The following is a 66,431-nucleotide window of genomic DNA, read 5'->3' as shown; positions in this document are numbered from 1 at the left end:
TTAGGCAGTCAAACTTATCTTCACTCATGAAAGGCACCCAGCTAGTCTTCCCTTAGCTTTCCTGATTGCAAATAATAATAGTTTTAATCCAACTTTGTTGGCGTGTGACCGGTTGAAGAAAGGTACAGAAACATACATCTAAAAAGAGCACGTAGCTTTGCCACCTTGAAATGGTGCTAAACAAACATATTTCTGTTTTAAATTTTAACTGGGAAACATCTGATAATTTAAACTAAAAATGCTTATTTTCTAAAGATCCCACAGTAGTTTTATAGTCCTCTGAATTTGTGGTATGAATGCTTCAGTGCTGAAATTTCATATAATTTATAGATTATAATTTAATAATATAATATAATATAATTTAAGAACGAAACTTTCTTTCATTGATCTATTTATCATGAGATATGGGTATTTTTTCTATTGTTTTCAGTTACTTCCAATACTGTTGCAGAAGAAGAGGCAGTCTCTCCCCCAGCCACCCCCCATGAATTCTGTTAAATCTTATCTAGCACCACTTTCTTGTGTGAAGGCATAAACAATAAATCTTCTTAACTGGAACTATGTGTGGTCCTGATTCTTTGCACCTGACAAATCCGGAGTGATCCGATGGAGATCACTTCACCAGATGGTTACTTTGAGTCTGGTAAACTCATGTAAACTCATCAATTATAGCATCCATCCATTTTGTCTTCTGCTGGATGAATGGGTGAGTGGCATCATGCCACAAGTTCTGCCCTTTTAAAACCCAGTTTGGTCTAGTGGTTAAGGCATCAGACTAGAAAGAAGGCGATTGTGAGTTCTAGTCCTACTTTAGCCATGAAAGCCAGTTGAGTAACTTTAAGCCAGTCATTCTCTCTCAGCCTAACCTACCTCATAGGGTTGCTGATGTAGGGGAAAATAGGAGGAAGGTATGCTAGATATGTTTATTGCCTTGAATTATTTGTAAAAATAATAAATTGGGATACAAATAAATGAAATGTGCATGACATTGCACACAGTCACTCTATGAGGGAAATGGGCAGTCTTTAAATATGATAAGTAAATAAATGAGACCTCATATTTCACATAGAGAAGGGGTGGGACTTTCATCACAACACTGGCTTTGTCAGACTGTTCCACTGTGAATGTCACTATATTATCTTTTGTTTTTTGTTCTTTGTCAATTGCCTTCAACAGTTCTAAACAATTGCTAGGTATCTATGATAGGCCAAAAAAGCCACTATGAATTAACTATGAGATTATAACTAATTTTCAAAGTTATTTATGGCATTTATGCATTATTTAGCCTTGGGCAATCATTTGAAATAGTGACATCATTATTTCCCTTTGTTTTGATTATAATAGTTATTTGTTAGCTTTATATAGTAAGATTATATTGCTAGTGTGAATCAGATCTGTCTAACATATTACACAGAATTCTTGTGACTGTGAATCAGAAGATATAGCTTTTAGTTCAAGGAAGGGCTACGACTAAATAATTTTGAAAGAACACATGGGAAAATACATAGTACAGGCATTGGTTTTTTTATTTTTTTATTTATTTATTTTGTCAAACACAACAATATATATAAGTATAAGCATGAAATAACCACACAAATTGAATACAACCAAGGGAACATTAGGACAGGAACGGTAGGCGCGCTGGTGCTCTTATGCACGCCCCTTACAGACCTCTTAGGAATGGGGTGAAGTCAACAGTAGATAGTCTTTGGTTAAAGTTTTGGGGATTTTGGGATGAGACCACGGAGTCAGGTAGTGCATTCCAGGCATTAACAACTCTGTTACTGAAGTCATATTTTCTACAATCAAGATTGGAGCAGTTCACTTTAAGTTTAAATCTATTGTGGCTCGTGTATTGTTGTGTTTGAAGCTGAAGTAGTCAGCTTTTTGCAGTAGTTTTTGCATACCTTTGAAGATTTCCACTGTGGGTTCTTAGTTCATATATTGTTCAACTCTGTCCTAGCTACTCCTCATTCTACAAAATAAGGAAATGAAGTAAGTGGCATTGGCAAAGGGCCAACCTCTTTTAGGCACTCACGTATGCCACATGCCTGGCTACAAGGCTATACCGACTAGTTTTTATTATTTATTTTAAAAGCAGCTTTAGTTGGTCCACCAGCACTATTCTTACCTGGAGAAAGCCCTCTGACAGGAATGACATTACATTTCCAGTCTCCTGATCTTAAGGAAAAAACTAATAAGTTATAAATCTTCATCCAGACCTGTTTTATGAAGTTTTCCGTTTGAAAGTTATGAAGGATATTTTAAATACATTTTAATGATGCCTTTGTTGATATTTAGCTCACTTTTGTGACTTTGGCTGAGTTGATTATAGGACTTTCAGAAGAATTTTGTAAAATAGTAGATCCTTATAGCATCTATTTTGTTTGTTGCTTGGTTGCTTCAGACTCTACAAACAAGGTGCAATAATGACGAGTCAGAGCAAATTAGTCACCTATACTGGAATATTCATAGGTCGAATGAGATATTTTAGAAGTCTCAAGAGTTGCCTATGGTTATTGCTACTGTTAAGAAGTGGTGGACAACTCTTGTCTAATAGTATATCAACAACTTGTAGATCATACCGTATCTATTTCCTCTCCCTGGTTAAAGCTACATTAGCTGAAATCTTGCTTGTTGCTTATACCAGGTAGGCACTATTCAGAAGTACTGTATATCTTTCTAAGGTTTAAGATTTAAAACCAAGAAACAGAAATATCAGTAAACACCACAAAATCATTTCAATTAATAACCAGAGAGAACAAGAATTTTTTAAAGACTTTTTACGGGCAGCCAAATGGAGTCAGGCACTTTAAGAGGAAATTCTGTGAGACAGATACTACTGTGAAGAGGTTGCTATATAATATTGCAAACTAACCTATGAAGTGCTTTCAAAGACAATACTGCATATAACTATGGTCATACAGATATACTTAATCCTTCATTGATCAATGTGTAATATTTTTACAAATATTATAAATAACAGACACCAAGACTTAATCATGAAACAAACAATTCCATATGAGAATATTATTCCATAGACTTGATAATTTCTGTAGAATACTTCTCTTTGTACCTGTTCACATTTTAATCCATTGTATTATGGCATGGACTATTTTTCTGTTACTCAAAGTAACTGGAATATGTGTTGAGATCTAAAACTGAAATTTTTGTTTTATTTGTTTATTTACTTACTTACTTATAGTATTTTTATTTTACTCTGTTGCTTGGCCAGAAAGCTTTATGCAATCTGTGGAAAGGTTTCTGCTTTTAAATTTACAACTTTAATGTATTCCACAATAGAAAAAGGGTGTGTGAGGCAGAAGGCTAATTCAGATACCCATCTTTATTTTATTTTATCTTGTACTTATTTTTGTATTCTATATTTGATTAGATATTTAAGAAATTGGTGAAGAAAGAAAAGAGTAAGAAAAATAACCAGGAAAGGGATTTACAAGCATTATATGGTTAGATAAAAAGATTTTTTTAAAGAAACATTTGCTTCATCCCACATTTTTTAAAAATTGTATTAGTAAGAATAATGAGTTGAATTAGGAATCAAATGATACTTTACAGTAATTTGTTTCGGCAAAGCAAACAAAAATTTAGATAATAAAAATTTACAGTATGTTAAACGAAACCTAAATTTTCAGATTTGGCACAGTTTTTAAAAGTTGTATGACATTTATTAAACATCAGCAGTAAAATAGAATTTAGGATGGTTAGGTCTCCTAGGGGTGAAGACTCTCACCTCCCACTCAGAAGGTTGAGATCCTCCAGCCTAGGTAGCAGCAAATGTTTCTCACCTAGGATGCAAAGAGAAAATATCTGCTGCAAACTCCACATAGGCATCAGGAGGGGTATCCAGCCAGTAAACACTCAGTTCCATCCAATCACCCTAACTCTACTCCAAATAGGGACTAGACCATCATAAAAGAAAGTTTTTTAAAAAAGAGCTAAAGGTATATCAGCAGAGTAGATAGACTGGCCTTCCTTTCATTCTTTTCTTCTTCTACTATGACCTGATGAAATGGTTCCCTATTTAGTGACTTTATGAGTGTTCATTTTACAAGGTAATTTGAAATATGAAAATGCAACATAAATATGATATGTTCAAACTCACACATACACACAAACCGAATTACTGCAAAATTGCTAAAATCAAGTTTGTATATGTTTCTAAATGGGCCATTGCTGATCATATAGATGATTGTTCTCAGGTGGCTGTCCCTAATACATATGAAACCACTGGCTCTTTCTCTGTAGGAAGAGGATATCTCCCCAGGTGCACTTTCTGTCTACTGCCACCATGTATGAATTGTCAAAAAATTAAGACAAGGCACATAATACAGGAAGCGACTAACTGCACAAATCAGGTGCAAATGTGAGTAGAGTTGTAGTTATGACTTAGGTCAATGTTGAATTAACTCTTTTGCAACCGAGAGCAAAAGGCTTGCTTAAAGGAGGAACACTGCCTGTGTAATATAATGTATATTCAGTTTGGTCTTCCAGCTCCATACTTTTACACTATCTCCTCTAGGATCCTTTTCTTCAAACACTTTGAGTCATTGTCTCTGAATGAAAATACCTTCCAAGTCAAGCAATGAATTTCCATGGCCAAAGTGCACACTCTATTAGCATTCTGCTAGACTGTTTTGCTTTTAAGAAAGAGTCATTATAGAGGGTGTGCTTTGCATTCTTTTCTTACTCCCACGTCTTAAGCCACTCCTTGCCTAAAGCATGTACTATTTTATTTCTTACATAATTATTTAAGTTTCGGTCCTGAGAGTACAAGCTGGATTACAAAGTGTTCCAGAACTAAAAAGTTACAAGCAAACCATCCAAATCTCACAAACTCCAAATGTTATTAAGATTGTAATCTTATCTGCATCCACTTGGGAATCAGCATCTATTCACCAAGGAACCGTTAATTTAAAATGTGCATACTTGTTTTTCCTAAAGGTAAAGGTAAAGGTTCCCCTCGCACAGATGTGCTAGTCGTTGCCGACTCTAGGGTGGTGCTCATCTCTGTTTCAAAGCCGAAGAGCCAGCGCTGTCCGAAGACATCTCTGTGGTCATGTGGCCGGCATGACTCAATGCCAAAGGCGCATGGAACGCTGTTACCTTCCCACTAAGGTGGTCCCTATTTTTTCTACTTGCATTTTTACGTGCTTTCGAAACTGCTAGGTTGGCAGAAGCTGGGACAAGTAATGGGAGCTCACCCCGTTACACAGCAGCACTAGGGATTCAAACCACTGAGCTGCCGACCTTTCAATCGACAAGCTCAACATCCTAACCCCTGAGCCACCGCGTCCACAATGTTTTTCCTATGCCAATGTAAAATAGCCCCCTAAAGCTCAACAGTATATAATGCAATAGTTTCAAAGTATTTTTTCAAATATTCTGGAGACCATGCAAATATTTTGAAGAGCATTCTGCAAAGTGAATGAATCACCCTTCCAAATCAGAGCATCATGGTGGCATAGCAGAGGTGGGTTTCAGCAGGTTCTGACCAGTTCTGGAGAACCAGTAGTGGAAATTTTGAGTAGTTTGGAGAACAAGTAGTAAAAATTCTGACTGGCCCCACCCCCATCTATTCTCTGCCTCCCGAGTCCCAGCTGATCAGGAGGAAATGGGGATTTTGCAGTAACCTTCCCCTGGATTGGGGGGGTGGTGGTTATTTTATAGTATCCTTCCCCTGCCACGCCCACCAAACTACACCCACAGAACCGGTAGTAAAAAAAATTGAAACCCACCACTGTGGCATAGCATAAGAATTCCAGATGAAGCTGAAGTTTTCATATTGTGCAAAAGCTTTCACCAGCATATGACTGTGTAGCATTTATGGTTCATCATGAGAATGATTTAGAGAATCAGGGACTCCTCACATATCAAATGAACAATGCTGAAAGTATGCAATTTTTGTGATAGTTGAATTCTGAATTTTAGTATGTCCTTCTGACAGCCCCATGTCAAGCAAATAATAATGCTAGGACTTAAAACATATTCTATTAATTTAACATTAATTTTAATTATAACTAAAGATACAAACTTACAGTAACATTGTTAATACAAACTGATGAGCACTCTTCTTTTGTTATCACAAAATGCTGCATGTAATCCAGGTTTGACTATAGTTGGTAATGAAGTCAATAATTTTTGTCTCCCTAAAATTAACCAAACCATTTTGAAAGGCAAATACAATTATCTCTAATACTTTACAAATACTTGGGTGACAAATTTGGCAGGTGTACAAGAACTGCAACTTGGAATGTAAAAGGATTAAACAATAAAGAGCATGAAGTAACAAATTAAGGAAAAACGTAGATACAACTGTAACACTAATAAAAAGAGAAAAGATGTTGAGCAATGTGCTGGGAATAAAACAAAAATGCATGATATCTCCTTAGTTATGTAAACAAAACTTTATATGGAGTGTTATTGTGATATTGTGATGTTAGTTAGCGGTAAGAATATAATGTGTAGAGAAGTATGCAAGTTGATTCATGTTAACCAGAAATTAACAGCAAATATTAGATCATATGATGAATGAGCACTGTAGATAATGTTTCAAAATAATGTTTCAGAATCATGATAAGACTCCATCTCTGTAAACTCTATAAACTCTATAAAGTTTATAGAGATGAAGATAGGGAAGTGAAAAAATGATGGTGTAAACTACATTTATTTTAGCTCTATTTCCTTTTTACCCTTTATTTCATTTATTTGTTTATTTATTTAGGGAATTTATATTGTCGCCTATTCACACATGGTGACTCAAGGCAGCTTACAAAATATAAAACCCCATATAAAAACAATAAAACTAATAAAAGGTCATATAATAAAATCATTATATGACCTCACCTCACATGAGGCATTTAATCTGCTCCATCCCGCTCTGGGTTCCCCAGGCCCACTGGCAGAACCAGGTCTTCAGCACCTGCTGGAAGAGTGCTAGAGTGGGTGCCATTCTAATCTCTGTGGGGATGATGTTCCAGAGAGAAGGGGCCACCACGGAGAAGGTCTTTTTTTCTGGATCCCACCAGGTGTATCTCCCTAGGGTATGGGACCTGCAACATTCCCTGCCTCCCCACTCTGATGGGTCGGGTAGATGTAACTGATAAGAGACGGTCCCTCAGATAAGCTGGTCCCAAGCCATGAAAGGCTTTCAAGGTAAACCAGCACCTTGAATTGCACTCAGGAGCAAATCGGCAGCCAATGCAGCTCCCATAGGACAGGTGATACATGAGCACACTGGGGTCTGCACAAAACCATGCAGGCCACTGCATTTTTCACCAACTGGAGCTTGTGGATGCTCTTCAAGGGCAGCCCCATCTAGAGCACATTGCAATAGTCAAGACGGGAAGTGACTAGAGCATGAGTGACTGTGAGTAGGGATTGTGGTCCAGAAAAGGGCGTAACTGGTGCACAACCCACAGCTGCACAAAGGTCCTCCTGGCCATGACAGCCATGCTTTTTGAGCAGGAGTCATGAGTCCAGGAGAACCCCCAGATTACACATAGGGTCTGTTTGGGGTAGTGCCACCCCATCCAAGACCAGAGATGGCAATTATCCCTGAGCCAATGAACCACAAACCCAGAGCCACTTCGTCTTGCCAGGGTTTAGTTTCAATGGGTTGACACTAAAATCAAAGGATTTGGGTTGAAACTAAACCCTTTGACTTACATTTCTTATTCTTTTTCTGAGTTTGTACAGTGCCCAAAAGAGAATAGCAATAGCACTTAGACTTATATACTGGTTTTTATTTTATTTTTTTATTTATTTTGTCAAACACAACAATATATATAAGTAGAAACATGAAATAACCACACAAATTGAATACAACCAAAGGGAACATTAGGACAGGAACGGTAGGCACGCTGGTGCTCTTATGCATGCCCTTCTCTAAGCGGTTTTACAGGGTCAGCACATTGCCCCCAACAATTTGAGGCCTCATTTTGCCCACCTCTGAAGGATGGAAGACTGAATCAACCTTGAGCCTGGTGAGATTCGATCTGCCAAATTGCAGGCAGCCGGCAGTCAGCAGAAGTAGCCTGCAGTACTGCATTCTAACGAACTGTGCCACCACGGTTTGAATAGTGTCACCGTTATATACTTATGCACTTACTTAATTCATTTAATATACTTACTTCTATTTCTCATTCAGGAAATTCTGTGACCAGAAACAAAAATAAGGTATAATATCCCAAGTCTCAGACAGATGTGATAAGACAGCATCTTTCTCTGCATCTCAGGAGACAAAGCAAGCTGCATAGTGTTGTCCTATTAAGAATAGAGAGAGAGAAAATTGCAACAATAGTTTTCTTTTAATTTCTAATTACAGTTGCACAACTGAACCCCTAATAAAGAAGGTGGTAAACCCTGGTATAATGGGTGATGAATAGACTTAATTTAATTAATAAATTAAATTAAATTAAATTAAATTAAATTTATTTATTTATTTATTTTAAGCTAAAAGTATACAAATAAGCTTCTGTTTTAATAACAAGCCCTCTATGCCCTCTATGCAGTTCTTCCTGTGCCTATTATGAGTTTTATTTTGTTTTTCACATTTTTAAACCACCCATCTTTTATTTATCAAGCAAGCCTCTTGATAATTTTAAAAGGACTGGCTTGGCTCACAGGACCAAATTGTTTTCTTCCCATCTGTAAGCAAAAGGAGTTGTTATATGACAAGTTTGTGTTCTGTAGGAAGCAAATAGCCTTTCATTGATGGGCTGCCCTTGTAGCAGTGGTGAAATTCAATTTTTTTTACTACCGGTTAACTGTCGGCGTGGCTTGGTGGGTGTGGCTTGGTGGGTGTGGCAGGGGAAGGATACTGCAAAATTTCCATTCCCACCCCACTCTGGGGCCAGCCAGAGATGGTATTTGCCGATTCTCCAAACTGCTCAAAATTTCCGCTACCAGTTCTCCAGAACCTGTCAGAACCTGCTGGATTTCACCCCTGCCTTGTAGCTAACATAACAGATTCTTACAGCCTTTCGGTCCCCTACTAGTTTTCAGATAAGTTTATTTCAGCTTTTCTGCCATGCCATCTTTCAAAAGAATCAATGTTTTTAATTCAGATAATGGGATTGCTGTTAAAGAGTTGTGCTTGACCCTTGACCCTGGTAAATTGGAACAAGGAAAAATGTGTACAATATATCTTATATTTGTTTTCGTAGATTTTCACGGGTATAGCAGAGGTGGGTTTCAGCAGGTTCTGACCAATTCTGGAGAACCGGTAGCGGAAATTCTGAGTAGTTCGGAGAACCGGTAGTAAAAATTCTGACTGGCCCTGCCCCCATCTATTCTCTGCCTCCCAGGTCCCAGCTGATCAGGAGGAAATGGAGATTTTACGGTATCCTTCCCCTGCCATGCCCACCATGCCATGCCCACCAAGCCACACCCACAGAACCGGTAGTAAAAAAAATTTGAAACCCACCACTGGGGTATAGGTATGTAGATCTTATTTATTTATTTATTTATTTATTAATCACATTTATATACCGCCCTATCTCCCGAAGGACTCAGGGCGGTTCACAGGCAAATAAAAACATATAAATACAAATTAAAATAACAATTAAAAAACTTATTCTAAAAGGCCGAATTATTAAAAAGCAGTATAAATAATAAAACCCATTAAAAACCAATATAAATTTAAAATCTAATCCAGTCCTGCGCAGATGAATAAATGTGTTTTAAGCTCGCGACGGAAGGTTCGGAGGTCCGGAAGTTGACGGAGTCCTGGGGGGAGTTCGTTCCAGAGGGTGGGAGCCCCCACAGAGAAGGCCCTTCCCCTGGGTGTCACCAGACGACACTGCCTAGCTGACGGCACCCTGAGGAGTCCCTCTCTGTGAGAGCGCACGGGTCGGTGAGAGGTATTCGGTAGCAGTAGGCGGTCCCGTAAGTAACCCGGCCCTATGCCATGGAGCGCTTTAAAGGTGGTTACCAAAACCTTGAAGCGCACCCGGAAGGCCACAGGTAGCCAGTGCAGTCTGCGCAGGATAGGTGTCACACAGGAGCCACGAGGGGCTCCCTCTATCACCCGCGCAGCCGCATTCTGGACTAACTGCAGCCTACGGATGCCCTTCAAGGGGAGCCCCATGTAGAGAGCATTGCAGTAATCCAGACGAGATGTCACGAGGGCGTGAGTGACCGTGCATAGGGCATCCCGGTCTAGAAAGGGGCGCAACTGGCGCACCAGGCGAACCTGGTAGAAAGCTCTCCTGGAGACGGCCGTCAAATGATCTTCAAAAGACAGCCGTTCATCCAGAAGGACGCCCAAGTTGCGCACCCTCTCCATCGGGGCCAATGACTCGCCCCCAACAGTCAGCCGTGGACTCAGCTGACTGTACCGGGGTGCCGGCATCCACTTATGTAAAATGAAATTATATATATCAGTATAAATAAGCAGATGAATGTTTATCTGAATAACAGCTGAATAAAGTCTGTCACACACCATGCCTTATTTCTATATAATTTTGATATGATTTGATATTTGCCCACCTTTTGTTAGGCTTCTATGGCTTCCATAATTATTCTCTTGTGATAGTGTTCAGTTTTGGAGATCACAAGAGAATAATTATGGAAGCCATAGAAATAGAAAAACACCTCCATAACATGAATAAATGTGACGATACCTCCCGCTTACCAAACATCTGGAAATTAGCACTAGTCAAGAAACGAATCCCAGCTACAAAAATTGACACCAACACACGACAGGACCTCGAACTCGGAACCAGACCAGAGCCCAAAATGCTACTTCCCACACAAACATCCACACATGACAAGACCTCGAACTCAGAACCAGACCAGGGCCCAAAATGCTACTTCCCACACAATCATCAACCCCATTAACCAATTAGCAACACAGCCAACCAATCAGCTTGCAACAGTTAGGCCTGCAATTCAAAAAAACACCCCCCCACCAGTATTTATAGAGAAACAGCAGTTAAAATCCACACTTTGCTCACATAAGAACAAAGCCAAAGCCTGAAGATGATGAGTGAGATCTCATCGAAATGTTGCCTAAATACTTCCAATCTTACACGGGAAAAGACCCGAACATACCAAAACCTGCATACATATACCAGTGAAAACCTACGAAAATATATATATACACATACATGTGTGTGTGTATGTATATGTATACGTATATATAACAATAGCACTTAGACATATGCTGCTTCATAGTTCTTTACAGTACTTTGAGCAGTTTAGAAATGTCAATATATTGCCCCAAAGAATCTGGGTCCTGTCAGGTTTGAACTACAGAGAGACAGACAGACAGAGAGAGACAGAATCACTATGTGCTTGATTGACAGAAAGGCCTTTGATTGTGTTGATCACATCTAGCTCTGGAAAGTGCTCAGAAAAAAAAATGGCTCAAATTATTCACTTTGGATACATTATCTGAAAACCTAGCTCTCTAGCATTTGATGCTAGAAATGAAATGACAGAACAGAAAGGAAAGGAAAAAAGACAACAAGTAGTAAGGTGGATGGATTCAGCTACAGATGTGATGGAGTCATCATGGAAAAAAATCTATGTTGTCATTGAATCAACAACCACTTGATGATATGTAATCATCATTGACATCAAATGTCAGGAGATATCTGATTATTGAGAGATTTTTGTGTAAAATGTCCTTTTAATGAAAATTTATTATGGGTACCCACACACAAGAAGGTGGCAGCATGGAAGCTTCCATTGCTAATATGGCTTCCAAAGCTGACAGGTACTATTATGATATTATAAATCAACTTCTTAAGACAGTGGGGCAAAAAGTACCGTTTGGAACCTTTACACAGCCCAGCAGAATCTGTCTTGAGGACCCTTCTACCTTCCTAAAGTTGGAGAAACAAGCCTTTGGCTTATTTTTTGCACTTTTGTGGCTTCATGGATTATAAAAAATTCTCAAGCTGTACAAATGTTTATATCATGCACTTATATCCTGTTCTTCTAGCCTCCCATCTCTAAATGGTTTCTTGACTTATTCGCTTTTAAAACAAAATTCAATTTGTCTTTGATCCATCAGAAGATGCTTTTCTTAAATCCTTAGGCATCTTCATTGTGCTAAGTGGTCACACTGGTAAAGAGCAGCTTAAGGACACAACCAATTTAGGCAATGCTATCTTGCTTCAACAACTGCAAAAGTTAGTTTATTATATTACTTAATTCAGCACAAAAAGTAACTAGCATAAACTTCAAGGTCTTAAGGCAAGTTTAATTATGCAATTGTTGAGGATAGGGCCTAAGGATGGAATGTACTTCTGGCATGACCAGACTGTTGTCAATGGGAAAGCATGTGCTAATGAAATCATTGTTTTCTGTTAATCCTTTGAAAAGAACATGGCTTCAGATGGTGAAATACTTAACTAATGTAACATGTTTATCATTTTCTTTTCTGAGGGAGGATAAAACAGAATTGAAAAAAGGCTAATAAAATGAAGTACAGAAAAATGCTAAGTTTCATATCACCAAAAACCTATAAAAAGTAGGCATAGCTAGTCTGAAGTAATTCAGGAGTAAAGGATAGCTGCTGAATCTATTTTTCCATAGAAATGGAAGCACTGGAAGAGATGTGATACTTCATTTCTTCTTTGAAGCTTACAAATTAAGTACTTAATAAGATAGACCTCTTCATCTATCTATAGGGAAGGCAAGTTTATTTATTTATTTATTTTATTTGTCACAACATGAAATAAGCATGAAATAACTATATGATGTATAAGCATAAATATAATCATGTATGTATGTGATAACTATATGAAATTGGATACAATCAAAGGGAACATTAGGACAGGAATGGTAGGCACGTTGGTGCTCTTATGCACACCCCTTACAGACCTCTTAGGAATGGAGTGAGGTCAATAGTAGATAGTTTTTGGTTAAAGCTTTGGGGATTTTGGGAAGAGACCACAGAGTCTGGTAGTTCATTCCAAGCATTAACAATGTTACTGAAGTCATATTTTCTGCAATCAAGATTGGAGCGGTTCACATTAAGCTTAAATCTATTGTGTGCTCGTGTATTATTGTGATTGAAGCTGAAGTAGTCTTCAACAGGAAGGATGTTGTAACAGATGATTCTATGACTTAAACTCAGGTCATGTCGAAGGCGGCGGAGTTCTAAATTTTCTAAACCTAGGACTTCAAGTCTGGTGGCATGAGGTATTTTGTTGTAATCAGAGGAATGGAGAACTCTTCTTGTAAAATATTTCTGGACACACTCAATTGTATTAATGTCGGAAATGAGGTATGGGTTCCAGACAGGCGAGCTATATTCTAGAATTATCCAGAATTATCCAGAAGAATCTGAGTGTTACTGAAATAATTTTATCAGTTGTGACCATCATTGCTTCCCAAAATTGTAAAAGCTTTTTTAAAAAAATGTTTACTGAAACTAAAACATTTTAAAAAAATGTTTACTGAAACAGCTAGTCCTAAGAATCTTACATCTACTTTTCTTTTCACAAGAAATTAGGAAATGACACATAGTTGTAAACAATAAAACTAACCACATGTTCCTTTTTTTTTTTTACATCTAACAAATCCTATTGTTAGAAGACAGAATAATTCAGTTATGTGACTTGTGTGACTGGACACTGCATGAAAATGTATGTATGAAACACTGTTTATAATATTAAAATGGAATAATTGGGGGGATCATATACAGTACTTTTGGCTCAAAAATGACAGTTAAGTATTTTAATATCTATCAATTTCAAAGCCAAAAAAGAGCCAATCAATGTTGCTTATTGCATTTTATGTCTGAGGATATTTCCAACATATACTGAAGGAGAGATACCAAAACACAAGAATGCATTTCAAAAATGATTTGGTAGCTATTTATTTGTGAAGGTAAACTGCAGCTTTATTTGTTGTGGTCTAATTTTTAGTTCAGTTTGTATTCATTACACCATTCCCAAAGAAGATAGAATGTCGACTTTTCAGTGAGATATGAATTTGTTCTACATTGTTGCTAAATATGTGTGCTTGTGTATATGTGTACACACACACACACACACATTTCCAGTCAAATTTCATCTCCAGACACTACACAAAGCTACTGAGAAGTGAATACATACAGTATTTTGGTAAATTACTTCTGCTGACAGCATTGCAATTCAACATAGCTTCATATCCCACATAAACCCTTTTGAACCATTCTATTCTTGTTCTTCAACTTTTCCTTTCCCATCACAACCATAATATTTATTTATTTTAAATCCCACTTGGAAACGATTATAAATTGTTTACCAAAGATCGAGGAGAGAGAAAGATCCTCATGAAGAATGAACATGTATTTCTAAAAACCATTCATACCCAGAAACAATGTGACAATTCAAATGAGGATGGCATTTCTTGTTCACTTCTTCGTGGTATAATGTGTACACCCTTCACACAGTGGAGAAATTGACACATACAACATAAGATCCTTCTTTGTCAAAAGAAATATATAATTAACAATATACTGTATGTGTTTTAAAAATAAGATTGTGTTTCAGCCAGCTCATTGCTTCCAATGTAACCTTGTCCAAATAGTTTTGCCAGAGCAGCAAAGAAATTCACTGAGGTCACAGCCCAGCATAGAAAGAATGGAAGTTGATCCCCAGTGTTTTCTCATTCAGTTCTGCAGGCAAAGATATCTCTGATAAGGGCTTGTTCCAAGTTGGGATGAATACAGTAAAACCACACCTATGCTGCTTCATCAATAGTGAACTCATTTATTGAGGAATTATTAGTATTTAGTCATTTATATATGTGAAGAATAGAATAGAATAGAATAGAATAGAATAGAATAGAATAGAATAGAATAGAATAGAATAGAATAGAATAGAATAGAATTTTTATTAGCCAAGTGTGATTGTACACACAAGGAATTTGTCTTGGTGCATATGCTCTCAGTGTACATAAAAGAAAAGATACGTTCATCAAGGTACAACATTTACAACACAAATGATGGTCAATATATCAATATAAATCATAAGTCTTGCCAGCAACAAAGTTACAGTCATACAGTCATAAGTGGAAAGAGATTGGTGATGGGAATGATGAGAAGATTAATAGTAGTGCAGATTTAGTAAATAGTTTGACAGTGTTGAGGGAATTATTTGTTTAGCAGAGTGATGGCCTTCGGGAAAAAACTGTTCTTGTGTCTAGTTGTTCTGGTGTGCAGTGCTCTATAGCGTCGTTTTGAGGGTAGGAGTTGAAACAGTTTATGTCAGTGGTTCCCAACCTTTTCTTGTTTGAGGCACAACCTTTTCTTGTTTGAGGCACCCTTGGAAAGCCTTTCAAAAGTTCCTGGCACCCTTATAAGGAAATAGATATTTAAAATCTCCGTAGCTCAAAAGTTCCCGGCACCCTCAAAAGATCTCACGGCACCCCTTAGTGCCGCGGCACACTGGTTGGGAACCACTGGTTTATGTCCTGGATGTGAGGGGTCTGTAAATATTTTCACGGCCCTCTTCTTGATTCGTGCAGTATACAAGTCCTCAATGGAAGGCAGGTTGGTAGCAATTATTTTTTTAATAACAAACATGGGCCATAGAAGTGGTTTATGAAAAAAAATATTGAAATATTTTTATTGCATTCTCACGAAAAATATTCCATATTCCATATCCAAGTTTTCCTCCAAGAAATTCATAGCAATAGATGCGGTAGTTTTCCCATTTTATCCCAACCCTAGTAGTATTACTACTTACATTATTTTTAAATAAAGATAAGTAAAGGTTTAATATGGGAACTCCTGGGCATTGTCCCCAGGACTGAAGTACAAGAAGTCAGTAGGTAGCCCAAATGCTAAACATGCATAATGCAATATGATAGATAAAAAAGTAATTCAGGATGCAGTGAAAAAGCATCTAGTTATGAAAAGCAAATGTCCCAATGGTTTTCTCTAAGACAAAACTACCTTATTTTGGTTTTTTTAAAAACACGACACACCCTTGATTTTCTGAACTCAATAACACACTCCATGTCCACCAGAAGCCGCACCCCCTGCTTTGGCAGCCCAGCAAAATATGAAACTGAATTGCAGGCCATAAATAAAATCCTTGGAGAATTTTTAAATATTAAGCAAAAGATTGTGACATAAGAAATAATTTGTATCTATCATTAGGATCTGCATGTGCTGGATTACCAGGACTATAATCAATATCTCACCCTGACTATTTAAGAATTGCACTTCTTTTATCCTCCTTTGCTCTCAAAAATTAGTACCTCATCTGTGGGATAATATTGTTGTTCTCTGGGGTGATAGCCATTCAAATGCTATGTTTATTTCAAGGTATTTTTTAAACTTCTGAAAATTTATTTGTGGCCAATTCAGAAATTATGAGAAATAAATCTGGAGAATAAATTATGTAATAGAATAGAATAGAATAGAATAGAATAGAATAGAATAGAATAGAATAGAATAGAATAGAATAGAATTTTTATTGGCCAAGTGTGATTGGACACACAAGGAATTTGTCTTGGTGCATATGCTCTCAGTGTACATAAAAGAAAAGATATGTTCATCAAGGTACAACATTTACAACACAATTGATGGTCAATATATCAATATAAATCATAAGGATTGCCAGCAACAAAGTTACAGTCATACAGTCATAAGTGGAAGAGATTGGTGATGGGAACTATGAGATTAATAGTAGTGCAGATTCAGTAAATAGTTTGACAGTGTTGATGGAATTATTTGTTTAGCAGAGTGATGGCCTTCGGGGAAAAACCGTTCTTGTGTCTAGTTGTTCTGGTGTGCAGTGCTCTATAGCGTCGTTTTGAGGGTAGGAGTTGAAACAGTTTATGTTATTCATTTGTTCATTTATTCTCCATAAACACTACAGAATGCAAGCAGGAGATTTCCTACTCTGGAGTAGGAAAGGCATGCTTCCTACTGCCATGCTACTGCCATGCTAAGCAGATAGATCCATATCGTCTTCTTAAGTAAATTTGATGATGGGAATGGGATAGAGCTGTGCTACATACACTATAGAAGGTATTGCTTCTTCTAAGTGATATGTTTTAATGGCTAGGTTAAAACATTGTAGGAAGTTAGCACCCACCCATCTCCTAGAAGAATGAAATATTCTAGCAAATATTAAAAAGACAGAATATTTCCCCTAAAAAAGAAATAAAAATCTTAAAGGAAAGAGAAACAAAAGATCCCAACTCCCTGCCCCCAGCAGATATTTTAGTGCCAGCTTATCTACAAGACAAAAGACTGGGACAGTCTATCTACAAAGCCATTCAACCACAATAGGAAATTGCCCTTCATTGCATCACCCAGCAAGATTCAACCAAGTCTGGGACACAGACAGCCTACAAAGTTAGCTAAGACCCCCGCCCCCTGGGAGTCTGGAATCCAATTGGATACATTTCTTGCACAGGAACAGGAAGCTCAAAGGCAAGACCCAAGAGAGGGTGTATACATACATACATACATGTCTTTGGTTGTCGGGTATACATATATGTCTTTGGTTTGTCGGGTTTTCTCCCGAATAAAATTGGAAGTGTTTTGGCAACGTTTCGACGAAGTCTCATTCATCATCTTCAGACTGGTGTTTACAGCTTCGTGCTTCTAGGAGCAATGTGTGATCGCACATTGATATATATCTTTCATCCATGTGGTCAGCTACCCAGGACTTTAAACCCATGTGGTCCTATTCACCATAAAACCATTCTTCCAAGCAGTCTCCATGTTTTCAGTGTCTTTCTCCCCACTTGGAACTGAACCCAGATGGGCATTTCTTCCAACAACAACAAGCTAAATATTTTTTTTGTTTTGGGTCAGCAAGATGGATGAATCTACACACTCATTACATTCATGTGGCATTACATGTGAGCCCAGCTAGTGTGGTTTATTAAACAGCCATGGTTTAAAGCCTGTGGCTTAACATAATGTATACTGTAACTTATAACTTATATTCAGACTAAAACATTTCTGTAAATTATAGATAACATCAAATCATTGGCAATAATCTAAAACTCATTATAGTGACTCTAGTTCAACATCTAAAGAAACATAAACAAGAATAGATTTCAGATCGTATTTTAGGTCACAATAAAAATCTGTTCATATTGTTTTTAAAAGTTCTTAAAGAAACCTGCAGGTGCTTTTGTCAGCGTTTAAACACATGCATACTACAACACAATGAGCAATATAAGAACTAATTAAGATAAAGGACAATCCGCAGCCAGCTGATATGGCTTGGTCTACCCTTCCACGTTTTCTTTGAATATGTCTCTGAATGGGTAAGGCAATAATGATGTAAACATTTCTGTAGAAAATGTAAACACCTGGGGGAAAAACACACAAAGTAAGTTTATTTTTCATTCCAGTAGCATTCTTCACAAAAATGATCCATTCTATGTTCTTCAAACCAGCCAGTCCAAGGGTCAGAAAACAAGCTGCAGTTAATAGTGCCCTTAAAAGCACATTTCAAACAGGATCTCTTCCTGTGACATTTTGCCTCCACTGAAAGGCAGAGACTTTGCCAAGTTGAGCTATTTGGTTTTTCTTTCTAAAGAAAAGCATGAATACTTGGCAGAACATGCTGACTCTGAGAAACTTTGCTTTGAACTTCTACTTCCTTGGGGAATGAGAGCTTAGAAAAACTAACATAAAACGGAAACCATTTAAAAAAATGCCGCAAAAAAGATGGAATATCAAAAGCTGTTGCATATTAAGCAGGTATTTGATTTCTTCAAAAACTGCGTTCTTTTATTTTTGTTTGGAACAGATTTGCGAAAGTCAATATTAAAGACAAAACAAAAGAGGCATTTTAAGAGGACACATTTCTTACAGTGGTGGATTTCAACAGAAAGTAATTTTTCTTTTTACAAGCCAGACACCAGACTTCCATTTCTTCTCACTACTTGTTACAGTTCTGAAAGCAAAAACTGTTTCCCTTTGTCAACTATAAATTTTTAGTATATATTAGCCAAAGTATTCATAACACCCACATATTGCCATCTTTAACTCAATACAGGCCTAAAATCTCAACTGAAAATAAAATCAATTTAAATTCATATATTACAAGAAAAGCTAATATATACAGGATGATCAAGTAACGTCAGCAATAGGTGATATCAAATTATTACAATTACATCAGGTTTGTTTTTAAGTGCACAACTGTTCTTTAAGGGCCTGGTGATTCTTTATACTTTATTAACTCTTGCATATATTATTACTGAGCAATATAATCATTGTGCAGTTAATATTTATATGTCCTGTTTTACTTATTATCAGTAAAAAAGCAAATAAACAAAAATTTCCTCTCATGTCACAACTGTTAAAATATAATCATGATTCTAACATTGTCTCCACAACAACAACCTTTTAAGGTAAATTGGACTGAGAGAGAGTAACTGGCCCAAGGTCAGTCAGCCAACTTTCATGGCCAAGGCAGGACTAGAACTCATGGTCTCCTAATTTCTAGCCTGGCACCTTAACCATTAGATCAAATTGACTCTTGGTTCAAAGAACAGTTGAAAGATGGGTGACTATATAATTTTTAAAATTTATATATATATAAATAATTTAGTATTAGCATTTATAACTTCGGTGTCCTAGTCTGTCTTAAAGTTCTTTTCTACACACACAGAGAGAAGAGGGTATTTATGCTGTTCTTTAAATGTTTTAAACAAATTATTATAATTTTTTTTTAAAAAAGAAAAAATATTTCTTATTTCCCCAATGATACTGATTTCTCAGCTTTCAAAGCAAATTAAACATACTTTCCAGGATTTCTATCCAGATACTGACCAGAACAATTTGTAGAGAAGAATGTCTTGTACCAAACATTGCAGCACAGGGTTATTTCTTTTAAAACAAGACTAGTCAAACTCAAAAGGCCATTCATGCATACTGATTGCCTTACAGGTGTTTCCTTTGGCACCTGCCAGGCTTCCTGCCCTACTGAGCTTGCCTTTTTTGTTTGTTTTAAAGGAAATGAATGGAATGCAAGCCTGTTGCAAACCCAATCAACCAAATATACCATTAACCTATATGCAGGGAAAAAAAGAAATTTGAGAGCAGTAGTGGAATTTCTTGCATTTTGAAGACATTAGTTAGACAAGAATGCTTGGGTAAGATTTTTTAAAAGGCAAAAAATATCCTAATTACAAATCAATGTATGACAACAGCAAACTCTGGGAGACAGTGGAAGACAGGGACCGTGGTGTGCTATGGTCCACAGGGTTGTGAAGAATCAGACACTACTTAGTGACTGAACTACAACAAATATGATAACAATGACCAAATACAAAATATTTCAAGACTTTGCTGATATAAAGCAAAAAACCTAACTAGTAATTACACGGTGTAAATGAAAGGCTGGTGTACTTAAGGCACCATTGCATTGTTGCTGATTGAGAGGGGAAATCTTAACTGTAAAAGTGACTATGCAATAGGATATAGTGCTTGGGAGAGTAGGGAAACCTGTTTCCCTGGAGTTTTTACAAGTGGAATTACATAAACAAAGAAACTATGGATTACTTAGCATGGATTCTCTGTGTTATATAAGGCTTTTCACAGCACTATGGTTGATTAAAGATCCATGTCTGCAACCTGCATTTTATTGATATAGAGTTGAGTGTGAAATATAATAATCTGCACTAAGCAAGTGCCTATATTCGTTTTTGTAACACAGTTAGAAACTGGGCCTCCAAAATCTAGTCAGATTTATAAGACTCATTTTAATAACCATATCTGCTAGTCAGCAAACCCCACAACTGCTAGGCACTAGATTTTTACATATATACAAGTACTTATGCCTGACAAACTCTCTCCTCCTCTTTACTTTCAAATATTTTAAATATTAATTTTATTCAAAATTTATAAAGGAAATGTGATGCAAAGCAAGGCTCTGACTCCAAAAATTTTCTTTATTTTCCAGAATAGTTTTGAATTTTATATTTATTGTATTTATTAATTCAAATTAATGGCTCATTATACATCTTGAACAATAAAAAGGATATATGACTGAGAGCTAGATAATCTGCTTCATCCAGAGTCCTCTGAAGCTGCTACACGACAACCTTTTAATCACCTTTCCAAAAAATGGGACGTTAGGTACTGAAGTAAAATTGTCCAGCATATGGGTCCATAGATGACTCCTTGAGAAGGGGGAGAACCAAGGCTTCCTTGAGGTAAAGGAATAACTTCCTCCCTAAAGAAAGAATTCAACAACACTAGAACCCACTCACATGACAATTTTTGGACTGCTTTAATAAGCCAGTAACAATACATCTAAACAGGCTGAATCATAGTCATAAAGACCCTGCCCACTTCCATAGGCCCAACAGGTTCAAACTGTTCCCAGTCATTCAGATTTGCTCACAACATTGTTGCAGGTCCAAGAGAGTTGCTTTGACAGGAGTCTTGCCCTGGTATCTGGGAATACCAGGGCAAGACTCCTGTCAAAGCAACTCTCTTGGACCTGCAATAATGCTATGAGCAAATCTGAATGACTTTGTCCAACAGATGGTGAGCAAACCTCTTTGCATGATACTTCAAGGGGATCCTGATCAGGAACCCTCTACCCAAGAGGGTTGTGTTGCTTGAAATGGGGCTGTAGGATAACTGTCCACATAATTGCTGCTTTGCCTCTTTTACCACAACAAGGTAGGCCTTGATAGTGGCTCTAACCAATGTCTGGCTGAGTTCATCCCCAGTTGATTGCCAGTAAAGCTCTAGATATCTCTTCTCCTATTCTATTCTCTCTCAACACCTCTGTAAATCATGGGGAATGACAGGATCCACAATAGAAGAAAGGTTGTATAAGCATTATGTAGTCCAAAGCCTCAGTTGCCCTCTTATTCCAAGCAGCAACCAAAGCTTCAGATGGATTGTGCAGCAGACCAGCATGAATAACCCCAGGTCTCTCTGAAATTCCTCTGAGTCCATTAGTCACTGAGGGCAGCTCCGTCTAAGAGGTTCAGCTTCCCTGCAGTGGATAGTAGTGCTAGAGAATAGTGTACCATAGTAATCAAGGTATAATCTAATTTATTACTGATTTATTACTGAAACTCCCCCCCCCCTTCCAGATTACATTGTCACTCCTTCAATAGGAAGGTTCAGTAGCAACAATCTAACTGATCCCTAGAGCCCAACTGAATGAATCCCCTCTTCTGGACCCAGCCAGGTCTCAGTAATACATGCCTGGTCAACCCTCTCATGAGTGATTAAATCACAGATGAGGGAGGCCTTATGTGGTGGCACAGTGGTTATAATGCAGTACTGCAGGCTACTTTACTGTACTTTATTGTACAATTATAACTGTCTGGTTTGGTTCTGCAACCCAACAAGAAAGACACAGACTTCAGAGGATAATTAGAACTGCAAAAAAAATAATTGCTACCAACCTGCCTTCCATTTAGGACCTGTATACTGCACGAATCAAGAAGAGGGCCGTGAAAATGTTTACAGATCCCTCACATCCTGGACATAAACTGTTTCAACTCCTGCCCTCAAAACGACACTATAGAGCACTGCACACCAGAACAACTAGACACAAGAACAGTTTTTTCCCGAAGGCCACCACTCTGATAAACAAATAATTCCCTCAACACTGTCAAACTATTTACTAAATCTGCACTACTATTAATCTTCTCATCATTCCCATCATCAATCTCTTTCCACTTATGACTGTATGACTACAACTTTGTTGCTGGTAATCCTTATGATTTATATTGATATTGATTGTTCCTGATTGCTTATTTGTACTCTATGCTTATCATTAAGTGTTGTATCATTAAGTTGTACCCTATGACCATCATTTGTGTTGTAAATGTTGTCCCTTGATGAAGGTATCTTTTCTTTTATGTACACTGAGAGCATATGCACAAAGACAAATTCCTTGTGTGTCCAATCACACTTGGCCAATAAAAATTCTATTCTATTCTATTCTATTCTACTTCTGCTGACTGCCAGCTGTCTGCAATTTGGCAGTTCGAATCTCACCAGGCTCAAGGTTGACTCAGCCTTCCATCCTTTTGAAGGCCCAGATTGTTGGGGGCAATAAGCTGATTCTATAAACTGCTTAGAGAGGGCTGTGAAGCACTGTGAAGCAGTATGTAAGTGCTATTGCTATAAGACATTGTGTTCATATTCACCAGCACAGCTTTCTCCCTATCTCCTGCCATACCTTCTGATGCCCATTATTACCATGATAGTTTTGAAAATAATTTTCAGAGTTATTTGAATTTAATAGTAGATAAGACAGGTGGTTTTGAGTGCTTATAATCTGCCAAAAGGTAGAGTTGATAAAAACTAAAATAAAAATCAGAAACAATGAAATGACATCCCATCATTCAAATAAGAATAAGAAATAAAAATAAAAGTTTAACTAGAATGCCTTGCAAGGCAGCTTGATCTTCAGTATCTTCCTGAAGGCTATCAGATATGACATTTTGTTGCGTTAAAAGTTGGACAGTATAGGCATCATTCTCCTAGAATCAATCCTGTGATCTATTTGAATTGCAATCAATAAACAACAATCTTGAAGAATCAAGTAAGTACTGAATTGTGGGCCACAATAACCCTTGCAATACAGAATCAAATAATGCCAAATAGATCTGACAGCTGGCATTAATATACTATATGGAAAGCACAAGATTGGAATAAGCAGTTCTAGGAAGTTCCATATATGTTTGCAAAGAAAATTGTAGTTGAAAAATGTGGAGAGGAAACTCTTCATCTTCTTGATTCAAAGTCTGTAATATCAATCTGATACTGTTGCATTTACTAAGATAATGTCTGGTATTAAGTGAATACCAATGAATAAGTCTGGTATTAAAGATAATGTCTGGTATTAAGTGAATTAAATGAATCGGTTTTATGAGATTTTGAGATGGTGGGGTGGGGATTCGCGCTAACCTTAAAATGAAATTGCACTTGTGTGTTTATTTTTATCCCTGAATGTTGATGTTTTACTAAGGCAAGGCTATGGTGGAGGGGGGAAGAAGAAGAAGAAGAAGAAGAGCACAAAAGTGCCTACTGTTCCTGTCCTATTGTTCCCTTTATTATATCTAATTAATATAGCTAATGCATATTCTTTACATATATATATATATTTATATATATATATATATATATATATATATATATATATATATATATATATATATATATATATATATATATTTTCATGATATGTTTTTTACTTATGACAATGTTTATGTATACTGTTATGACAAAATTAAATAAAAAAGAAGAAGAAGAAGAGGAGGAGGAGGAGGAGGAGATGGAGATTATTGTCCTTGTTTGTCTCTCACCAAGCTTGTTTTTCCTTTCTGACTAATTCTGCAAACTGTGTGATGAAGATCTTCCCATAAGGAGCAGATGTGGAAACTGTTGGCTCATTTAGGCTATAACTTTTCAGAGGAAGAGCTGAGGTCAGTATTGCCCTGGCCTCCAGATAGACAGATGTCTGCCATCTAGAAAAGTATTTCCTTTCACAGCAATCCAATTCATTTATGGTTTTTCCTGCTGTGCCAAAAAAACAAAGCTGTTGTAGAGCATGTTAATATGCAACTAAGTCTTGTTAGCAAGTGGGACAAGTTGGCAACTTCTTGAAAGTCAGAATAAAATTAGAAATTGATTAAATTGTTAAGAATTTAATGTGTCATTTTTGTTGCACCCAGCCAGTAACTATTTGCTATTGTGACCAGAGCAATAATGTTTACAGCAATTGTTGCTGATAGATTACTTTAAGCCCCTGGAAATATGTTTCATTTAAAAAATGTTAATTGCCAAATAATTTATAATGAACACATTTCTTTGTAATGCAAAAAAAAGAGAGGGCTTGATTATTCAGAAGATCAGAAGGTAAGATGGTATGGAGAATATACCAGGACAGACAGAAAATGGATCGGATCACCATATTCATGATTGTCAGATTCTGAATACTTTAATGTTAGCCAATAATACTATTAGAAAATATCTGCCATAGCTGGTTTACACTGACTACTCTTTCAGTCTTAGCATTATGTGTCTGTATATCTTCACTACACCATAATTAATAAAAACTTGCAAACTGGAGTTATAAGTTTTAAGCTCCTTTTCTAGGCTGGTTGTTTTCTCTCTCTCTCTCTCAACCACTGAGCTTATTCTGAACTGGAATAATAATTCTTTCTGTGACTTTTGGAAAACTAGTGCAACAAATTTAGAGTTCAGCTGTTGATGAAACATTTAATTAGGTTTCTTTGGATTCATGAGCACTTTGGTAGAAAATACCTGGCTGAACTAATCTTGTTTTATTTAAATGTAGCTCTGTTCCCAAGGTTTTAAAAAAAGGTTCCTAGAGGCATTTCACAAGATTGTTTAATGATTAACATTAAGTCTATAGGTAAAAGTTCTCTGTGCCTAATGGATATCCCTTTCTTTTCTTTTTTTAATGAATGCATGCCAGAGTAGGCAAAAAGATAGGAAAGGGATGCAAGGTATGGCTTCTAAAATTCTTTCCAATTCTTTGTTTTGGAGGGAAAGGTATAAGAGTAAAGCAGGATCCAGCATTCTGTTCCCACATACAAGGGGAAAATTTTCTGGATATTTTCCCCTCAGCACAGTTCAGTTTCATCCATCCCATTTTTGAACGTGGTCTACCAGTTTCTTCTGTCAGTCCAAACTCGGTCCCATTCTCTTCTGTTTTCTGAGTGTTATCCAGCTAATGGATATAAATAATTCTGAGACACTGAACAATATTTATTTCCAGAATTCTATTAAATTTGAAAAGATTTTTAAAAAATAAGGTAAATAGGTTGAGATTTTGAAGAAGAAATCTATTTTCAAGAAGAGCGGTTATGCCTGCAATGTGGAGTGCTCCAGGGTTTGGGTCTTACCTTTCTTCTTTAACATCAACATGCAATTGCTGGGTGACAGCATAGACTACAGTAACAAAAGTATGCTAATGATGCCTAACTAGACACCTCCATCTCTAGCCAGACAGGTGACAAGCTTTAAGGGTCTGGATGGAGAAAAACAGGTTTTCATTCATCTCAGAAAAGATGGAGTGGCTTTGGGTTTTTGGCCACACAAGTCTGAATCAAGATGGGGTAGCACTCCCTTTGAGCTAGCATACAATTTGGGGGTCTTCCTAAGTTCATGGCTCAAGAAATAGATGGGCAACTGGGGCTAGAGGCTTTGCAGATTTATTTTGTCCACCAACTACATCCATTCCTGGACCCAGACGTTCTGCTGTCAGTCACACATGCTTTGGTCATTTCCTGTTTGGATTATTGTAATATGTTCTATGTGGAGCTGTTTTGAAAACTACCCAGAAATTACAATTGGTCCCCTAGGCTTGGCCACACTGTTGTTTTATTTTTTAACATATTTTTTTTATTAAACTTATGAAAATGATAAATACAAGTGAAAATGGAGTGGGAAAGTGGGGGAGCAAAAAAAGAGAAAACAGATGTGTGAGATAAAAGGGGGGAGGGAAGAAAAATGAATTCTTTTGTTCAAAGGGATAATAATAGGTCTTTGTTTTAAAAATGATATAACCATTAAAATGCTGAACAATGTACTTTTCTCTTTTTCTTGCCAAGCCATCTTCCTCCTGAAGTAAGGATGGCCCTGACTCTGCTGGCCTCTAGAAAGGCAATCATAAGCTGGCTATTTCTCTGGGCCTTTAGGTCACATTGAGCTGAAGCCACAATCAAGTGATCATATTATCACCGTTTGGGAGCCATTTTGCTGTTTTATTGTTCCATTATTGTCTTTAAGTACAGAATATGCATTGCGATTTTGTATTCTTTTGTTGAGTCAAGAGTTACTTGGTTTGAATTAACCAAAATAAAGAAATATAAATATTTATTGAATACATAAATATAAATATTTTAAATATTTATTTATTTAAGTTTTCTAAGCCTAGGATTTCAAGTCTTAAATTACAATACAAATGTAAAAATGGATAAGTCCTTTACGTTTATAACATCACCAGACTCAATGTGGCATAAAAAATTCAAAACATCATAACAACACATAGCCAAATTACAGAAATACCAACACATGATGATCCTAATATTTCATTACCTATAAACCCTAGATCAAAGGGCTATATCCACCAGCCTTCCTGGATACAACAGATAGGAAACATGACTAGATCAGCTAATTTTATTTTATTGTAAGACTACATTAACAGAATCCTGCAAGTCTCACAGCTTTCTCTTTCACCACCTAAGAAGTTAAGGATGTTCCTTTCTGAGTCTCTTTCTCTGCCCATTATGCAGCTGCAGGCTATGCCCTTACCTGATCATTCAGCATCTCTTCCCCCTCACTCTCCCAAGGTCATCCCCACATACCCTTACAACATCTGATCTGTGCTGTTTCTGTATGAGCTTGAGCCAACACATTGTTATCTTTAGCAGTAACATCATGTTCACTGCACCACTGAACACCTCTGATTGTTAAAGGATTATAGCATACTCAGGGGACAAAAATGTAAGTGGCATATTGGAGAGTTCAGTCAACTATAATTAGCTTACTTTTAAAAATGAGACTGGCATATCACACAGGCGGAGAAGGAAAACTTTTATTTTAGGTTTCTATAGCTTTTCAAATTTTTATAAGCTTACATAGAATGTGAAAATTATCCAGTTTGTTCTAGAACTACTAAGATCTTGGTAGAAATACATATAACTAGCCCAAATAAAGTTATACAGCCATAAGGCAAGAATCAATCTCTAAATTATATGTGGCTTCATAAAATAATGTAGTAACTTGGAATTATGTTTACAGGACAGAATATCAGGAATTTGTATAATGGTGCCATAATAGAGATGAATGGTGGTTAGGCTAATCCTAAAGGTCTTGGGCAAACTTTATGAAAGGTAAGGAAAACAATTATGCAACAGTTGATTGAATGAAGTTTGGTAAAGCTATTTTAGATGTATAGCAATTTGTGTACTTTTGTATACTAAACTTTCCTTTCTCTAGGCCAGGGGTCTGCAAACTTGGCTCTTTTAAGACTTGTGGACTTCAATTCCCAGAGTTTTTCAGCCAGCAAAGCTGTAAATTGGTTATGCAGCTTATGTTTTGGTGCCAACATCACTCTTTTTTTCTAGCTCAGTATCTGAAATACCATTTCAGTAAAGATGTTGGCTTTTTAAACTTTAAAAGTAAAGTTTAAAAGATATTGGCTTTTTAAACTTTAAGACACTGAAGGCCAGTCCAGGGGTCTGCAAACTTGGCTCTTTTAAGACTTGTGGACTTCAACTCCCAGAGTTCCTCAGCCAGCAAAACTGGCTGAGGAACTCTTGGAGTTGAAGTCCACAAGTCTTAAACGAGCCAAGTTTGCAGACCCCTGCTCTAGGCAATGATTATATAGCTATTGTAACATTATTGTAATACTATTCTGTCAGGTATGAGCATATCTGGATGTTCTGTATCTATTTATTTATTTATTTATTCAACTTATATGCCACTCTCCTCACCTGGAGGTGGTCGAATTCAGTTTTTACAGACCAGAAGGTGATCTGTTAATTTTGAGAACCATACTGCTTCATACACTATTACATTTCTGGGAGTAACTATCTCCCTTTTTCCACCTGAAGTGAACACGAAAATATGTCCGATTGTCCCGTTGAATAACAAAGCTACAAAAGTAAGCCATCCCATTAATGTTGAAGTTGTGGCACAACTAGCCTTAAAGAAAGGAAAGGATGCTCTATCAAATGCTACTAACATTACAGTTTTCTCTATTACATGTGGGACCTTACTTTTAGGTGTGAAATCCTTTTTTGGTACAGGCAACACTGAATAATCTCTAGCAAGATTTTTGTCCAAGCGTTAACTTTAGCTATTACTACAGCAGCATTCTATACCTATCAACTAAGAATTACTCCATTTCATTTAGTTCTTGCTACACATTTAGTTGACCTTATTTTTACATGTCTTTCCACCTACTTACAACATAGAGAATAGTATTCTCAAAGGTGATGACAGGATAAGCTGCAAATGTATAATTGTTCTATCAGATATTTCAATAACCTGTGGAAGTCATGCATACTCTTTTGTGATGCATGGAGCAGAATCATTTCTGTTCTCTTCTTTCGCCAGGAAGATATGAGTGGCTAGATGTTTGCTTCTATAAATAGCTACTTTATGTCAGCTAGATGCCAATCTTTTTGAAGAGGGTCAGTCCCCAGTTTGTCTTGGTACTAGGCATCATGCAAACCCTAGAAGAAGCTTAGAAACTTCCCAGGACTGGATAGGTCATCCCCATTCATAGCAAATTCCATAAACTCTGCTCAAAGCATCAAGATCAGTATTTTCTTGAACAATAAGGTAAGTGAGCATATTGTTTCCTGAAATAAATGACATTGATTGTCCTATGAGTGCAATGCTTCCGCTTGCAGAAACAAACAGGCAATTTACTGTAGAGAGGTATTGCAGCATTACCAATCTCTATCTAGATTGTTGCTTATTAATAGAGGCTAATATGGAGATTGATGCCTTCACTGATTTTTAGGGGCCCCCTAATAGAAATTGCAAAAGACTTAATTTTTTTAAAGGCTGAAAACAGAAAAAAAAAATCATTGAACTTAATTGAGGATATATCTATAGCATTTAGGCAACAAATACACTGCCTTTGTTGGTAACAAAAAAATGAATTACCTATATTTCAGCAAAGATGAACATCTACAGAAAAAATAAGAAGGCCAATCCGCACCCTGTCACAAAATTAGTTTAACAAAACAAAGAAACTGTTGATGCTCTGAGGTGCAGTGTGGTATGCAGTGTTGTATAATTTGCCAAAAACTCAGATTTAAAAATATAGCCGTTGTAAACTTCTAGAGCAGTGGTTCAAAATACAAACTAAAAGCACTTGTTGGTATAACATTTGACTATCTTCTCTTTTTCTAGTAAGAAATTTTTTGCTGATCACAACAATGCTCTCACATTCTGACATGATCAAAGAGAGAAAACAGCAAGCATCAGCCATCATGAAGGAGATCCAGCTAAATGGTACATAGTTAAATACCTGCTACCATGCTAGTGTCACATTTAATCTTTCTTTTTAGTCTTACCGCAATATTTATCATACAGCTTTCCCTCTGTATATGTTGCCATAAATAATCTCATGCAGCTATTGCGCTGCCTATGGTAACGAATCCTTTTGTAATGGCTTCTTTTCATTCGAAAGCTATTTTCAGACGAACAACTGTTGTAGAGGAATGAAGTAACTCAACAGCTGATGCATATTCTGCCTAGAATTGACTTTTGGAATATTTTTTGAGGAGAGGCTAATGTCTGGACACTGTATTATAGAATTCCTGGGAAAAAAATGTTTCCATCTTTGAACTTAAAACTATCTTTAACTTATGCAATTTTAAATTAAAAAGCAAATTATATACAATGTTATCTTTCAGTCTCCACCTCTCCCACTCAAGGAAGTTTATATTCATATCCAACCCCACAAGGCATACTTCCCAGATAATTTATTTTAAGAAATATTTTGCAACAGAATCTTATTTTTGCCATCACTAGGATGGAATTCTAAAAGTCTTTGGCTGATCAGGACTGGCCTTCTTTTCTCCCAAAGCAAAGAATGACACAACCTTCAACTGAATGAAATGCTGTTTTATAGGATTTATGTAACTCAAAATAAATAGTTCAAATGTTTCTCTTCCTTCTGATGTTCAAAAACAGAACTGAGGTTTGATTTTGGAACGTGTCCTAAAACGAATGTGCACATGTTTAAATAGAAATAAATATACCTGTCCATTCAAATTTCAAAAATTCCTTAACTTTCTTAGGTAAGTTACCTGTTGGAATTTAATCTTTAGACACAAAAGAAAAACATCTGCATTACAAGTGAAATTGAATCTTATAACTTAAAATATTATAATTTATAAACTAAATATAAGTTATCAATATTATATTTCTCTAAAAAAATGAAATACTTTGTTGTCTGCAAGGTTAAAATTTTACCTAGGGCAACCAGTTTGTGCCTCAGCTCCCAACTGTTTTTTTAATTTCAGTGGTAGTTTTTAAACAAATCTGGGGGCCATGGTAGATGTGATATAGAAGATCTGGAATCATATTTTTCAATTCAATATGATAAGATAAAATGATGTTGGTAATGTGATTTTCCATCTTCCCAAATTCCATACTATTTTACATGACAGTATTTTAATGTAATAATTCCATTTATACTTGTAAAGTTTAGATTGGTGGGTGGCTGTATTATAAAAGTTTCCATTACATCAGATATATTGTAATTCAATTTTATAAACAACTCTTATCCTGTTCATTTCACCTCACTAGCAGATTTTTAAGTTGATGAGAAAAAGTATACTTTACAATATCTACATTCTAATGTGTAACTTCAATAGCCAAATTCACCCTTCCAATCCTTTCATTACATTCAATTACATTACATTAGAACAATTCTTTCATTACATTCTACATTACATTAGAACAGACATACGATAACAGACGTAGTACAACCAGAAGGCAGACAAATTCACATATTTTCTGCTAGTGCTCTCTGGATGCAGAACTGTTTTTAAGTCTAATGTAAGAACAATAATGAGCATTTAATAAATTTTGGACCAATTTTGACCCAGGAAAATAGTTTACCAGAGTAAAATGTTGCCATTTTCACATTTTGATTCAGGAGGGAAACAAGAATGAAGGATATATTAACATCATTTTAAGTCTGTATGCAAAATCTGGTAAAGTCTGAATGCATATTGTGCAAACTGAGGCTCATAATATTTTCATATTTTAAATCCTAAACATCCCTAAAGACTTTGTATTGTGCAATAAAATACATAACTTTAGACAATAGGTCAACCTTTAATAGAAATTGCATATTTTTGCTTTAGAATATTAGACATGATAAAGAGAATGTTTTTAAAAATTCATTCATTTCAATATTCACAAATACTCTTGCAGCAGTCAGTGGATATTCAAACAATCCATTATCCTGCTGATGAAACAGATGTCTCTAGAAATACACAACTATCCTCTTAGACAGTTTGGCCCCAAGAATTGGTTATATACTTCTGAATGTAAAATTCCATAGCACATACATTTCTATAGCCAGTAATGGACTTTTCCTCCATAAAATTCTCGCATCTCCTATAACTTGAATCCTACTGATATGGATATATGTAATCATGATTTCAGTGTATATTAGCAATAATTTGATATCATTGAAAATAATAGATTTCATGAATGTAAGAAGCAGCCTTGTTACTATTTTCTTTCTCAAATTGCAGGTTCTGGCCTTGCCATAATTGACTTCTATACCTTTAATATGATATGTTGTTGCAAAGACAATCTCTTATTTTATTCAGCTATCTAAATGTAGTCTTTTGAATTGGGATTTATCTGAAAGTGATCAGTCAGCTTTATTAGCGGGGAAAAAATAATCTATCATTGAAATTGACTTATTACCATATTAATCATACCAATGATTTAGGAAAATTCTCATAGAAATATGTTTTATTTTGCAGAATCCCCTCAAATGGATCTTGGAAAAAAGGTTAGCATCCCCAGGGATATCATGCTGGAAGAACTATCAGTACTCAGTAATCGAGGAGCAAGGCTGTTCAAAATGCGGCAAAGGAGATCTGACAAGTACACATATGAAAATCTTCATTTTTTATCTAGCAAACCAAGAAATGTGAGTATTTTATTTAGTTTTCAGTTGTAAGGCAGCATGAGAATCCTAGCAAAATTCATGAGTTCCTAAACTCAGTAAAGCTGATTGATTATGTTCTTAATTTGTCGAAATACTATTGAGTAACTGGTGAGTTTTCAGATTTAGTAATTTGACTTAGCTCCAAGTGTCGGAAAGTAGATTGACTTATAGGCATCACCTTACTTTGAAGGATTTCCTATAGTTTCAGGTCATTTAATTCAAAATAATGGTCAACAGCAAAAAAGACTATTCACCCATCACCAAACTTGAGTACAGTTACTTGCCAAGTAAACATCTAGTTTAACCCTTTGATCCTAGAGTGAATCCTTGGAGCTCTATAGATGAATCACAAAAATGCTAGCACATCTTTCTGTATACATTCATTATTTCAGGGAAGATCAGCATGGCTGATCTTTCTGTCTGAAGAAAAGAAACATTATCTTCCCTGTTACAAAATATTATTTTTTGCATACTTAGAAATTCAATCTCACTAAGCAGAAGCAAACACTGAAGTAAAAATGTGAGGACTGAGACCACAAATGAGGAACAGATGTACTTTGATTCCATAATAAAATGTAGATAGTCTTATACTTCTGAGCTTCTTTACAAGCATATTTTGGGATTGAATTCTATATTTTGCTGGGATAATCCTGGAATCCAGTATTTACTTTTTTTTAATATTTTTTTAAATAATTTTTTAATATTACAATTACAAAGATAAAAACTAATACAAACTAAAAGAATAAAAAGAAAAATAGAAAAGCTTAGAAAAGAAAAATACAGGAAAACAGAAAGAAAAAATTAAGAATATATAAAGAAATGATCATCGCAAGTATAAATAATTTTAGTAACATTGCCTTATTTTAAAATACAATAAATGATTTCTTCTCATATTCAATCTTTTATCTATAAATCAAGGACTACTGCATATAAAATATTTTTATGTTGCATTAACTTTTTATTTAAGATCAAAATAAAATTAAATATTATTTTAAGTAAACTCTCACTTATTAAAAAATATGACATTGAACTTTATTATTGCAAATCCAGATAAATAATTAATAACATTTTAATAAAATTACTTGTAATAAAAATGTACTGATGGCCTAGGAACCATAACTGATTTTTTCAATATTAATAATTATGGAATTTCAAGCAATAAAGTGTCAGGTGCAAAAAATCCATTTTTTTAAAAAAAATGCCTTCATTGAATAAATTAAGAAGCATTCACATACTTCAAACTCATTTGATCAAGGCAATATCATTGTGAGAGGAATAACTGACCTGAAATAGGAATGCACTATTCCTATTATTATATGTAGATATTATTATTCTTACTGAGATAAACAAAGGAATCAGAATAGAATCTGAAATTCCATTTCCTAAACATCTCAAGTGTTTTACTGACATTGCATTCAATGGAATGGCATTCAATGTGCTTTGTACCATTTGAAAAAATAATCTGGGAGATCTGGGAGTCAGGTGACATAAATAATAAATATAATAATAAGAAGCATACTGGACTCTCGTGTTAATAAAATTCAAACAGCAAAAAAAGATTCTGACATCCGTAAAACATATCATATACCTATTCTATACTCTACTTCACTTTGCAGTGTCTTTAATATTTTCAGAATATTAAAAGCAAGACATTCTAGAACCAAATTCAAAATAAAGGGGGTATGTTTGAGGTATGCTGTGATACAACTTAAGAAGAAGAAAGAAACTTCTAAAGATTAGTATAATCTAAAGATTATACATAATCAAGGGATTGGCTAGAACATGTATTTCCAAAATTCTGAACTCTTGGAAAAGTTTTTTAGCCCTCAGATGACAATTTGGGGTGGGGTGGGGGAACTGTAACTCTACAATCTAAAATCATCTATACTTGGTATGAAGGAATCAGAGAATCAGGGAACAGGGGTTCATTCTGCAGCTGATCCCAATTATCTCCCTTTGCGTTTTAAAAAAGTAAGTTTTTAGAAGTAAGTTCCAGAAAGTTTAATGATGCTTGTTCCAAACGTAATGCTAATCTTAATGTAGTAGGGGTGGTGTGATTGCCACTGCTCTGTGTGTGTGTGTGTGTGTGTGTGTGTGTATGTTTTCCCAATGAACTATTGAACTTCCACACCTGCAATGGCACCATTGAAGAAGCATTTCCTTTACTTTTTAAAACTCTGATTCCCATATCTTCATACTTTCTCTTAATCTAGGAACTCTAAAAAATGAAATAGCTGAATCAGTGTCAGCCTTTCCATAGAAGACTTGTTTTTAAATCTTCTGTTTCTTCATGTTTCAGTTTTTCCCCTTATCCACGGAAAATTGTACTTTAAAGCAGTTTTGTATGTAACAATCTTTTCATTTCAATGTCATAGTTAAAATTAGCATCTGACGTTTTAGAGAGCTCTAATTCTATGTTAACAAAACAATGATTAAGGCTTGGAATGCACTATTGGAACTAATGAGCCAGTAGAAAGAGTGGATAATCCCAGCCTGCCTTTAATCTTCATGCAGTAGCCAATTGAGACAAAGTTGGAAAAATTATTTACGGGTATGATGTTGAATAAAATAAAATCAATAGAAATGTCCTGATTTTTAAAACCAAAAGTAAATCTCCAGCTGCATTGGAACTATAATTCTGTAAAGGCTATGGTAACAACTCTTCAGTGTCCATAAGTGCTGATGTTTCCTTGCTTAGATTTCTATGTGTATGTTGTGCCTCGATGATGATGATGAGGGATGACGAGGCTAAATGACGAGGCTAAATGAAGATCTGTGCCTCGGAGACCCCCACGTAGAGCTTAAGCGAAGCCCATGGAGCCCACGACACTGGAGGACTTTCTTCCTCCCCCTGTTCCTGCTCCCTTTTGTAGATCACCCTGGACTACCCTGGATTGTCCAGGAGATGCTGGTGTAGTAACTGATTTAGGCGGTTTTGGACCATCTACCGCCTAAGACTGACTTTATTGACTGTTCTCACCCGGAGAGCCGGCGGTGACATCTTGACCGGCCAGGATGGGGCCGCTAGTCGGGTTTCTGTCATGCGGACATTTTTAGCGGCTGACCTTCTTGCCCTGCGAGATTTCCCTCTCTCGCAGGTCTGGCCCTCTACATTATCGAGGGCCCACCTTGAGGACAAGTTTTGGAACCCCGAGAGGTGGCATGCCAAAACTAGGAGGCTTAGGGGATTTTTAACTAATTGTTTTAACCGATTTTTTAAGGGGAGTTTTAACGAGAATTTTAAGGGGAGGGTGGAAATTGACGGGTTTGGGTGGGGGGGAACGGGTGGGGGGGAACCCATCGGGGAGGGAGTTAAGTCCAATGTGTATTCGCGACGTTAATTCAACAGGCGGGGGAGAGTTTCGTTCCAGTTTATCAGGGTTGTGTTATCAATACCGTATGTGGGAGAGGCAGATATGGTGGAAGGGGGGGGCCATATCAGGTTTCGGGGTACGCCCTCACTATTTAAGAGCGATCGTGTGCTCCGGCCCCCCAGAATTTTCCCGTTCCCCGAGTGGCCAGAGCACTCGGGACTTGGGCCTCCGGCTGATGCTATTTAATGCGAGGTCAAAGCCCCCCCTGATCTCAGATCTAATTCAGGAGGGGACCACGACGTTATGGGCATTACAGAGACCTGGTTGGGCACGGAAGGGGGGGTCCCCCTAGTAGAGATGTGCCCACCAGGTTTCCGAGCATTCCATCAGCCGAGGGCCCAAGGTAGGGGTGGGGGGGTGGCAGTTATTATTAGGGAAAGTCTGGAACTGAGGGAGACCACTGTGCCTCAGATAGCTGGTTGTGAATCCCTCTATGTGAAGTGGGGTCGTAGGACTCAGGTGGGCTTGTTGATCATGTACCTGGCTCCTTGCTGCATGACAACAGCCCTGCTCGAGCTGTTGGAGTTGCTGGCTGGGTTGGCAGTTGAAACCCCTAGACTGTTGGTCATGGGGGATTTCAATTTGCCATCAATTGGCGTGGCATCCTCGACGGCCCGGGAGTTCATGGCTTCATGATGGCCATGGACCTGACTCAATTAGTTGACGGCCCTACCCACATCGGGGGAGGCACCCTAGATCTGATTTTTATCTCTGGCCAGTGGTTGAATGATCTGAATGATCTGATTTTAAATGATTTAGTTGTCGAGCCCTTGTCATGGTCAGATCATTTTCTCCTTCGTCTGGACTTTCGGACCGCTACTCACCACCGCAGGGAGACGGAACCAATGCGTTGGTTCCGTCCCAGGCGCCTGATGGACCCAGAGAGGTTCCTGATGGAGCTTGGGCCGTTTCCCGAGAATCTGGCCCGCGGCACGACTGAAGAACTAGTCGCGGCCTGGGAACAGGCCGCGGCTGGAGATTTGGACCGTGTCGTGCCTTTGCGGCCTCTGACCCGGCGCAGGTCTCAACCAGCTCCTTGGTTCTCTGAGGAGCTGAGGGAGATGAAACGCCGGAGAAGACGCCTAGAGAGTGCCTGGAGATCCAGCCATTCTGAGGCTGACCGGACACTAGTTAGGTCCTATAGTAGGACCTATATAGTGGCATTGAGGGATGCGAAACGTTCTTACGTTTCCTCCCTCATTGTGTTGGCAGATAACCGCCCGGCTGCCCTGTTTCGGGTGACCCGCTCTCTCCTTCAACAGGAGGGGCGGGAGGACCCATTACAAGGGTGTGCCGAGGAATTTGACGGTTATCTATACGATAAAATCGTTCAGCTTCGGGATGGATTGGATCAAAATTGGGTAGATCCAGGTGAGAGTTTCGAGACCCGTCTTGTTGAGACTGTTTGGGATAGTTTTGACCCTGTGACTCCCGAGGACATGGACAGGTTGCTGGGGAGGTTGAATGCCACCACATGTTTACTGGACCCGTGCCCCTCCTGGTTGGTGCTGGCCATGCAGGAGGTGACACGAGGCTGGCTGGATTACAAATGCTTTTTTGCGGGAGGGGGTCTTTCCCGCTGCCTTGAAAGAGGCGGTGGTGAGACCCCTCCTCAAGAAGCCTTCCCTGGACCCAGCTGTTTTAGGAAATTACCGTCCAGTCTCCAACCTTCGCTTTACGGCGAAGGTTGTAGAGAGTGCAGTGGCACGTCAATTACCTCAGTACCTGGATGAAACTGTCTATCTAGACCCGTTCCACTCCGGCTTTCGGCCCGGATACAGTACGGAGACGGCTTTGGTCGCGTTGGTTGATGATCTCTGGAGGGCCAGGGACAAGGGTTACTCCTCTGCCCTGGTCCTATTAGACCTCTCAGCGGCTTTCGATACCATCGACCATGGTATCCTGCTGCGCCGGCTGGAGGGTTTGGGAGTGGGAGGCACCGTTTATCGGTGGTTCTCCTCCTACCTCTCTGACCGGATGCAGACGGTGTTGACAGGGGGGCAGAGATTGACCCCGAGGCGCCTCATGTGTGGGGTGCCACAGTGGTCGATTCTCTCGCCTCTCCTGTTCAACATCTAGATGAAGCCGCTGGGTGAGATCATCAGTGGTTTTGGGGTGAGGTACCAACTGTACACTGATGACACGCAGCTGTACTTTTCCACCCCAGGCCACCCCAACAAAGCTATCGAAGTACTGTCCCAGTGTCTAGAAGCCGTACGAGTCTGGATGGGGAGGAACAGACTCAAGCTTAATCCCTCCAAGACGGAGTGGCTGTGGATGCCGGCACCCCGGTACAGTCAGCTGCAGCTGCAGCTGCAGCTAACTGTTGGGGGCGAGTCATTGGCCCCGATGGAAAGGGTGCGCAACTTGGGCGTTCTCCTGGATGGGCGGTTGTCCTTTGAAGACCATTTGACGACCATCTCCAGGAGAGCTTTTTATCAGGTTCGCCTGATTCGCCAGTTGCGCCACTTCCTGGACCGGGATGCCCTATGCACAGTCACTCGTGCTCTCGTTACCTCTCGCTTGGACTACTGCAATGCTCTCTACATGGGGCTCCCCTTGAAGAGCACCCGGAGACTCCAGTTAGTCCAGAATGCGGCTGCGTGGGTGATTGAGGGAGCAGCTCGAAGCTCCCATGTAACACCCATCCTGCGCAGACTGCACTGGCTGCCTGTTGTCTTCCAGGTTCGCTTCAAGGTATTGCTGACCACCTTCAAAGCGCTCCATGGCTTAGGACCGGGATATTTACGGGACCGTCTACTGCCATCTTCTATCTCCCAGCGACCGGTGCGTTCTCACAGAGAGGGACTCCTTGGGGTGCCGTCAGCCAAGCAATGTCCACTGGCGGCCCCCAGGGGAAGGGCCTTCTCTGTGGGGGCTCCTACCCTGTGGAACGAACTTCCCCCTGGACTTCGACAACTACCAGACCTTCGGACCTTTCGCTGTGAACTTAAAACTTATTTATTTCGTCTTGCTGGACTGGCTTGAATTTTTAAAATTTTTAATGGATTTTTATGGGTTTAATTTTTTATTAATTTTACTGATATTGTATTTTAAATGGGGCCAATTGAATAAGTTTTTTAAGGTTTGTTTTTAGCATTGTATGTGTTGTTTTTTGTATTTTATTGTGGCTGTAAACCGCCTTGAGTCCTTCGGGAGAAGGGCGGTATACAAATTAAATTATTATTATTATTATTATTATTATTATTATTATTATTATTATTATTATTATTATTATTATTATTATTATTATTATTATTATTATTATTGATTTTGCAGTTTCTCTATGAAGAGGGTCCTAAAACAGAGCTATTGATTTATGACAGACATTTCATTCAGAAAATTCTTGATAAACTTATTTGCTTAGACCACTAGAAGCCTATCATTCTCAGCATGTTTGATATTTTCATTGTAAGTTTGAAAGCCAATTTAAAACCTGTGCATCTCCCCCCACAACCCAGCATCCATTAAACATGAGTCATAACTAACCAGTTCATCCAGAGGTTGTGTAGTTTATTTCATAGTCACAGGTACAAAAAAAGAGAGAGGAAAAAAATGGCTAGAAAGCTATTAAAAAGACTGAATAACCAAGACACACTCTGGCATCTCTCTTAAATGGTATTTGCAGTTAATAGATGTGATTCTTATTCCTATTCAATTATAGCGCAATGAGATCATACAGTATATTCAGCTGGATGCTCATGGCATGGAACCTAGTCATCTAAATGCCCCAACGACACCTCCTAATACACCTGATCCAAGAGGTCCACCCAATCCTGAAACTATTGCCCCAGGTAAGGTATTGCACAGCTTTTATATTAAACAATCTTTTTAAAAAATCACAAAGAATTAATAAGTCTCTAGGAGAATTAATCTTAAATACCACTCCAGAAAGATGATGAAATGTCTATATTCACATGAAAATGATGCTAGTGAATCATAATAGTTACTGTGAGAGGAATGGAACTTTCATATCCAACATTAAGGATTATTCTGCAGCTGAAATAAATAAAATATCCAGATTTTGTTTTTAGGATCGTAAGCCAGCTAGCTTTCTCAGTGGTGCAATTTCTAGCATAGCTGCATAATAGGAAAAAATAGTGAATTTACAATGTAACTGGGACAGAAACATTCCAGTTAGGAGATTTTACAGATATTGTAAATAAAACTTTTGAACTAGCATTTAAACAAATCAATCACAGTGCTAGAAACTCTGGGAAGAATTGTAGTTCAGCGTGGAATACAGATCTTACATTTAACTTCCAGTGAATAAGATCAGATATCAAGTTCTAATTACTATTAGATTAGATAAATTGTAGTTTCTAAGTCAATAATAAACATCCTATTGACTGGTTATAGCAAAATAAAGAATTTTGCAGATTGTGTAAGTTTCTTCGTATTAGATAGGGAAGAGGAGGCAACTAATGTCATTAATTCAGTAAATTAATCTTATAGCCAGGTATGTATTGTGATTCACAAATTGCAATAATAAATAAAGCAGAACTATAGAAATTTAGTATTGTAAGAATAAATTTCGCACTGAATATAATGGCTGAAGCAAGTAGGAAACTGATTCAAACCCTGGATAGAAATGTACTAACTTAATATACAAAATAATATATTTCCAAAAGTATACATATAGGCAAAATAGATTATATTCCCCCAAAAAAGATGACAGATATTACATTAATAATAAATACACTATAATATATTAAAAAGAAGGCAATAGTAGTATGGATGGAGATGCAGGTTGAATGCAGCCTTTGATAATTTAGAGTGGACTTTTTGTTAGAAGTCCTCAATAAAATGAATTCAGAAGAAATGAATCTTTATTGGAGATGAATTTGCAATTTGATAAAGAGATGGAACAAATTCAACATTTCATGATAAAAGTAGAAGTAAAATTTCAACAACATAATTACATTGGAACATAGGAAGAGCTATAGAAAAAATCTGTAAAATGGTCTGTAGCTGGTATTTACTATGGCATTTTATCATAAGTGGGACTCATGCAAAAAAAAACACAAAAGTATTAGAAGAAAATATATTGCAATATTTGAAAAATCTTAAAAATTAAATTTGAATTAAAACCATAATTATGTTATTGGGAATACTTTCAGAAAACATAAATGAAAAGTATTCCAACTTATAAAGTTATATGCTGACCACAGTAAGAATAAACCTGGAACAACATTGGAAAAGTGAAAATCTGCCAAAGATAAGGTGTTCTAAAGAGTTGAATATGTAACAATAGTACACCTGACCATACATATTTATAACAGAAATATAGCCAAATTTAAGCAGGACTTTAATATATTTAATATAAATACAAAAATATTGTAAATATATAATACATAAATAAGGTAGATTTAAATAATTGGAATACAGCTTCTAGGATAAGAATCAAGAGTCTAATTAAAAACAACAGATGAAGCGACCTAATGAGAGATTATACGCAACATTTTCCAATGTTTAATATTAAATATTAAAAGCACAGTGTAAATACTTAAATAAGGGTTAGTAGCTTGGAAGTATTAACAGAAGGTAAGGGAAGAATACACCATCAAGTTTTCCTTTAGGATATTTTAAATCTTTTTTTTATAAATAGCTCAAGGCAGCAAACATACATAATATAACTTTTTCTTCCTATTTTCACCACAACAATCCTGTGAGGTGGGTTGGGCTGAGACAGTATGATTGGCCAATATCACTCAGCTGGCTTTCATGCCTAAGGCAGGACCAGAACTCAGTCTTCTAGTTTCTAGGCCAGCATCTAAAAACAATAAATGGACATGCAGAACGTCAATATGCTTGTCTCCTGGAGTACTAGGTGCTTCATCACTGAAAGTTTTAAGAAGAAACTGGATCGCCATTTGTCTGAAGTGATATATAGAATCTCCTGCTTGACAGTGGTTGGATTAGAAGACCTCCAAGTTCACCTCCAACTCTGTTATTCTATTTTCTCTAATATAATAGAAGAGTATAAATAATCTTCAATTTACAGCCACAATGGAGCCTGAAATTTCAGTTATAAATGGATGCTCATTTGTTAATTAATTTGTTAATTTACACATACTGCAGCATTCATCTACAATGAAGTCTTCACAGTAGAAAGGGTTATTCTATGTGGGTGGAAGAGGAGGACACAATAATACTTTAAATAAAAATATTATGCATATTTTAAAAATACAATAGTTCTAAAACAACAATGTGATTTGAGGGAAAGAGTTCTGACTGTTCCCTTGTATATTTACTGTGGATTGTCTGGCAGATTTTAATTTAGTTGGATGTTTATTTTAAGCGTGTTTGGATTACAATTTAGTATGATGACACTTCATACAACTTGTCTTGATAAATGTCAGACATTAATTGTCATAATTTAAAAATAAGATTTTTTTTAGGGTTAGGAGAAGACACAGATCGTTCTTTGGGAATAAGGAAGCCATATAAAGCTATAATTTTGTTGCTCTTGTTGACGTTACTGATAGGATCTAACATTTTCTAGATGGACACAGCACCAATGTTACCAGGTTTAGCTAGAATTTGCAAGTTTTGAATCAAATAAAAAGATTTAAAGTAATCTTTATATGAGAGTTACTGAGGATGATTTAATTTTTTGGCAGCAAAAACACTTTCTGCTGGCATATTTAAAAACCTCTTCCTGTAAAAAAAGTTATTTTATTTATTCGGAGACATCAATACAGAAAGAACCTTTCTCTTACCATTTGGAAAACATGAGCTGTCTAATTTGTAAGAAACAAATTATTAAAATGATTATAGTCTTTTTTTCTTTTATGAGTGCCACATAATGGATTTGACTCAGAGATTTATTTAATTAAAGCTGGAACTGTCATCACAATTTCCTGAAATTGTACACTATTGAACGCAGCATGACTTACTGCTGAATAAATATTGATAGTGTGTGTACATGCACACAATCATGGGACCGACTGTATTCTCATGCCAGTTGCAATTTATTGTTGTTCTTAAATGATAACATTTCCATTAAATAGCCAGGAGGCACTTGCTTTAAATAATGGGAGGCTACGTAAAATATGTTGCCTTGAATCACTGCAGGAATCCAGTTCAGGACAGTGACTCTTGACTCAAAAAAATGAGTTACACCATTCCCAGAAGATGAATCAATCCAGTCAGATGCTTCATTCCATTTGGCCATCCTGTTCAGTGGTGGGATTCAAATAATTTAACAACCGGTTCTCTGCCCTAATGATTTCTTCCAACAACCAGTTCACCAAACTGCTCAGAAAGTTAACAACCGGTTCTCCCGAAGTGGTGCGAACTGGCTGAATCCCACCACTGATCCTGTTCTAACACTGAGGCACATTGTTGATCCATAGTATTGCTTCACTGAAGCAAAATGCCCCCATGTAACTGTACAGCTCTAGTTTTTATTATAAGATTATCTCCCTTCCCACGGTTTAACTCTTCACACATATTTTCTTAAAATAATAAGCTAATCAGGTCATCTTGATCTTAACTGGTTCAAGTGGATTATCTTCTATTAAATTTGCTTCTCACTTTATTATTTTTAAAAGCCTTTTATTTCCTAACCTACTTAAAAACTATGTTGTGAGGGGGAGTGATGTTGCAGAGGCAGCTAATTAGTGCATGTCCGACTTCTGCTGGAAATTAGCCAAGCTGGTTTCTCCTGATCTGGGTCCTTCAGGGTAGGTTGCTCATTTGACTGACATGCTGCACCACAATTCCTTGACTACTCAAATTATATGTAGTTATCTGTACCTGCATTACTGAAGATGTTTAAATTGTTTTATATTATTATAGGGAGGACATAGCTAAATCTTGCAGAGGGTGGAGAGTTCATGTTTACAAGTTTTGACTCTTAACAACTTAACTTTTGTCTTTTTCTACCCATCTTTTCCAAATATGACTTTTCTTCATAATACCGGTACATAATACAGGAAAACGTAAAATCAAATTGTTATTTCCAGAGCAAAGCCACTGATATTCAACAGGAATACTTCAAAGGTACAAGATACAGAATATGACCTAAAGCCAGTGGTGAAATCCTACCAGTTCGCATCAGTTCGGGTGAACCGGTAGTAAAAAAAAGTCACCGGTTCCTCCGAACTAGTATTTCTGATGATCACCTGTGCCACGCAATTTAAAACTGCTAGAATGCAGGAAATCCTGCTTCCTAGTGAATCTAAATAGCGCTACGCAGCTGTTACCCCCCTCTCGCTGTGCTACTTATCTTCCCAAGCATTTTTCTGTGTGCACATTTGGCGCGTACTATGCATGCGCACATGCAGTGTATATGTGGTGTGCACTGAACATGTGCATGCACAGCACACGCTTTGCATGTACCATGGATGTGGGGACAGCAAACCGGTGGCAAACCGGGGAAGATTTCACCACTGCCTGAAGCTACCTATTTTTAAAATATTATTAAAATATAATTATATTGTGTCGGAGTCACTGGAGGTGTAGTAACAATGAATTGTCTAAATATATTGGGAAACTGCTATTATCAAATTCAAATGTGTTGGTATCCTTCTTCTCCTGAAGGTTACTCTGGACCTTTGAAGACAATTCCTCCTGAGAAGTTCAACACTACATCTGTACCAAGATACTATCAATCACCTTGGATTGAGGCCATCAGTAATGACCCTGAGCTGCTGGAAGCTTTGTATCCTAAATTGTTTAAGCCAGGAGCAATACCAGAACTACCCAGCTTTAAGAGCTTTAACAGGTAAATTTGAACAATCATCAAATTTCATCAAATGCAGAAAATAGCATGAAGAAAATGAGTGTGGGTTTTAAGATGCGAATATAAGGAAGCTTATAAAAGACTGCAATTATTTGGGCTCCGTTAGATGGATTCATCAGAAGCCTAGAGCCCTTAACAGTAGTTTCTAGTTTACATAAGAACTGGATCACCAGAGGCTTTCCCATGCCATACCATGACCAAGCAACTTTTTATAGGAAGTTGACAAGCATGTCCAGGGCGGCAATAGAGAGAGGGAACAGTAATTTAATTTAGCCACCCAGAGTCACTGAGAATTGGGCAGCATATACATTTATTTAATTAATTGTAATTCATACTGAAGGCAAACTGATCTAATTTTGTCTTTTCAACTCAAAACAGTTAACTGAAACAGTTTTAATTCAAAACTTTATTTCAAAGCTTGCATATAGCTAACTGTACTTTTTAAAAAATACCCTGGGCTAAATCTATACAAAAATGTTTCTCCAGTATTCATAATTATATAAGACCTAATTATGCAAAACCTATGAATATAAAACATCACCTAAATATATAGGATAGGATAGGATAGGATAGGATAGGATAGGATAGGATAGGATAAGGTAGGGTAGGGCAGGGCAGGGCAGGGCAGGGCAGGGCAGGGCAGGGCAGGGTAGGGTAGGACAGGACAGCACAGGACAGCACAGGACAGCACAGGACAGGACAAGACAAGACAAGACAAGACAAGACAAGACAAAACAAGACAAATTTCTTTATTGACCAAGTGTGATTGGACACATAACGAATTTGTCTCCAGTGCATAAGCTCACAATGTACATATAAAGAGCAAGTAATAGATCATAGGTCACAATCATAGTTACAATCATAATCAATATATATGTATATTTGGAAAACTAGGCATAAAAGCATACATAAATTTCAGTAGAAGGAGAAATTCAGGAAATTTGAAATTGACATATACTGTACACCATTATTTAGGTATAAAGATAGTCCTCACTTACTGACCGCTCATTTAGTGACTGTTTAAAGTTTTAATAGTGCTGAAAAAAGATTTGCAACCAGTCATCCTATCACAGTGTCCTTGCAGTCATGCAATCACAATTTGGGCATTTAACAATTGTTGTGTATTTATGATGGTTTCAGCATCCTTCAATTACATGATCACCATCTTCAACATTCACAACAGGCTTGTGACAAATGAAGTTAGTGGGGAAGCCAGAAAGTAGTCACAAATTCCCATCATGTAACATTACACTTAACAACTGCAGGTGATTTGCTTCGTGACTGCAGCTGGAACTGATGTTAATACCTTGTATTCATATTTCAAATACCAACTGCTAGGGAACACCAATTAAAAGAGAAATAGACTTTTCCATTATTTCTCTCTAGGAGTTATTATATATGATGCTGCCTGGGTTTCATGAGGGACGTTACTGCTGCTACAACTACTAATAAATGACCTCATCTTTAAGGAATTTGTCCAGTCTTTTACAGCTGACTAAATTGGTGATCTTCATCACATCTGATGACAGTTAATTCTATAGTTAAACTATTCATTGTGTAAAAAGGTATTTCTTAACTATTTATTGTGCAAAAAAAAGTATTTCCTTTACAAACAATCCCTAGAAGAAACATAAAATCTCAGTCTTGCCCATGTGAATGACATGATTCCCTACTACCATAATTCCACAGCAGCCTTCACCAACTACAAGTTAATCTCCAACATTTCATTTCGATGAATGATCCAAATTCTAATCCTACCCATATTTTCTATACTTGGGTAATTTTATATACTGCTATCATATGATACCTTATCCAATTCACCTGTTACCCAAATCCTTTATGTAATTTATGTGCTAATGAATTGCTGCTTATAACTACTTTGGTTGTACTCTTTTTGCATATTTTTTCATTCTGTAATATCTTCTCTGTGATATGAACAGATATACATTATTCTAAATGAAGCCTCACCATATATTTATATAAATACATTTCCATATTGCACAGTTGGCCCTAACATAAGCTAAACATACACTTTGCTCTTCTTAAAAAAATAATCACCCTCTCCATCACTTTAATGGAATGGTTAATTTGTTGGAGCAGGAAGGAGTGAGACTGAGGTTCTAGGTCACCCTCAGCCATGGAAACTTCCTGATTACCTTTGAACCAGTCACTCTCTTACACCCCAAAATACTGTACAGGGGATGGCATGCACTGTTCACTATCTTGAGCTCCAGGAGGAAAAATTGAATGTGCAATTCTTGGTACTCTGTTATTCAGTTGAAATGTCTGCAAAGAAACAACCAAGCTCAGAGAGCACTAAGACCTGTACAGTTCAGCTCAGCTACAGATAATCTCTTCTATTCCCCCCCCCCAAAAAAAATTAAACATAATTCTCATAAACAAAAACAAACAACCCAGGAAAAAAACACAAAATCTTACCCATATGTATGACATGATCCCCTTTTGACTTTTACATCACAATCATGATTCCCAATGCAATCTTCACCATCCACACGTTAAATATTTGTTCAACCATCAAATGGTTGCCAGGCTCTTTTCTAAAATATATAGGTTACTATTTCTTCTCTCCCACTACTTTTATAGATGTATAGGTTCCATATTAAACCATTTTGAAGTTTAAGGATTGAGATGTAATCTTACTTAATTGCTACACATTTTCATATAAACTGAAGACTCAGAATATTGCAATCAGTCTTATTCAGCAGTAGAAGGAACTTCGTGCTTTAGTAATAAACTGATTCTTTTGTAATTTTTTTTAATTAGATGGTTAAGATTTTTAAACAATTGAAATGGATAAATGCATTCAAAACAGAATGAAAGTGTCATATAAATGCAGCATACATGTTAAGGAGATTGACCAAAAAAACGCAAAAACAACCCAACCCCAACCCATCAGTGAAATTCTAATCTGTGGCTTTTAGCAAAAGTTCTAAACATGTTGACATTGACTCAAAATATTTTGAGAGTGTTTTTATAAAATATCCAGGTTGTGGGTCATGTTTATTCATACTCAATATAGTAATCTCATTTATTGAGACTGTGTCTGTTTTTAATAGCTTGTAGCTAATGCTGAGTGACTAATGCATCATACTCACAAAATACACAAAACTATCAAAAGGTAGTAGTTCACTGCTACAGAAAACAGGAAACAGACATTACACGCTTCTAGCAGCTGGTCAAGACTGGTTCTGCTCTGCAAAATAAAGCATCTCAAATATCTCTTAAGAAAACTAACCAAAGATGTAGTTACTAAAGATGTGATAACACGTCAGACTAGGGTTAACACATCATGCTAACTTAAGCAAATCATAGTTTGCTTAATAAGCCATTTGCATGGAGTCATACAATGTACTGAATCACAAGTACAAAACACAGTGGTTAGGCTCATTCAACATATCAAACCTGAACTAAAAAAAACCCTAACTATAGTTAAGCGTACTGTATGTACATAAACCTAGCTAGCATGGACACATCAAACAAATGTATTATTAATAAGGAATCCCTTATTATTTCTTCAGATGCTACCAGAAGTCCCCTTTTATCAGATATTGTAAGGACCTTCTTCAAGGTTAATCAGAATTGGCAGGATAATCTGAGCAGATGTTCATATTATATAAACGTGATAAATAAATATGCCAAATAAATGTATATAGATATTGTACCTATCTTAGGCTGGACATGATCCTTCTCTCAAGAAAATTAGCCCATCTTGGGAAAATATTGACATATATGATTTCATGATTATTATACATTATAAATAAAAAAGGGCAAAAATTGTATTGGAAGATTTAAAACAAAAAAGATTCATGTGGAGAATCATAAGTTTTTTCAGTGTAAATTTTCTCTAACAAAACTAAGACAAGGAAAATTAATATCAATGTTATGTCATTCTCTTAAGAAAAACCACTGTTTTTAACTAAACCATGCTGTTATAAATCTTCTTACATTTACAACCATGAGCATAATTGAGCTAATGGTGGGGAAATCAATATCCTATGGGCCCTCATAAATAACTGGGAATGAAAAGTGCTTTTGGGAGCCTGTGTGCAAGATGCTCTCTTAATTAATTTACAATAATATGATGAGTTTTTGCTCTTAAATCATAGAAACAATAGGAAATAAAGAACCCAGTAATGGCTGTGCTGTGTAGGTACTAGTGAATCATGACACGTGTAATGTCATCATGGCTCACTAGCACCCAAAACCTGGAAAACAATATATAATTCAGAAAACATTGTTACAATTAACTAGGTAAGAATGACACTTTAGTAATAAACTGACAATCTTACAAAATCCCCTTTCTATTTTTTTATCTATGTAAATTTCCTATTTTGGAGATTACAATTTGGGGGCCAAAGTCAAATGATGTCATTTCAAAGAGTCTACAGAGTCTACACTGTGAGATCAGTCTCTGAGTGAGTCAGACCCTTACATCAATATGATGTCATTGCAAGAACATCAAGGAAATATAACTCCGAGTTTAATACTGCAGTTGCATGCTCATTGCTATCAAAGAAATATAAAGGTTGACTATATTCCATGCTCCCCACTCAGATTTGGAAATTATCTAAACCAACAAAGCTTTTGTGTTACCTAACTTTTTGTTTGCAACTGTAACAGAACAAGCTCAGATAAAAAGACTGAATACAGCTGCAACATCCGTTTAGTTATCAGGCACAACCACATTGGAGCATTTTCACATCTAACTGTGACAATTCAAAAGGAGCTGGAATGGATTCAGAAGGCAGCTAAAAGGATTTAAAGGGCATAAAAGAAAAGTGCTGCTTGTTATTATTTCATTGCTTTAGGGTTTTTTTATGTATGAGTCATTTGCTGTCACAATAAGTCTTATAGCACATTAATTAGAATAAAATTCATCTAACATAAAATTCAGTATTTTTAAAAAATGTATATGCAACAGTAGTTGATAAAAAACAGTATCTGTCCTGTCCATCTTAGATTTAAGCCTAATAAGCGGGGTCAAACTGAAGTAAACTAATAATAAACTAATAAGCACATCAAACTGAACTAAGTAATTCAAGTCTGCAAATACGTTCCTATATCATAATCTGATGGTAGCCATGAAACCAGCAGCTATTCTGACAGTATTTTGGATATTAAAACCATAATGGGAGACCCACATACCAAACCACACACAATCTCCATTACTTCTAATAGTGAAGCAGTTCAGGAATGCAGTGAGTCCAAACGATCCCTAACCTGTTCCAAATGATTCACACAAGATACCAGTTCCGAAGACTGGCAAAAAGCCTGGAATTCGTATGTGTCCCACTCTCCCAATTCACTTTCTTTTCCAAACTGTCTTTAAAATTATGTTTCTACCCTATACCCAATTCTTCCTTCCTTTGACTGATTCTTTGATTTTTGGGAACTAGACTCTTCTGCTAAGAAAAAAATAGAGACACCCCCACCCCAAAAAATTCAGGATTTTAGGAGAAAATTGGAGGGAGCAGGGAGGGGAGAACAAAAGTAGCAATTTCTAGAGAAGGGTATAATAGCTTGCCTGCAGCCAGGAGACACCAGATTATGCAAAATGTATCATGTTATATATTACAATAACTCCCAACCTTACTGTCAATCCTTGCTGATCACTTGAAAAAAACACAGAAGCTTTATTTCTTATAGAAAGGCAAGATGATGATCTACCAAACTCTTCTAATTGTTAATTAAATCTTTAATGAAAGAAAATTTGTACATCTCTAATCTGATGTTCACTAAGAGGAAGAGGAGGAGGAAAAGGAGGCTTCATTGGGATTCTCCTGATGATCATGAAGGGAAGGAAACGATTCTGAGACAGGCTGTATAACTTCATTTTCAAAAGGGATACAATATTTGGAAATATTATTATCTTCTATGGTTCTGCAAACAATAGATTTTCATTAAATATATTATTAAATTAAGACTAATTTTTCAGGAAATCTAACTGAATTAAATGCCAGGTTTGTGCTTTATCCAGGCAGACTCTGAGAATTGACAAAATTGAACAGAAGGGGGGGTAGCCATGTAAATAGCATTCACAATGTAACTTGTAAATGGAAATCTTAACTACTTGAAAAGTAAACCACTTTCTTGATGGAAAAAATCATTTTAACAACATTCTCCTCTCTTGAAAGCAAAGGAATATATTCTTTGAGTCCTCTGAGCTCTCTTTGACCAGTTTTGATTGCAATTGTGAACTAGCAGCTGCATGGATTTTTACCTTGCAAGGGTGTCAAACTTGCTGTGTCACATTGCTGTTGTGTGACTTTTTTCCCCTCCGCGGAGCTGGGGTGGGCGTGGCCTGCATGTGACACATCCAGCCCTTGAGTCGCTAGTTTGACACCCCTGTATGAGGTAGGAAACTGTAAAATAAGCTTAATTTATTTTGGTAAAGGAAAAAAAGGAAAAGAAAAACAACCCCAATATGGATACAATCTCTTCTCACCGACTTTGCATCTTCAGTTTGACTATAGCACTCCCCCACTCCAAATTATAACTACAGATAGTTGACGTTCATTTAGTGTCCGTTCAAAGTTACAACGGCACTGAAAAAAGTGACTTATGACCATTTTTCACATTATGACCGTTGTAGTATCCCCATGGTCATGTTATTTACATTCGGATGCTTGACAGCTGGTTCATATTTATGATGGTTGCAGTGTCCTGGAGTCATGTCAACGTTCTGGGGTCATCTTTTACGACTTTCTGACAAGCAAAGTCAATGGGGAAGCCAGATTCACTTAACAATCGTGTTACTAATTTAACAACTGCAGTGATTCATTTAACAAACGTGGCAAGAAAAGCCATAAAATGGGATAAAACTCACTTAACGAATTTCTCACTTAGCATCATAAATTCTGGGCTCATTTGTGGTCATAAATTGAGGACTACCTGTATATGTTCCTTGCCATGGAAATGTCCTAGGATTCCATAAAGAATAAATTGAGTCAGCTTGGAAGAATACCGCAACACACTTCTGTGATTAATACATTTCAAAACTGCTAGCCTATTTATTTAGGTGGTGGTGACGATGATGAAATTAACTGCAAAACTATTTCCTTTGCCCTGTTTTTCCCCAGCGCTAAGCCATTTTTTCCCCCTTAGTTAACGTAATATCTTAAATAGAAACCTAAGTCAGAAGTGAAGCACTGCAGGATGCCTAGATGTAACAGTAAACTGGATTGACTGGTTATACCTCCTATCTTGTTAAAGAAGCCAAATTCCCTTCCTGAAATGGATTGTTTTCAAAGCAGTACAGGAATCCAGTCCATCTGGATGTAGTTCTGTATTACTAATCTACATCTAGCAAGCCTAATCCTGTAACACATGAAGCATCTCCTGCTGACTGCCAGTACCACATTGGAACAATTATTAAACAACTAACAGTATAATAATCCTCTAGCAGCCTGAAAATATTATCCAAGACCCCAGGTCTTCAGCCCCCATTTAAACAAGGTAAACAGCTTTTTGGGGCTGTAATTCTGAGATAGGTTCCCATAAAATGGCTACAATTTTAACAAAACACTTTCTTTAAAAGGTAGCTTGTCCTTTAAATTGAACTGTCTGATGACTCTATTAACATGTCCAGATAAGTCTTCTTGTCAATAACCATAAGAAGTTGCCACTGTTTCTTCTGGGTATATCTTTTCAAGGACTAAGTAGGATTGATGCAGAGGTGGGTTTCAGCAGGTTCTGACTAGTTCTGGAGAACCGGTAGCGGAAATTTTGAGTAGTTCGGAGAACTGGTAAATTCCACCTCTGACTGGCCCCACCCCCATCTATTCTCTGCCTGATCCCAGCTGATTGGGAGGAAATGGGGATTTTGCAGTAACCTTCCCTTGGAGTGGGGAGGGAATGGAGATTTTAGAGTGTCCTTCCCCTGCCATGCCCACCAAGCCACGCCCACCAAGCCACACCCACACAGAACTCGTAGTAAAATTTTTTGAAACCCACCACTGTACTGATGCTGTTTAATTTTCAAATCCAGATGAGATTGACTGGCTACTGCCTCTTTCTCCCCCCCCCCCCCCAATGTTTTTCTGCTGCTGCTTTTAAACTCTCATTGCCCCAGAATGCTCCCTACCAGCTAATCTCAGCCTGTTTGTTTTCCTGGGGAGGTGATATTTCTAAACAAAGGTCTGGACTGCAGCCAGGGCCATTTATACATCCTAAGACTCCTATGGCGCCTCTGTGGGATTTAGAGACATTCTTGGAAGTAAAGATAATAGTAGAGGCTATCATGTTGCCTTGAAGCATGCCAATTTCATCAGTATTTAATTTTAAACAATTACAATATGGTGGTTTTAACTAATTTTTACTCTAAATACTTTCTATTAGGACGATCAGTAGGTACATACCGTAATGCCCAAAGTATTAAACCAGTTTTCTCTTTGCAATTCAAGGGCAATAAACTAGATATATTAATTCCTTTCAAACATTTCCTATATATGTAATATATAAACAAACTGGCTTTCTTGCATACAATTTCTAAATGAGAAGAAACCAAAATATAATAGGCCTTTATTCAGAAGATCATTTAATATCACTTTCCCTCTTCTTTACTGAGTGAAACCTAATTGTTATTCTTCAAATAGCTCTTCCTTCCAACAGAGTCAATATGTGGCTATATGTGCAATTCCTGTTAAACCATGCTTTGTATAAAGCTTTGCATTGCTTTCATACTGATGACCCCACTTATCTTAAAGTGGTTTGGGAGGGGGCAATCCAAGAAGCGGTCAGATGAAAACTAAGTTTATTTGCATTTAAATATTAATTAAAATTAATATTTTGCAGTTTGCAAATAAAAAATAGTCACTTCTGATTTTAATTAACCACAGTCTCAGCTCTGGAAATTATGCACACTTCAAAATCCATGATTTCACATGGATTTCTCTGATCCTGTTACTACCACTGAGCATGCCAGCCTGGTAGATGTTACCTTTACTTAAAATTAAAAGACTTGCCAAGTGCACAGAAGATATAGAAGGGAAAACATCAGCTCAAGGTGTATTGAGGCTTGTTTTTTTTTTTATTTACAGCTTGTGCTAAACCATGAACCATGATTTGCAAATCAAATTTTTAGATAGGTCAATAGGCTTTTCAAACCAACTATGTACGTAGGTGGGGAAAGTAGGTGGGAATATGTAAACCTGCAATTAAAGTACATGTTGCCTCTGAGTTGTCAATATCATTAATATTTGTAATTGGGTCCTGCTTACTTTAGACAACATTTCTAGTTTGAATGGATTTGGATATCCTGGGGCTGATCTGGTAGTTTTTCCAAAAACGCTTGTGGAAAAGAGCCAGACCACTCCCAGAATAATTGGGAAGCATGGTCTGGAAGAACAAAATATTCTAGAATTATTCATAATATTTCCTCTCTAGAATGGATCCTTTTGCACCTATGTATTGATTACTACACCTGAATACATTCGTCTTCTATCACTCTACCACTATCATAAATCACAAAGCTAGAGGGAGAAAAAAACAAGGCCTAATTTTATCTTGCATAAAATACCTGTACTTCCCTGAACTCAGTTAAGATTTCATTGTCTTTGAGATTTGATTGTACAAAGTGAGTCAGACCTCAAATTATATGTTTAGGATTCAAGAAATATAGAGCATTACAACTCCTTGACATCATCTGGATGATTACTTCAAGGAATTTACTTTTGCCAAATTGAACTCTGTACTACTCTTTTTTTGGTTGATCTAGCATAGAAATAATATGTATTATTAATATAGTCAATAATATTATTTTAATATATTAAAATACAATTTACTGATTTGCATAAATTTGCCAAATTCATTTTATCAGCGATTAGAGATCTTGTTCATATTTGAATTATTTGGAGCCAGACAACTTATAAATTAGTCCTCAACCTATGATCATTTGTTCAGAGAATGATGGTTACAACTGATCCTTGAAGTTCTGGTTATACCAGCATGCCATGATCATGTGATTGCAATATGGGAACTTTCCAACTGGTTCACAGTTTTGTTGCAGCGCCCTGTGGTCACATGTTCACTATTTGCTTTTTTTATTGTAATTTTATTAAATATTATAATTACAACAATAAAAACTAATACAATAAAAAAGAAGAATGAGTAAAAGGTACAAAAAAGAAAAAATAGAAATAGAAAAAAGTAAGAATATAGTAAAGAAAAGAAATATATAAAGAAATAACTTCCCACCTTCAACACAAATATAAACAATTTTAGTAACATATCACCTCCTCTTAAAATATTAGAAAATGATTTCTTCTTCCCTTATCCCTTTATATAAATAAATCAAAAATCAATAAAATACATCATCATGGTAGAAAGATTCTAGGATATTCTCTCTTATACACATGGCATCCCATACAGTGTATGGTGAATTTCATTTAAATGCTTTATTTAAGACATCCAAAATTATGCATTTTCCTATAACTATAGTTACTCTTTTGACTTCAGTTCAATTAACTATTTGTCTAAAATAGTTGAAATGAAAAAACAAATTACAATTTAACATTTTATTTCTTGACATGATTTATGGCAGGATTTCAGTATCATTAGTTTTTATGAAAGATCAGTTTCTTTACCAAACCTATTATAAAGTAAGAATTATAATAATCTATTAAAAATAACTGTTATTCAGCCAAATCGCCTTTCCCAAACACATTTTTAATGTACAATCTGTGTGCTTTGTAGTAGAAATTTTTAATAGATTAACCAGACAACATCACCATCCTTTCATCAACAATTGTATTTCCATTCAGTTTTTCTCCCATCCCTTGGTCAGCATAACAAGGAAAACTGTTTATACAGAATACACTGAAATGGAAATAACTTAATGTGTGGATTTCTCATAGCTTGATATTCTCACAGATTTGAGTTAAGAGGGCTTGATGTCAGACATAGTTTTCATCTTGTTCCTTCCCACGTATGTAAGAAGTTGCAAACTAATGTATGAATAGTTATTATATTTGTGCATTGGAATGACAAGCTGCCAAAATATTATGCTGTAATCAGCTCCATCATGCCTCACTGTTACCAACTAACAAGTTCCTTATGATTTACCAGCAAAAACAAACCACTGCTTTGTAGGAAAAATTATTAACTGCAACAGTTACCTTTTTGGCTTTTGTTATAAAAGGCTAAATGATGACAATGATGATTTAATAATCACTTCTTTTATTGGTCAAAAACTTTGGAATAACAATATTCTGATACTCATATAGATAGATAATGGTACAAAATAAATGGATATGGCTACTTTAAGAAGAGTGATAAGAAAGCAACAATCAGTTGGCTATAGAATTTGGCTGTTAAAAAATTAAAGACATGTACATAATCCCAAATACATGATCACCATTATCATAGGAGCTAGAAATCAAGAAATCTATAGTTTGTCTCAGATATGATAAGCTTCTTTGTTATAAGGTGGATGGGAAGTTAAGAATTTCACAAACCACAAAAATGAAATATAAATCACAAAGTAGATTATTTTTATGTAGATACAGTAAGTGAAATTAAGCCTGTACACTAAGACTGCAGTTTGGTACTCTTTATCTAGAACAAATTTGATGCATTTTAAATTATGCTGAAGTCATTCTAAATAGAAGGACAAGGTTTTTATAATACAGGGGGAAAAATATGAAAATCCCCTTTTCAGATGGAAGAATAAGCATTTGTCTTATTTCTGTTTCCCTCCCATCATCTACAGAGTTGCTACTCCTTTTGGTGGCTTTGAAAAAGCATCTAAACTTATCAAGTACAAAGTTCCAGATTTTAATTTTCTGCTGCTAAATGATCCACGATTTATGCTCCTTGCTAACCCACTTTCTACCAGAAGATCATTCAACAGGACTCCTAAAGGTTGGACCACTGAGAATATTCCCATAATGATAACAATACAGCCTACAGAGGTCAATGGTGTTCCAGAAACAGAGGATTTGTGAAAAGTAAGTGCATCACACATCAGATTCAGCTTGCCAGTGTTTTAATCTTTTAATACTCTCTACATCTGTTCCAACATCCTATTTTACGTTATACTGAAATGTAATATGATCTGATGATGCAGTTGTATTCTGAGATTAACTAATATTGCTATTGATTGCTAATACAAATAAAACTATGTGGCCAATGCATTCTTAAAAAAACATTTGACTCATTCAGCCTTTATATTCTACATATTAAATATAACTGGATTGATTCTCACTGGTCATTTTTTATATTAAGTTATCAGATAACGATCAAACTTTCAGTGATATTGCAAATGTATCTATCAATTCTAGTTTGTAGACTTGCTACTGAGATATAGTGGCAAATGTTTAAACACTCTTGGTTAAACTACATATTTTAATGAAACCCTAACTGACCCAATCCGTACATGATATAAAATTAAACATGACATCATTTTGTGAATCTGAATGCATACTTACTATTTATGTGCAGATTTGAACTGACCAAAATAAAGGGTATCTACACTTTTGTTAAGTAAGTATGCCACTAGAAATCTGAGTAAAAAAATCCCTTCTGGAAACAATAGAATTTTTGCATATTGTATTTTCTAGGACACCATAATGAAATTGCAATTTAATGTAAATCTTTCAGTTAGAGGTTGTCCTTGACTTATGACCATTTTTTCTGCAGCTATTGGAAATTACAACACAGCTGAACAAAGGGATTTACATCCACTGAAGTGCCCCACCCTGCGGTCATGTGAAAAAAAATTGAATGCACTCCCCATCTACCTTCCTGGTCCTCTTAGGCTTTGGGCCTGCTTCCCACCTTGCTGGATTCCCATAGGCCTTGGGCCTGCTTCTGACCCTGCTTGGTCCTACACCCTCCTCTACACCCTCATAATGACTCAGTTTCTTACCTTTTCCAAGATCTCCTGGAGAAAGCAGCCGATCTGCCATGTGGCCTTCCTATATGGAAGCCACATTGCATCATGTGGATAGCAGATGTCATCTGGGGAATGGCTACAATGAAGTGTGGCCGTTTGGAAATGGTGGCCACTTCTAGAATGGCACACGATGTCCCATGAGGTCCCAGTGTTGCATAGGGGGTCTGATGGGCAATCGTGTTTGGGAAGGAGAGCTAGCTCTTCCCCTATCAGTCTTCCTCTGCAGTCCCCAAAACCTGTGGGGGTCTCAGCAGAGTGGGAAGCAGAGTAGAAGGTGTTGCAGAAGTGTGGGAGACCTTGGGAGGCGGGGGCAGGGCAGGCCACATGTCAACTGGGAAGGTGCTGCAATGTAGGCCTGGAACTGCACTAAGACTCCCCCACCACTGAAGACTCCATGGTTCATTTGAGCCGGAATGGTTGTTTAACAACCACAATGGTGACAGCAGGGCCTGAGATTGTTAAGTGAGGCAATCATGTGGGCACCTTGATTAATAACTTCACGATTCATGACTGTAATGGGCAGGCTCCATTATGGTCATAATTTAAGGACTACCTGTATTAAACAGACCTTAAGTAGGTCTATATATATATATGCACCTAATTTCAATTCTGAAAGTATATGTAAGACATGATGTCATGTATTGTTTAAGATGTTTTCAAATGTTATGATCACATGTTGCCTGACTCTTGTGAATCTATGCACAGAGCTATATTTGCATTTGTTCATGGCAGGGACCCATTATGTCTCATATGGCTGTAGATTCATACAAGAAATATCCATCTATTTATTTATAGGCAATCTCCTGCAAGAACTTAATCACACTACAAAATGCATCAAATGTAAGGTAGATGGAATTAAGCAAATTTTTCACAACCAGCTTTGCTCTGTTTTATGTACATTCATTTATCCACAAAAATTAGTCACAAGGCTTTAATATGATAGAGATGATGTATTACAGTATATTGCAAATACTATTTCAAATGTATTTCTGACATGAGCTTTGTTTCATAATCTGCTTATCTAAAAGCAATCTCCTTCTTGAACCTACCCACATTACAAACATGCCCTGGGAATCTCCTTTTAATGTCAAGTCTCTTGGACAACACCTTCATCTCATCCCCAGTCCATTGAGGCAAGCTTGAATCAACTTTAGATGTACTGATGTTAAAATATTGTTTTCTTCCTTATTCTCATACTATCAAAGGGTAGCCTCAAGGCATATACATCTATTAACATTACATTATCTTGGAACAAAGTCAGCTGACTTGCAGTGATTTGCAGAGGAGTAAGATGGATGTCAACAACCTGAGTGGAGAATGTCGTGCTGTGGTAGTTTTCTCCCAAATTAAGGATAGGGGTGGGAACAGCAGTGGGAAAAGGTTCTAAGGCAGACATCATGTGATACTAATGTAGGAAACAGCATGTCAAATAAGAACACTTTGAAAGGGAAAGAATATAACTGCTAATATTGGCCATATTTTAATATCTATGCTGCAAGACATGCAATCAACATCATAAAAAAATTAACTTAATCTAGGAAGTAAAACTTCTCTGATTAGTCCTGAGAAGTGCAACAGGTTTCATTTAAAAAGTTTTTCATTTTGGAAAATGAAAACATATCACACAGTGGGAAGATTGAGTAATACCATTACTCAAGTTAGGACAACTTCCCCAATATCCTTATATTCGATGTGGGAAACTGCCTACTTTTGGCAAGAACTCATTGTCATCTAATAGCACCTGATTGTCGGGGCATCAATAGAGTTGCTCTACTAGTTCCCATCAATTCTTTTGAGCCTTTCTGTAGGGAACATGTCATTCTGTTCCTTGCAGATCAAGCTATGCAAGGTCTTTCAGATTTCTGTTTTTGCTAGCATAATATTTCATTTAAATCACATTTTTTGTCTAGCACTTTGTCAGATATCCAGCCCTAAAGAAGTATTTCTGAGATATTGAAGATCTCTTTGTTCCACAAACACTCCATCTTGTAGGTTTGTTAAATCGTCAGTTATATGTTCACCACATTATTATGTTTTTTCAGCATACCAGTGTAACTCTGGCAATTGATTTGTAGAATAAATCATAATTGACTGGAGTATATAGAATATTAAGCCACAAGTCCTTGATTACAAACCAGTATGTCTACAATTATACTTTGCACTAAGCCACAATCAAGTTTAATGCTATTGGCTTAGTGCAATGTATGAATTCAACGTTACAGGACAGAGTGGGTGGGGAAGGGTGATTTCCAAGCAGCATTTAAATGAGACTCACTTTGTAAAATATTGAAGATACAATTATGTGCATATTCATTAGACAATAATTCTAATAAAATATATTCTAAAACACTTACCCAAAATTCTTTATAAAATATACCCTTAAATATATTACTTTTGCAGATGATAGATAGAAAATTTGAATATAAAACTGAAGTTTAATAAACATTTTTATGAGAAGACATGTTTGATAATGAAGCCAAGTGAAGAAAAAGTTAAATAACTTTAAAGGTGTGATAAAATGACTAAAATACCATTAAAAATTATTTTCAATCTTGAATATTTAATGTAAATTATATAGACAATCCAAATGCTTACCTGAGAATGAATCCTATTGATCTCAATGGAGTGTATTTCTTGAGTGGAAATCTCACTGTTAAAGTTCACGTCTATTTTTTTTCAGACATATGTTCTGAAAATTGAAATATGTGTAATGAAAGAATCTTACTTTAATGAAAAGAACTTCCTACATGTCTGCAGAACAAAATTGATGATATATTTCCTATAACAAAATATTATACGTTCTGCATAATAACTAATACTTTTCAAAAGCATCTCTATATAATCTTCAATAGGTGGGAAAAAAAGGTATTTTGCTGTGTTTATAAAATATTATAAAATATTGTTCAATAATATTACCTGCAATGTTGTACATTGAATAAATTTTCCATTGTATTATTTATAATTTCAATAATTGCATGCACATTGTGCTTATGTTCCACTTATTTCTATGTAGCTTTTTCTTCTACTCATCTTTGGTGTTTGGTTATGAAAATAAAGATATTTTCCCATTCTGCACATAAATTTATATCATTCAAAGTTGCTAAAACTAAAGTCAGATATTGGAATTGACAAAAAGATATAAGTATTCCTCCAAAATAATAAGTATTTCAAACTATGATATGAATATTTCCAGTCTTTTCTTTATAAAAAATGTTTTTAAAATCTTAAATTGTATATAAACAGAAAGTTCATTTGACTGAATAGGAGACCCCTCTCTGTAGAAGATATTTTGAGATTCATCCTTAAACCAGCCATGACCAGAGGACCACCAGTGTGACATCCCTATTATAAATAAGAATGTTGTGCTATTTCTAAATTAGACAATTGACTGAAATGGCCATGATTTGTTCATTCACTATAAGGCTATATAAAATGCCATACAATGCTATATAAAATACTACGCAGATATATACACAAAAAAGACGCATTTAATCTTCTGTCTTTTTAAATACGAAGGATATATAGCAGGAATTAAAAAACAACATTATTCAGTATTCATCTATTATAATTTGTAATGGTTATCATTTATATTCCAATATATTAATGTTTTGAATGTTTTAGTATGATCTTTCTCTCTCTCTCTCTCTCTTTAGATAGAGAGAGAATGAGAGAGAGAGAGAAAAAAAGAAAGAGATACCGTATTTTTCGAAGTATAAGACACACACACACCCCACAAAAAAGGGTGAAAATCTGGGTGTGTCTTATACTCTGAATGTAGCCCCATCCCAGCCTGAAAAAATCCTCTGAAACAAAGCTTCAGAAAAAAATCCTCTGAAATCTGTTTCAGAAAAAAAATCCTCTGAAACCGAGGTTTCAGAGGCTGAAAAAAAAAAGCCTCTGAAATGGAGGCTTCAGAGGCTGAAAAAAAGCAAAGCACAGAGCTCACAACTAACAAACCTGTTGCTAAAATTCAGCTCTGGGAACAGCTTTTTTCTTATTTTCCTCCCCAAAAACTAAGGTGCGTCTTATACTCCAGTACATCTTATAGTCCTAAAATAAAGTGACCAGATTTCAGCGATGGCAAAGCGGGACACCATTGACGGGTGAGGGAGGGGGGCTGTGCATGCGTGCTGAGTCTTGCCATCTGCCTGAAGGAGGAGGAGTGGCTGCTGCTTCTCCGCTCTTCCAGGCAGGCTCGGCTCTCCTCTCGGCTTTCTCTTCCTCTTGGGTGAAGTCAAGCAGCGTCTCTCCTCCCTCTCGCGCCCCCTTCTCTGCCACTCCCCCTTCTCCGCCTCCTCCTCTTGCGTTGCCGCCTCCCATTTTCAGAATGGGAGTGAAACAAAAAAAAAATCGGGATTTTTTGGAATTGCCGCGGGATGCGGGACAAATTATTAAAACGTGGGACTGTCCCGCCAAAAGCGGGAGGTCTGGTCACTATATCCTAAAAATACGATATATAGAGAGAACAGCTTGGTGGCCCAGTGCCCGCCACCTACTGCCCACCTCCTGCTCAGAAGGTTGAGAGTTCAATCCTAGGTAGTAGCCAATGTTTCTCCCCTAGGGCGCAAAAAAAAAAATCTGCTGTGAACTCCACATGGTGTCAGGAAATGCTCAGTTCCATCCAGTTGCCTTAACTACTCCAAATTAAAGGATTACAGAATCATAAAAAGGGAGCACTATGACATAGTGTGTGGGTATCATATATCAAGATAATCACACACACACACACACACACACACACACACACACATACTTTGAAAGAGAATGTGAACATGTTATAGAACTGTAACACCACAATGGTATGTAATTTTTCAATGCTTTAAAAATTGCTCTCTGATCATCATTCATCCTGTAACTAAAATCTCTGCTATAGGATTATGTAATCTACAACTGTATAAGATCATTCCACAATAAATTATAGCATAGTTGTATTTATAGCATAGGAGTATTAAATTGCTTTTCCTGTTTAATATTTACATAAAATTATAATTGGATAAATCATTATTATTCTAATTTTAAAAATATTAAAAGTTTATGATGCCCACTACACATGGTTACACTAAACATGTGCCAAACCAAAATTGGTCTCGCACAAGTGCATAACTATAACTGATAATGAAATAGAGCAAGGTAAGTTTACAGAAAAAGTAATATTCCCAATAAAGTAAAAAAAAAAAGTTTACATCAAAAAAGAAGGAAAAAACAATTATTGATTAATATGAGGAGTACCTGCCAAGAAGTAATCTTAATGTCATAAGTTAGTGCAGTTGAAGTTAACTGCAAAAATATACAATTATTAAGTGATAAGCATTAATGAAATTATTCTCTGAAAGCAATAATTTATTTAAATCACTTATTGACCCTCCAGCAGGGGCTTTCCTTCTTTCAATTATCTAATTTCATGTACAAATTTTACATGGACTTCAAACATCATCTCCTCTTTGTAAACTCTTGCATTCTTCACATTTTTCTTCTTTTCTCCTCATCCTTACAGGGGTAAAAAGCTGTTAAAAAAACAAGAACAAAATACAGGATAGCTCAGGTATTTTCATTGGTTGCAAGCCAAGTCTTTCATCTGGAAGAACATTTTGATACTTGGCTATGCGCAACAGTCCTAAGTGTGAGGACCTATTGTAAATTTTTCAGTGTTGTTACTTCAAACAGTTGTTAAATGAAGGGTTATGTTCTGTCCCCTCCTGGCCTCAGCCATGCGAGCTGGCTAAATGAGCCAGTAATTGAGTTCACGGCTGCTATCAGTCCTGGCAGGGAATCTGCAGCTGCCTGCCCAAAGTCTCCCTTATCTTGGGGTTGCTGGGCAACCAAGAAATCAGTAATCCAGGCTGAATGTTCAGCTCAATTCTCCACGAGTCAAATAGTTCAGCTCAATTTTTGCTCGTCACAGCAAAAATTGTAGCCGCCTCTCGTATCTCCGAAACCTGGGATCCAGCCAGGCCTGATTGCCAGCAGCTGGGTCTGGAGGCGGGGCCTGAGGGGGGGAAGAGTCAGGGGACGGAGGCCTCATTATCTCCTCCACCTGGAGCTGAGCCAGAGGAACCGGTAAGTCCTGATGGCCCTTCCCCCTCACTTTCCGAGTCACTTTCTGGCAGGGGGCCCGGCTCGGGGGGCGCAGATACAACAGGTTATAAGTCAAGAGCTAACTGTATTGGGATGTGGGGAAACATGCAGGAAAAGGTCCCAAACATTTTTTCATAGTGTTCATAACGCTCTGACCAATAGAATTAGAGGAGTGTGTGTGTGTGTGTGTGTGTGTGTTTTATATACATATACATACATATCAGAGGTGGGTTTCAGCAGGTTCTGACCAGTTCCAGAGAACCGGTAGTGAAAATTTTGAGTAGTTCTGAGAACCGGTAGAAAAAATTCTGACTGCGCCACCCCCATCTATTCTCTGCCTCCCAAGTACCAGCTGATCGGGAGGGAATGGAGATTTTACAGTATTCTTCTCCTGCCATACCCACCAAGCCACACCCACCAAGCCATGCCATGCCCACTAAGCCACACCCACAGAACCAGTAGTAAAATTTTTTGAAACCCACCACTGATATATATGTATATAATATATACATATACTGTGTATGTACACACACACCATATATCATGAAGAAGTCTTGCAAGGTTATTCATCATTATAAAGGAAATTAAATGAAATAATGATTAAAATCTCTGTGTACCATTAAGTGGGGCAAGGGCAAAAATCTTCCTCCAGAATTTGTCACTGAACTGCAAACTTTAAAGTGCACAGGGAGTAATCCATAATTACTACAAACAGTAATTATGTTTACATTTGATCTTAAATTAATTATAGTATATGCCCAGCTTGCATCTTTTGTCTTCCCCACTTTTTGGAATGCAGGCATGCCAAGCCATAGGTCAAAAATGGCCTTCAGCATTATGAGCTTCCTGCATTTTCCTTTCTTAGATATCCCTCCTTTAGAGACCTTATTAATTTATGTGCTATGTTGTACACATGTCTTTGTTCAGGGCTCTGATCTATAACTACATTAATCCTGTTTCCATCTGAGTTTTCGGTATCTTGAATTATCTCCTTGGACTTTTTCCAACTCAACATTCTTTCCACAGTTCTTTATGCCTGAGGTTTAGGATTTTTGGCTGAGTCACCCTTTTGTTTTCTTCACAATGGCTTAATTTTTCAAAAAAAACTGATTCATTTAAACAGCCATTGGAATGTTCATTGAATTTCCATGATGAAATTTGTATTTACTTCACAGTGAGTACACATATCTAAACTTGAACCTGTATTTACAAATGAGAAGAACAAGTTTCCTCAGTTTTACTCCATGTTTTGAAAACGATGTCTAATGAACCTTCCAAAAAGATTTTTCCACACTGTCCAAAGGGAAAGGAAGGATCATCAGCTGCCTCCAGAACTTACTCACTAACAAGTAACGGATAATGCAGCATCAGGAGGAGCAGCACCCATCTCAGCACTTTGGATGGCTTAGTCATGAGTAATATTCTGTCTGCTGTATCTTTCAAGAAAACAGCTATTTTTTAATGCTGCTGCAGATATGTATTTGTACCATCTAATGGTGGAGAAGGGGGCAGAGCCAAATTCAAATACTTCCCAGAAAACAATAGTGATGTGAAGGTCATGTCTTCTATCCGTCACCATAATGTACAGGACCAGTTTTGGAAACAATGCAGGGTTCCTGTTCCCATCTCATACAACTGACAAGGCCATCATGACTGCAATTTTAAATTGACTCTTGTTCTGAACATAAGCCATGCATTCAGCTGGCCATGCATGCGCTGTAGCTCACCTTGATGATACATGAACTCAGATTCTCCGACTAGTGAAGACAGCTCCTATTATTTTGTAACAGTGAATTAGGGATTGATATTTATTAGTTTTTCCAACACTGTTCCAAAGGGAATGGCCCTGCTGAATTTTACTAAGTACAGGCAATGGTGGGGATACACTAGTAGACCAAAACATTGTGGGACATAAAGGAAAACTGTTAGCTTTATCTACATACTCAAGTTTTGGCTCTGTTACAAAAGATTGATGGCAAGTAGTAGTTATGGACAATTGTTCTCCCCCACCCCCCAAAAAAAGTTGCTATGGTTTCAAACAACACATTGAAGTCAAACTAGCTAACTTGACTGTGTGAATCCAGGTCGTACAATTTTTGATGTGGCAAAACTCAGAAATCGATATGAATATACCATAATTAGCCATAGGTCAGTAGTAGATCCAAGCAAAGCAAGTCAGCAGAAGCAAAACTTTGCTCAAAACATTAAAGCAGTTTCATGCTTTGGAAATTCATACAGTTGCTTCTAAAGGTGTTTCACTAGAGTTTCCAATGGCAGTTTTGTCTGGGTGGCAGTTTTGTCAGCCAGGAATTGCCTGTTTAAATGTTTTAAGCTTCACTGATGTCCCAAAGGTGCTTTTTCAAGAGGCAACTAGCACCTAGCACAAAGGTGCTCTTTCAACTAGGATCTTGAAAAAGCACCTTTGGGAAAACCATGACCTGGATGACTGAGAATCTCCAGACATTAATCTTCACTGATGCTAAATAGGTATTTTGTGAAGTATCTCTTTTCAATGCTTTCCAGCTCCATTAAGCACATTGTGCAAACATAGGCTACAACCATACACCTAAATCAGGGAAGGAAGGAAAAGGTCGTTTAGGCTGTTGGAAGAAATATCCTTCTTGGTTCAATTCCAAGTGGGGAAAAAGATACTGAAAACA

The 66,431-nt window shown here is 36.8% G+C and overlaps 1 protein-coding gene across 3 annotated transcripts; it reads left to right on the top strand.

Moving 5' to 3' along the window:
• The first annotated feature begins 29,148 nt into the window (after positions 1–29,148).
• MYOZ2 (myozenin 2) lies at positions 29,149–60,298 on the top strand. Of its 3 annotated transcripts, none has more exons than XM_058192612.1 (7): positions 29,149–29,293; positions 29,873–29,974; positions 32,473–32,642; positions 39,699–39,828; positions 44,582–44,765; positions 56,512–56,749; positions 58,492–60,298. In XM_058192612.1, the coding sequence occupies exons 2-6, from the start codon at positions 29,899–29,901 to the stop codon at positions 56,744–56,746; spliced, it is 795 nt and encodes a 264-aa protein (XP_058048595.1). In that variant the 5' UTR covers positions 29,149–29,293; positions 29,873–29,898; the 3' UTR covers positions 56,747–56,749; positions 58,492–60,298. The 3 variants fall into 3 exon arrangements, with proteins under 3 accessions (XP_058048595.1, XP_058048594.1, XP_058048593.1); XM_058192611.1 differs by having other exon boundaries at positions 57,441–60,298; XM_058192610.1 differs by having other exon boundaries at positions 56,512–60,298.
• Positions 60,299–66,431: the final 6,133 nt, after the last annotated feature.

The sequence above is a fragment of the Ahaetulla prasina genome, chromosome 8 (genome assembly GCF_028640845.1).
Source record: "Ahaetulla prasina isolate Xishuangbanna chromosome 8, ASM2864084v1, whole genome shotgun sequence".
NCBI classification, from domain to species: domain Eukaryota; kingdom Metazoa; phylum Chordata; class Lepidosauria; order Squamata; family Colubridae; genus Ahaetulla; species Ahaetulla prasina.
Note: the sequence above shows the minus strand (reverse complement) of the source record. Positions and strands in the feature narration are given on the sequence as shown.

Bases quoted from the DNA above. Each gene is read 5' to 3' on its own strand.
- MYOZ2 (XM_058192612.1), top strand. From the start codon at position 29,899: ATGCTCTCACATTCTGACATGATCAAAGAGAGAAAACAGCAAGCATCA. The intron at 39,829-44,581 runs GTAAGGTATTGC...CTTCTCCTGAAG, and splicing joins TCCTGAAACTATTGCCCCAG to GTTACTCTGGACCTTTGAAG. The intron at 44,766-56,511 runs GTAAATTTGAAC...CATCATCTACAG, and splicing joins AGCTTTAAGAGCTTTAACAG to AGTTGCTACTCCTTTTGGTG.